Source organism: Solanum stenotomum, chromosome 3, assembly GCF_019186545.1.
Source record: "Solanum stenotomum isolate F172 chromosome 3, ASM1918654v1, whole genome shotgun sequence".
Taxonomy (NCBI): Eukaryota; Viridiplantae; Streptophyta; class Magnoliopsida; order Solanales; family Solanaceae; genus Solanum; species Solanum stenotomum.
Genome location: NC_064284.1, coordinates 62121575 through 62192445, shown reverse-complemented (window position 1 = coordinate 62192445; position 70871 = coordinate 62121575). Strand labels below are relative to the sequence as shown.

General features: G+C 33.2%; 6 protein-coding genes and 2 non-coding genes across 15 annotated transcripts; 7 read left to right on the top strand and 1 right to left on the bottom strand.

Moving 5' to 3' along the window:
- The first annotated feature begins 502 nt into the window (after nt 1–502).
- On the top strand, nt 503–2405 carry LOC125860203 (glyoxylase I 4-like). Its single transcript, XM_049540114.1, has 3 exons — nt 503–733; nt 1249–1363; nt 2061–2405. Exons 1-3 carry the CDS (start codon nt 564–566, stop codon nt 2382–2384), a joined length of 609 nt encoding a protein of 202 aa, XP_049396071.1. The 5' UTR covers nt 503–563; the 3' UTR covers nt 2385–2405.
- Nucleotides 2406–4191: 1786 nt separating this feature from the next.
- LOC125859925 (probable serine protease EDA2) lies at nt 4192–16264 on the top strand. Of its 2 annotated transcripts, XM_049539781.1 has the most exons (13): nt 4228–4403; nt 5743–5868; nt 7990–8145; nt 8432–8614; nt 10844–10960; nt 11409–11462; nt 11540–11611; nt 12531–12736; nt 12866–12960; nt 13830–13904; nt 14460–14543; nt 15979–16077; nt 16179–16264. In XM_049539781.1, exons 1-13 carry the CDS (start codon nt 4233–4235, stop codon nt 16184–16186), a joined length of 1446 nt encoding a protein of 481 aa, XP_049395738.1. In that variant the 5' UTR covers nt 4228–4232; the 3' UTR covers nt 16187–16264. The 2 variants fall into 2 exon arrangements, with proteins under 2 accessions (XP_049395739.1, XP_049395738.1); XM_049539782.1 differs by having other exon boundaries at nt 4192–4403; nt 15979–16264.
- Nucleotides 7020–7151, top strand: LOC125861056 (small nucleolar RNA snoR83). Its single transcript, XR_007445926.1, has one exon. It is a non-coding gene; the product is annotated as a small nucleolar RNA snoR83 (small nucleolar RNA).
- Nucleotides 16265–28189: 11925 nt separating the features above from the next.
- LOC125858147 (zinc finger CCCH domain-containing protein 44-like) lies at nt 28190–35360 on the top strand. The gene is made up of 5 exons (XM_049537836.1): nt 28190–28619; nt 29147–29226; nt 31864–32051; nt 32676–32850; nt 32932–35360. The coding sequence occupies exons 1-5, from the start codon at nt 28327–28329 to the stop codon at nt 34674–34676; spliced, it is 2481 nt and encodes an 826-aa protein (XP_049393793.1). The 5' UTR covers nt 28190–28326; the 3' UTR covers nt 34677–35360.
- A 728-nt stretch (nt 35361–36088) lies between these two features.
- On the top strand, nt 36089–43361 carry LOC125859665 (uncharacterized). 4 transcript variants are annotated; one of them, XM_049539450.1, is made up of 15 exons: nt 36091–36417; nt 37415–37496; nt 37777–38271; nt 40251–40416; nt 40602–40754; nt 40948–41045; nt 41247–41338; nt 41504–41574; nt 41676–41811; nt 42186–42245; nt 42352–42434; nt 42565–42641; nt 42814–42884; nt 43046–43103; nt 43189–43361. In XM_049539450.1, the coding sequence occupies exons 1-15, from the start codon at nt 36197–36199 to the stop codon at nt 43309–43311; spliced, it is 1986 nt and encodes a 661-aa protein (XP_049395407.1). In that variant the 5' UTR covers nt 36091–36196; the 3' UTR covers nt 43312–43361. The 4 variants fall into 4 exon arrangements, with proteins under 4 accessions (XP_049395408.1, XP_049395407.1, XP_049395409.1 ...); XM_049539452.1 differs by having other exon boundaries at nt 36193–36417; nt 37820–38271; XM_049539453.1 differs by having other exon boundaries at nt 36253–36417; nt 37785–38271.
- A 1137-nt stretch (nt 43362–44498) lies between these two features.
- LOC125860707 (uncharacterized) lies at nt 44499–55726 on the top strand. 4 transcript variants are annotated; one of them, XM_049540715.1, is made up of 6 exons: nt 44499–44867; nt 46891–47060; nt 47486–47549; nt 54753–54822; nt 54914–55050; nt 55378–55726. In XM_049540715.1, exons 1-5 carry the CDS (start codon nt 44615–44617, stop codon nt 55023–55025), a joined length of 669 nt encoding a protein of 222 aa, XP_049396672.1. In that variant the 5' UTR covers nt 44499–44614; the 3' UTR covers nt 55026–55050; nt 55378–55726. The 4 variants fall into 4 exon arrangements, 3 of the variants coding, with proteins under 3 accessions (XP_049396672.1, XP_049396673.1, XP_049396671.1); XR_007445868.1 differs by having other exon boundaries at nt 44507–44867; nt 54753–54803; nt 55378–55583; XM_049540716.1 differs by lacking the exon at nt 55378–55726 and having other exon boundaries at nt 44507–44867; nt 54753–54803; nt 54914–55232.
- A 219-nt stretch (nt 55727–55945) lies between these two features.
- Nucleotides 55946–56018, top strand: TRNAK-CUU (transfer RNA lysine (anticodon CUU)). The gene has a single exon. It is a non-coding gene; the product is annotated as a tRNA-Lys (tRNA).
- A 7306-nt stretch (nt 56019–63324) lies between these two features.
- On the bottom strand, nt 63325–64588 carry LOC125859670 (GATA transcription factor 5-like). Its single transcript, XM_049539458.1, has 3 exons — nt 64486–64588; nt 64131–64391; nt 63325–64043 (listed from the first exon to the last, which is right to left on the bottom strand). The coding sequence occupies exons 1-3, from the start codon at nt 64528–64530 to the stop codon at nt 63459–63461; spliced, it is 891 nt and encodes a 296-aa protein (XP_049395415.1). The 5' UTR covers nt 64531–64588; the 3' UTR covers nt 63325–63458.
- Between the last annotated feature and the right edge of the window lie 6283 nt (nt 64589–70871).

Below are 70871 nucleotides of genomic sequence, written 5' to 3'. Positions count from 1 at the left end.
TTATGACTCAAAAAGTAGTAGCTAGGGTCGGAGCTAAGAGTTCATCCGAACCCCCTTCGATGAAAAATTACATTATTTATATATGATTAATTTTTTTTTTATGTATATATAGTAAATGTTAAACTGCCTTCAAATTGTTGGTGTGTTTACTTTTTCAAATTACGAATCTCCTTAGTGAAAATCTTAACTCCACCACTAATAATAACAAAATAAAAATAATCGCTTAATTACTATAACGGATTAAATCAAATATATCAATTATATAAAAATTCTTTACACTATCAATATATATAAATTAAATCCTTTTGCATTCACTTTTACACAACTTCAATTAAATAAGAAGATGTTATATATCATACACATGTTTGTCCTATAGTACTCAATGACATGAACTTTCCAAGAAGGTTCCTAAATGTAAGTAGTAGAATACTTGAAGTTTTCCATTACATGCACTTATAAAAAAGAAACATCTTAGGCTAAGTTGATCATCCTAACACAAATATTTATTTTAAGTTATATAATATAAAGTGAAAAAAAAAGAGAAAAAAGAAGGGAAAAAAAAGATGAATATGGAGATTGAGGAAGTGATGAGTTGCCAAGCTTTGCCTCTACTTTCTTTGAACCATGTTTCTTTGTTGGTGAAGGATGTGTGGGATTCTAAGAGGTTTTATGAAGATGTTTTGGGATTTTGTCTTGTCAAACGCCCTTCCTCTTTCAACTTTCATGGAGCCTGGTTAATATCGATTCATAATTTAAACTTCATGTGTCTTTCTTTTTTAAGTCTTTATTACTGAACACATCACATTTTTGAAATTATGCATGATTCAAATTTTAATATTTGGTTATATATATGCTAGTTTAGTAAATTGATGGATTTCTACTTGCGAAAATAGATATACAACGACTATGATTTGAGTCATCGTTCATCGAAAATCTTCACAGTACCTATGAACTACCTTTGTTCACTATCTAGATACCCTATTGTGATGCAACATGAAAGTGTTACCCTTAGTCATTGTTTGTTTCCCACATGAAATTAATGCTAGAATTTTTTTGTTTTCCTACACCATATTGCTACAAATTTTTTATATTGAAAATACTGAATTCTGTTGAATTCAGTTGAACTCAGTAATTATATACTCCATCTGCATGCATATATATATCACCAACAAATTATGTTGGGGCATATTCATAAACTTTTGAAATGTTTTAAGAATTTGATAGAATTTTAACTTTGAAATTTTGAAGGCTTTACAATTATGGCATTGGGATTCACTTGCTTGAGAATAAAGCCATAGAGGACTTGGACATTAATGACGAACCACGTCCTATTAATCCTAAGGATAACCACATTTGCTTTCAGGTGAATTATATTTAGTTTTTCTTTCTTAAATATTAATACTATGTCCAGTAAAATACGATCAGATATAAACTGAAACAAAGAGGGAGCATACAATTTCCTTTTATTATTTTATTTTATATAATGATAATATTCAAGCTAACTTGCACTATTCAAAAAATAGGAAGATAGAATTGAAGAAGTAAGATTTTGCGACTTCCAAATTATGGTCTCATTCTTCCCTTGACGTGACACCAATCCTTAAAGAGATATATTGCTAGTATATTATTTATTAGGGGGTTACAAGCAATTCCATTCGCGATCCAACAAAGCCTTGGTATATTTTTCTTGAACTACTTCAGCAGAATCCTTAGTTTTATAGAACTTAGGAGATAATTTTTCATAATAGTCATATTTTTTCACAAATAAATGTGTTCGTGTTCAATTTTAAGACCTCCAAATATTACAAACTAATTCAACATGCACATTCTTCAATTATTCCTCTAGATAGTTGTTACCTTGTTACTTCCCATCAATACAAGTACTACGTACGTTACTCTTGCCCTTAGATGAATGGGAAAAAACCATCCACTATAACACTTTTTGTATCTTTGAACCTGATTATTATCGTACTTGATCGACAACTAGACCACAAGTTGATACACTTACTATGACATTTTATTTTGTTATTGATGATATGACATGTTTTTGTATTAAACAGTGTACTGATGTTGATAATTTGGTGAAAAGGAGATTAGATGAGATGGGAATAAGGTATGTGATTGCATTAGTAGAGGAAGAAGGGATCAAAGTGGATCAAGTATTTTTGCATGATCCAGATGGCTATATGATTGAAATGTGCAATTGTGACAACATTCCAATTGTGGCTATTTCTTCAAGTTGTCACTTCATAAAGCCCAATAAATTTGGAACTTACAATGACAACATAATGATGCCAATTGCTACTCCAACTTATAGTTGTGGTTTTATGGAAACTCTCATGATGGAGAACTTAAGCATGGACATGCTCAACTTTTCCTTCTAAAATTCTAGTCATGGGGTGGGGGGTGGGGGTGGGTGGGGGGGTGATGTTAAGGTAATTTGTTTATTTTTTACATGTAAAAAGATGTGTATTTGAATTTTTCAAACTTTATAGTTTGGTTGTATGTGCAACTATTATTTTTAATGAATAAAATAAGAAAGATATTTGATTATATTTTATGTTCTATGAGTTTGAGATCATATTGTTAACTAGGTCCTTTGTGTTCTTTAAAATTTTTCTTGAAAGTTAGGCTCTACTGTCAGAATTTAAAGTTGATTATTTTTAATGGATAAAAGTATAAGAAAGATGTTTGTTATATTTTATGTTTTATGAGCTTGAGATCATATTGTTACCAAGGTCCTTTGTGTTCTTTGAAATTTTCTTGTAAGTTAGGCCATATTATATAGCAGTGATTTCAGAAATTGAAGTTGTGGATTGATAAAAATTTAAAAATGAAGTTATTTAATAGTGTGCTCAAGCGAACTAAACACTCACTGTGAAGGGTAGCAAAACTTAAGTTGGTTATAGCTTTGCCGTAACTATTTTTTTTAAAAAAAAACATATTTAAACTATTATATTTTGTGAGATATATATTAACAATTCCTTTTTCTTTTTATCTTTTTTTTTTTTTGAGGTTCATACCTCAAATATTTTTCTTTTTATATTAAAATATACCTCGATGTTTAGTTAGTGTACACACGATTATTGATAATTTAACAAATATTAGACCAACTTAATATCAAGATGTGTTTGGCTAGCGAATGAAATTATTTTAAGGTATAGTGATAGTTGAGATAGGTAAAATAATTGTTAGTTTAGGTATGAAATTCACTAAAAAATAATAGTTTAGTAGGTATATACTTGCCTAAAATAATAGCAAACATAAGTATTTTAGCCAATCAGTTAAATGTATAAATTGTCCAAAAATCATACTATGTAACTTTTCATCAAAATAATAGTTAATAAATATATATTTCATTTTTTATTATATGATATATATTTAACTAATAAATATAATTATTTTGATTGACCGTCTAAATATATAACTTGCCATAATTTTTTGTTTTTGTTACAAATATCGTAGAAGATACGACATATTTGGAACAAATGATACAATTTGTGATGTTTCAACAAACGACAAAAAGGATCATCAAATAATGAACTGATGATATAGTATTATTTTTTTAGAATTTTGAATATGTGATATGAAATTGAAATTACATTTGAATACATAATTTATCTTTATTTTCTTTTATAAACATATATGAAAACTCTATAAATTGTGAAAACTATTAAATTTTTTTAATTCTTATACAATCTTATCAGATGAATAAATCACAGTTCATAAATAAAATATCAGATCTTAAGTTGTCATATTGATAAATCGTATATCTTTATGTTTCTATAAATAAATATTTGTGATTACAAACATTTAAATACACATAAATTTTATAAAATTACAATTATCAATAATCAACAATAGTACTAATTATTCTTCAACATAATTTTTCACGTAATATAAACAATTGATTTTCGTACTAAACACAAATCTTTTTAAATAAAATTTAAAATAATTTATAAATTATTAAATTTATAAGTAAGTTTTACATTTAGAAAATATTAAAACTACAATTAAGTATCTCAAATTATGTTATTCATGTCCAAACCTCATTTGAAATTATAATTTCATATTGCCAAATGTCTCATTTAAGGTTTTTTTATTCATGATATTTATATTAAAATCTAATTAAATTTATTTAACTCCGAGTCTTGAAGCCAAAACTCAGAGTATAAATGAAGGCGGGACTCGAACCTTCCTTTTGTTGAGACCCAAAGCGACGAAGCAAAAGGATGAAGCAAACAATGTTAGCTCTACTCATTGCTTTCTTCTCGCAATTGCTGATAATCTCAAACGGAATCTCAACTTCTCAGTTTTTTCTTCAGCAAATCAATTCGGAAAATAAGTATTTAACCAAAGAAGAACACTGGTTCAATCAGACTCTTGATCACTTTTCTCCCTACGTAAGTAATTATCCTCTTTTTGAGGTAGGGGAAGGGAATTATAAGTGGAGGAATCAAACTCTTAGGGTGAATGTTTACTAGTTAATCAATTGAGCTATTGGATTCCCCAATCCTGTTCTGTTTTTTTTTTTTACCTTTTTTGTGAAATCTGTTGGTAATTTTAGGGAAAGAGAGTTTGTTAAGTACTGTATGATTTTAGCTTATATGCAATGTTTAAATTTGATTTATGGAAATTTTCTTATGTTATATTGAGTTTTGTGTCAGGCATTTTTGGGATTTTTTTTTTGGGATTGCTGTTTTTTTACATTGTAAGTGTTGTTAGTGGGAGGTGGAACGTATTCGGTAGAATTAGTTGACATGATATATATTGCTGGTGGGAGGTGACATGTATCTCGTAAAATTAGTCGACCTGGTATTTGTTGCTGGTGGGAGTTGGCTGGTATTCTGCAAAATTAATCAACTTGGTCCCTATTGCAGGTGGGAGGTGACAGATATCCCGTAAAATTAGTCTATCTTATACCTTTTGTTGGTGGGAAGTTGCACATATCCTGTAGAATTAGTCAATGTGGTAACCGTTGTTGCAGGTGGGAGGTGATAGATATCTGAAAAATTAGTTGATCCCTGTTGTTGGTGAGAGGTGGCACATATGCCATAGAATTAGTTAATGTGGTATCTGTTGCTGGTGGGAGGTGGTAGGTATCTCGCAAAATTAGTTAACTTGCTCCCTACAGTAAAATTAGTTGACCTGATACAAATTGTTGGTGGGACGTGACAAGTATCCCGTAGAATTAGTCGAAGTGCATGCAAACTTGGGTTCACTGTTTTTCTTAGAAAAACTCATGATATACCCTTGAAATTAGAGTTTTTGGTAATAAAAATGAATCCTTTAGACGAATTCTTGTTTTTTATGTACTTATCTTTTTTGTGTATAGCTTTTGCAAAGGGGAAACCTTTTTTGTGAAATTTGCTTGTATTTTTAGGAAAGAGAGTTTGTTAAGTAGTATGATTTTCACTTATATACAGCGTTTAGTTTGATTTATGGAAATTTTCTTGTGTTATTTTGAATTTTGTGTAATGCATTTTTTGGGAAGAATTGTTTTTGGGTTCGCCATTTTTTCTTGGAGAAAGTCATAATATACCCTTGAAATTGTAGTTTTTAGAGATAAAAATGTTTTTTCGTTAGATGAATTTTTGTTTTTGCTGCAACAAGTTGTTGTGATTTTGTACTGATGAGGGACAAACAAAGTGGTGAATTAGGGAGAGAGGGAGCGTGAGGGAGGGAATTTGCTACAGTAGATTGACCCATTGTATAGCTTTAACTCGGTGCTGCAATTTGTAGGATCATCGTACATTTGAACAGAGGTACTATGAGTTTCTTGACCATTTCCGAATTCCTGATGGACCGATATTTTTGAAAATTTGTGGAGAATCTGCATGCAGTGGGATACCGAACGATTACCTCAGTGTAAGTTGATAGTCTTTACTTCTGATACTATTCCTAGTGAATGCATTCTTAAAATTCTTGTTTCATCCTTTGATTTTGTTTATCAAGACAGTCGGTCTTTGTCATTGTCCCTTCCGGCATCCCCTTTTTTTTACCTCCACTCCCCAACTCACTTTCTATCTCCCCTTTTTGCCATGGGTGGGGTTACATGGCGGTATGGGTTGGAAAAGGAAATGGGAAGGGAAGTGTTCTTCCATTTCATGTCACCTAGGTTCTTTAGGCAACATTTGGAAAAATGGTTGATCTATATGTATTTTGTATGATTATATCTAGTTCTACATTTACTGCAATACTGGTTTTATACTTAAGGATCACTATTAAAGTTTGTCAAAATGTTTTCATGTGTGTTAACTTAACTATCTCAGTCGATATCAATTTGAATCCGATGTAATGCTTTTTTGAGTTAAAGGAATCAAGTGCCTCTCACCTCAACATTTTCATATTATGTTTTCTTTGTGGAGACTTATATGTTTGACAAGGCAGTGTGCCATGGAAATTCCTCTGTTGGTGTCTTTGATGCTGAACAAGCATTGGAACAACAACATACCCAGTGTAGTTCTACACGGTGGGGTCTGGGGAGGGTATGTACACCGGCCTTACCCATACCTCATGGATGTATAGAGACCGTTTCTTGTTTATTTTCTTGTGTTGGGTAAGTAAGTAGAAAATATTGTCCTAAAAGCATTTGTGTATAATATAGGCAAACATTATGGGGATCGGGATGGGGGTGGAGGTGGGTTGTGTTGGAGGGTATGGAGGATACAATCAATGTGGAATGCCACTTGTGGAACTTGTGTTTCCTATTTCCAATGGGAAAGTCATTTTCCTTATTTTTAAGCAACTTATTTGATCAACCAAAGATGGAAAATTGAAAAAAAAAATGTTTTCCTCCATACCAAACACACCCTAATACTCTGGATAATTTTTCTTGTATGGTATAACCGGAGAACTAGAATTTATGATGCCTGCTAGCAAAAAGAGAATAGGCCCTGACATATGTACATCATTAATGAAAATGATGAATTTTACTTGTTTCATCTCTAAACCTATCAAACCAAAGGTTCTGCAAGTTTTTCAGGGGAGAAAGATAAGTTTCCAGTATGGCCTTCATAATCCTAAATAACCTGAGTTATTACAAGTGCTTATTTGATTCATAGGAGACCTAAATCAAAGTCACAAATGGACTTTTCGCTGAGAACGCTTTCTCTTCCAGGAGGTGTTTACTAGTCTATTCCCATACTTCTCTTGTGCATTTTGCAGTTTTTGTCTTATTTGAAAAAAAAGAAAAAAAAAAGAGAGAGATTAGTCTCCAGTAATACACCTTTTGCCTATACATCACTTCTTTGTCATTTAAAGTGCTATGGTCAGATAAAAATCTAACTTGATGAAGTATGTAATGCTAACCTTCTTCACACTTTCTCTTTTTTGTCAAATGAAACTTTTATTAAGGTTTGGAAGACTTGACTTTTTCTGAAATCACCACAAAGCAAGCTTGTAAGGTGCTGTTTGGTGATCAAAGTTTTAATGAAAATGGTCCACTTTTTGAAATACTTCTAATCTTTTGTGACGCCAATGTCGAGAGGTGGCATTATACAAGTTTTAACTTACCATGAAATTCAAAATTATTTGGAATTTTTACTATCTAATACAATGATGTTTTCAGTTTTTATAATTAAGGTACAAGGATATGCTTGTCATTTCAGATGCTAGTATTTTTATTGCTAATACAAGTATTTGTATTCCACATCATGTCCGGTGTAAAATTATGCAGGATTTCCCACATAATTTTTGTGGAGCGTGATTAAAAATGGTAACCGAGCATCGATGTAATAATGCAAATTTTATACTGAGGTTATTTTGAATCCAAACAATCTCAGCATTGAGTTCCAGCTTGTAGTATTTTGGTTAGCTGACACAAAACAAGCACATAGATATATGCTCTGTCTGTGACAATGACTTGTCGTGTAGAGTCATGGAAGGCTAAAGCATAAGCTGACTTACGTTTACTTCGTTCGGTTTGAGGACTGGATGGGAATATGTACTACGCCTGAAGAATACTTCTGAACCTTGCATGTCTAACAGGTTTTAGCAAAGAAGTTTGGAGCTGCTGTCGTTTCTCTTGAGCATCGGTATTATGGGAAGAGTACACCCTTCAAGTCCTTAACAACTGGGAATCTGAAATATCTGTCATCAAAACAGGCACTTTTTGACTTAGCTGCTTTCAGGAATTTCTATCAGGTTGGCATCATAATCTTGTTTCTTTTATCTGTGGTAATTCCTTCTGAATTTGAAGCATGCCACTTCTTTTACAATCTAGCTCGATAGCTCGTGGGGTTACCTAACTGCTATCTCTAATCCGATAGCATGACAATGGATAAGCCATTGGATGCATCTCTGATTTAGTTTTCCACTTCCCGACTCCGCTTCTTACCCTTTTGCGTGATGAGTGTTTCAGTGGATAATATTTCTGATATGTTTGTGGTAACCATACTGGGTATGTTGTAATATTTCTGATATGTTGCAGGAGTCCTTGAACGTGAAACTCAACAGATCCAATATTGAGAACCCATGGTTTGTCTTTGGTTCTTCATATTCAGGAGCCCTAAGTGCATGGTTTCGCCTGAAGTTTCCTCACTTAACTTGTGGAAGCCTTGCAAGCTCTGCAGTAGTTCAAGCAGTTTACAGTTTCTCAGAGTTTGACAAGCAGGTAAAATAAAATTGTGCTACTTTGATTGTTAATATTTATGCCTAAGTTGCTCGGACTTTCCAAAAATGTTGCCGCACCCGTGTTGGATCCTTCAAAAATACACTTTTTTGGAGGATCCGACACGCACCCGTCGACCTTTTTGAAGAGTTCGAACAACATAGATTTATGCAGTTTTTCTTTTTATCAGGAATAGATGCTTATACAGAAGGAGCTCTTTTGGATGGTCTTCATTGTATTTCTGTCTTACTTAGGTGGTTTTTTAGATTGTAAAACAGTTTTTCTATTTTATTTTGTTTTTGGACGGGGGACTTGGTATTAGTTTGGACAATCCTCACCTCATGAACTAGATTTTGTGGTTGAGTTAGGCCTGATGTCCATTTCTTGACATGGTATCAGAGCCCATCCCAATTTCTGGTTACCTTTACGTTATCTACGCTCCCGTTGGCAGGTTTGGGGTGTTCAAGAGTGTGTCAAAATTCCCACATTGGTTGTGGATGGGTGATTTGGTCTCTTTTGTATAGTATTGGAGACTCCTCATCTCGTGAGCTTGCTTTTGGGGTTGACTTAGGCCAAAGGTCTATTTTGTAAATAACAACAATAACATCATCAGTGAAGTCCCACAAGTGGAATCTGGAGAGGGTGGGATTTACGCAAACCTTACCCCTACCTTTGTGAGGTATAGAGGCTGCGTAAGATTAATTGTCCTTAGAAATTACCTTTTTGATTATGCTTTGTTTTCCTGGAAACAATACTTTTGTTTGTAAGAGTTGTTTTGTTTTCCAGAACAAACAAGCTTACTAGAATATTCTTTCAAAAATTAATGGTACTAATAAAAGGGAGAAAAATAAAAAACACAAGCTGTCCCCAAATTACTAAAGGAGGAAGAAGATTATTTGAGAAAAAAGTCCTCTTAACTCTCTATACAAGTCTGAAAGTGAGGCTGCATAATAAGCTTATGTACTTTATAACATGTAAGTCTCAACCACCCTCCCCATGCATAATTAGAGGATATTCTGCACTGGAAAATGCTTATGTTGCAGGCAAAGCCACACACACTAAATAATGTGACTTAGATGACCTAAAAGTGGTTTCCTGCCACTCTTATCAAAACACACACACAATGACCTGCCAATTGCCTCTGCTTCCATTACAACCACAATCTCTAAGATGGAATAACTGATATAATGCATACACTGAAACTCTAAATTCCTCATAATACCAAAATATCATATATATATATAAAAGAGAACCTTAGGCCCGCCTACGTGGCGCCACCACAAACCAGAATTCACTTTTAATTTATTTATTTCCAATACTAGCCTTCCACTTACATGAAAAGTTGTGACATTTACGAAAAGTTGTAACTTTTATGAAAAGTTGTGACTTTAATGAAGAGTTGCGACTTTCATGAAAAGTTGTGACTTTTACGAAAAGTTACGACTTTTATGAAAAGATGCGACTTTAATGAAGAGTTGCTACTTTTATGAAAAGTTGTGACTTTTATGAAAGGTTGTGACCTTTCTGAAGGGTTGCAACTTTTCCAAATAGTTGTAACATTTCCGATAAGGCACAATAAATATCTGTTCACACTACCATCTATCGTCTATAAATAGAGGACTTCTTCTTCTTCTTCACAATTAAGTATTTGTGTACTTTACTCATGTTGAGTGGCTCAGTGTCACCATTGCTTATGTTATAGATCTTTGTATGTATTTTTACAATCATTAATAATTTATGCTTATGTTATTTAGGATAAATGGTAAGATTTAATAATTTTCATTTTCCTTTACATTATTATTCTTTTATATAAGATAATATAGTGTTTAGTTTCATTTTAAGTATTATTTTATATATTCCGTGATATTAACTTCCCGCGCGAAGCGCGGGTAATTTTACTTGTTTTCAATAATTGCTTATTCCTTAAGAGCACTTAAGCTATTGTCAGTATGAAAATTACCTTAATCATTCAAAGCCTTCAAGTTTCAGCAGAAGTTTAATGCTCCAAATGGGAGTAGCCAAATGAAAAATGCCTAAACATTAGGTTGGGTAAGCTAGAGGGGGAAATACTTTCAAGAGAAAATATCCCAAAAGAAATCTTACAAGAGAATAGACCTAAACACCCTGAATTTGAGACTGTGACCGAGAATGTTTTCTGTTAAAAACTCTTTTGGATTTTTCAGATAATTTCTTGAGGATCAGTGAATTTGACTCCTGATTGTCCTACTACAGGTTGGTGAATCTGCTGGTCCAGAATGTAAAACAACATTGCAAGAAATTACCAAACTAGTAGAAGCAAGACTTGCATCAAATCCCAAGGACCTTAAATCGTTGTTTGGTGCTGATGAGGTATGAAACTTGTAACTTTTTTTGTTTATTATGTCGGTTGTGGTTGTTTCTGTGATTTCCATATTTTCTTGTAGAAGAGTTCTCTGATATCATCCTCTCAATCACCTAAAGCAGCATATGGATGAAGATATCCTTGTTAACACTGGAAACTAATATCACACTGCATTGCTCTTTCACTTATTTCCTAGAAGAGTTCTCCGAAACCCTTAACACCTGTGGTGACATATCCTTGACGATATATGCTGAAATGTGGGCTGCTGAAGACTGTCAGAATAATGTATTAGGAGATTATTGTCAACAATCTGTAGAAAAACTATACCATATCGTTGACATGGAACCTAGCACTTATTTCTAGTGTTTTGTATCATGTTCTCAATTTAGGAGAGGATACATAATTATTTTTGCTCTCTTTTATTAGTCTCATAGACAAGCTTTTGTTTTCTTGCAGCTGAGAAATGATGGTGACTTCCTGTACTTTGTGGCAGATGCTGCAGTTACAGCAGTATGTATGAGACACTCATATGATATCCTCTACTGAATGCTTGTAATTTTCCTAATTGAGAGTTTTTGATGTTTTAGTTTCAATATGGAAGTCCAGACAAACTATGCATCCCACTACTTGAAGCAAAGAAGTCCGGGGCAGATTTAGTGGTATGGTTTTGTTTATTGCATCCCCCCTCCCCCCTTCCTCCCTTGACTGATTATTTGTCTTGTTTACCAAAAGCCGACTTGACCATAAAGTGAAAACAGGACTATTAATCCATTTTTTTGAAATGAAACATTGATGTTTACAACGTAGTAAAAGCATTCCAACTTCCAAGGTTGAGTATAGAAATTGGTTGGAAAGTTAATGGTGAAAATTGTTAATTTGACTTGTTTTAAGAAACAAGGCATTCATTTTGGTAGAAAGGAGAACCTTTGTTCATAGTTTACACAAGCATGATCATGTATACAATGCAAAGACAAAAGTAGAACTTGCACTAGCATTGCAACTCAGCTTTTGGATATGCTGGCTTGAACAAACAACAAACATCAGACACATTTCTTTAGGAAACCTGTCAAAAATATTCATGAAGTGAATTCTTCGGTATAAGGAACAGAAGTTTTTGTTGGAGTGGATACCCATATTTATCCAGTTATGCCTTGTATTTTTGTGGAACCAGTAAGTAGTTAAACAAACCACTAAATAAGTTATTGAAAACAATTTTCCGCCTGCACTTGGATTAGGTTCTGACAGTGTATATTTCTATATTGGGAAACAACATAAGTAGATATTCACATGGATGTTTATGTTCAATAGGTAGTGAAAATCTCAAGTTATCTCTGTCAAAATTTCATTGTTGATATCCTGTTATATGCTAGCTTTCCAGGAAGTTTTCTTTTTGGGTTTGTTTGTGTTCTGCAGTTAAAAAAGGACTTCAGCTTATTTACAACTCCATAATGTGATCAGAACGTCATGTTAAATGATCCAATCGCCCAAAAAGAAAGAAAATCATTCGTTTTGTGGAAGACGTCGCCAATTCTCTGGTTCTTTAATCGTTTATCACTTTATTCTATTTCTTATCTGCAGAATGCATATGCCACCTATGTAAAGGACTATTACGTTAAGACTTTTGGGGTCAGCATCAAAACCTACGATCAGGAAAATCTGAAGAACACTGTTGTAAATGGTGATACTTCTGACCGCTTGTGGTGGTTCCAGGTTTGCACAGAAGTTGCATATTTTCAGGTTGCACCCATGAATGATAGTATTCGCTCTTCTAAAGTTGATACCAGGCACGTGTCTTACTCTTGGAAGTATTTAAGGAATATTTATTTGCTTTGTTTAACTGCTCTGTTTCCACTTGTTTAGTCCAGTGTGACTCTGGTGAACTGACTTTATAATTCAATAAATTCATCTTGCAGATACCATTTGGACCTGTGCAGGAATGTCTTTGGCGCCGGTATCTATCCTGATGTCGATGCAACTAACTTGTACTATGGAGGCACCAAAATTGCTGGTAATCATTCGATGGTTATTTCTAGCAATCTTATTAGTGTTTTTTTCCCGACTTGGTATATTTGTTAATAGGATATGCTTGAGTTATTTAAAAGGAAAAAAAAGGAGGAGGATAGATCTGCTGTCCACTCGGTTGCACTTAAAAAGAGAATATTTATTACCCATGCTGTTTTATTTGATTCAGGTGGTTGACCTTTTCTAATTTTACTTTGCTATAAACATTATATAGCTAAATCAAATTGTCTGGGATTACTTTAAATGGTCCCAACATTCATGGCACTTCCTGATCATTTTACAAAGTGATGACATCATTGTTGGCTTAAGTTTATTACTTGTCTTAATGGTTAAAGTTAAGAAAATAATAACCTCAACCAATTGAAGGGGGGTGGGGGTGGGGGTGGGGGGGGGGGGGGGGGCGCAATAAATACTTGATATAATGGCTGTGTTTTAGAATGGAAGGTGTATGTTTTATCTTTGAAATTTTAAAACCTTTGTCTTTTGGGGGTTGATGACTCTCAGGTTTGGACTCAGATCTGATTGAATGTAATGTCTGGCAGTTGGAATTTGACTTTGTATGATATTTGTCACCTAGTTCTTGGGGTCCTTACTGCTTTAGCCTCTCATTCTATCATATGCTGTGTATGTCCTCTAGGCTCTAGCCTTGATCTGCATGTGATTGTGGGGTCCTGTTTCAATCAAAGAATAGAACATTTTCCCTTAGGTTTACATTTTTCATCCCTCAAAAATGTTGGAGAGGGTGTGAGCTCTAGTTGGATGAATAGTAGACGTGCTTTTTCGCTTAATCCTGCTTCAAATGCAGAACAATTATGGAATTACAAATTTCATTATGTTAAAATTTTGTTTTGGCAGGGTCAAAGATTGTCTTCACCAATGGATCACAGGACCCCTGGCGACATGCATCCAAACAGACTTCTTCCCCAGAGTGTACGTTTTTTAGGCTGCTCTAATAGTGAAATTTCATGCCTGCCCATTGTGAAATTAGACTGGTCGAGTGTTGTACTCCAAGACAGATGCATGGTCTTTATTAATGTGTTGTTTTAGATCTGTTGAAGTAAAATGGACCATGCTATCTTTCAAAAAATATGCAAAGAGAAAAATGCAACCTTCTTCATCCACAAGAAATCTTTTTTATCATAAAGTAAAAACTTTATAAATTCAGGTTGGAAGGTGTAGACTTTATTGAACATTCATCTGCTATCGTAACTTCATATATTTTCCTATAAACTTGTCTGCAACAATTGATAATTGGTTTATCTGCTTTTTGATCTTAATATCAACATGGTTGGGTTATGTACAATGACTTTCTATCATATGATTCTCTCAGAGAAGTGTGTGCTTGAATTCACAGTGATGGATCACAATGACCTTATGCTAAAAGTACTTCTGAAAGTGACAATTTTGTTGAGGCTAGAATACTCACTTTAAATTGTTGTACTTCACATATTTTTCTTGTTTCTGAGATCTTTTTTCAACTTTCAGTGCCTTCTTACATAATCTCTTGCCATAACTGTGGCCATGGAACTGACATGCGGGGCTGCCCTCAGTCTCCTTTAGTACCTGAAGGTATGCATATATTAGATCTCAATGTTGACTGTGTGGATTTCACTGGTTTGGCATATCCACTAATATGCTGGAGATGGAAACTCTTACTTCAACCCCCATCTTTCCTTTTCTTTGTTTGCAGTTCTTTTATTTTGCTCTTAATTTGGTCTCTTTGGTCACTGCTACAATTATTATACTTATTTTCTTTTACCTCTCTAATTTTGTTGTTCTCAACTATGACTCTGAACTGCTGCATACATTGATAGCACTTGCAATATGAAATTAATTGTGAATGTCAATAATAGACACTGTAAGATCCTATCACCTAGGATTATCCAAAGGGGGTGAACAAGATGACTTGTGGAAGGCAATTAGGATAACCAAGGTGTCAAAGAAAGTTGCCTTCTTTCACTGGTTTGCAACGTGAAATGCGATCTTAGAAGGAACAAATAGATTTTGAGCCTGTTTGGATTGGCTTATTTTAGGTGCCTTTAAGCCAAAATAGCGTTTAAGCACTTTTGTAGTGTTTGAGTAAGACAAAAAAAGTGCTTTTTAAGCACTTGCTTTTAAGCCAAAATAACAAGTATAAGCCATTCCTAACTTATGGGCCCATCCAAACAGGCTCTTTGTATAACGAGTGTGAAGAAGATGCAAGCCATGTTTAAGTGCAATCGTGGATATCTTCACAGCTTTGACCTTGTCTTTTGTTATTTGACATCAAGTTGGGTGTCATTAGAGATTGTGGCAGAGTAGTTTCGAGGTTGAGGCTAAAGAGAATTGTAAAGGTAAAGAAAAGCAGAGTCTAAAGTAACTTTGTTGTCTTGTCTTTTTGGGCAATTTTGGGGAAGAGGAATAGGAATTTGAATGTTTTAAGGCATTGAGAGGGATTTGAGGAGCATAAAAAACTTGCTTTTGTTTCATTCTACCATACTTAAAAGATATCTTTCAGTATAAATAATTGGTAGAGGTTTGCTTGTAGAATGTGATTGGGGTCCAGATACACTAATTGTAAACCCTGACCCGTATCTGTTGATTAATAAAGCATTTTGACTTAATAAAGCATGTGATTGGGGTCCAGTTTATATCTTTTTCTTTCTTTAGTTTGTAATTTGTTTAATCCTATCTGTACTTCACAAGCAGAGTTTTTACTGATCGGGAAGGTATAATTTCTCCAACTTTTTCATACGTAGTGATGGCAGAGCATCCACACTTTTGTTCTTACAGTTGTACATGAACAATCTCACAAGTCACAACAATAGTTGGATACCGTAAGTTCGCTCACAAAATAAAAAATTAATCAAAGTTAGCATCTTCTTTGCACATCATGTGACAAATTTTACCAGCATGGTTGTGTGCATTGATAATCAACTTGTCTTAGAAATGATGCTTCGTGAAGTTCCTTCCTTCGAACTCAATGAACCATGATTCATTTCATGACAATTCTTTCATATCACAGGTGACGCTAAAAACTGCAGTTCCCCTGATGCAGTTCGTAAAGTAAGGGAAAAGATTGTTGAACATATAGATTTGTGGCTATCTCAGTGCCAGGTTTCAGGTAGGAGTTCAATGTGAAAACATCATCTCAGAGCTATACAAATTGACGTATACTTTATGTCCACTAGCTAACCTCTAAATAATGTACCTCGTCGTGGACAGATGTATAGTTGCTCATCCATGAACGATGTCATCTGTATGAGTTGATCTCGTGTTACTGTGACTTGCTAATAATATGAAAATTTCTTCTTCTTGAGCTTTTACTTTCTTAAAGCTCTGGCATTATGTAATGTTCCGTTAGCTGAGCTATGTCTCACAGTTTGACCATGATTGTAGTTGACATCGCATCATAATGGTCGTTCTTGTAAAACAAAATCCTCGATTTTTAAACATATATAAGCAGGATTTGTGTGTTATATGACATGTATATAAGTTTGCTGGACAATTTCTGTGAAATGACCAGTATTCTTCTGTTTTGCATCTTGTACTTTGAAAGAACTGTGATTTAGAATATCCAATTTCACCTATTGGCTATTGTAAAAATGTCACCGGGTACTCTATTTGGACATCGCTATTTAACATGTATCCACTTTTAATGTTTTTGGGCACATCTGCCTGTTTTGGATCAACTTTAGACATGCGGTGTTTGAAGTTACATATGGATATGGATGAAGTTCAAGCATTTCTTACCTGAAGTTCAAGCAAAAATGGTTGAACGTGGTGCTCGTTACGAGTTTGAACATTTGTGGTAAGAATGCAATGCGTGATTTGTAGGTTAGGTGACCATCACAAGTTTGAACATCCTAAGTATGAAAGCATGGTATTTAAATGAAGAAAGTGAAAGGAGCATGCTCATTATCCATCGAATTTCGTGTCTAACATTAAATGTACATATGGGAAAAGATTAATTATATACTAACATGGAAAAAGATGATGAGTTAGTCGTGAGTCACGACTTACACATATGAACTTGCAATTCGTGTTTATTGTCGGAAAAATTACATAATTAGACATATTTCACTACCATATATACTATTATTATCTACACTTTCAAAATATTATATATCTTACCATTGATTAAGAATTACCTACCAAATATTGAGGAAGATACACTTAGATATGTGTATTTTTGCTATAAGATACACTAAACTAGGGAGAGAAGTGAGCAAGATTTATCTATGCATCTGGAATACTAGATACATAGGAGAATGATGAGTGTGATGGGAGAGAGACAAGGAAGCCGAGCAAGATTTGTTATGTATCTCTAATACATGCGAATTCACTTGGATACAATGTTTTTAGAACGAATTACACCTAGTTTTGACGTTATGTATCTCGAGATAGATGTATTTGGACTTATCTGAATGCATCAAAATTTAGTAAGATACATAATACTGCAAAATAAAATGTATCTAAATAATTAACTCCTAAACTAGTGAAATTTATATAAGTTTCCTTTTATTATCTCAACCTCTCTTTTCCCTTTATGGACTGTGCAAAGTAGTGTTAGCCACACGATTGGTGTAAGCCACAATTTCTTGTGTGACTAAAATTCTATGCTTTTTTTAAGTGTTGGATATACATTTTACTTGAACTTTAAAAAAATATATTATGAGGGCAAGTCCCAAAAATTAGCGTGATCCAATTTTTAGGAACTTAAGAATATTTTTATAATCTGTAATCTGATTAAATTTCATGATTTGTAATCTGTTTAAATTTCATGATCAAACAAATATTTGAAGATAGATTTTTAAAATTTATGATTAAACGCTAGTGAAATGCTAATAGCAACACAACCACATTGATTTATGTTCTTTCTTCAACAAAGGATTTGCAAAGAGGTTTCAAAATAGCAAATGACCTAAATACTCCGAGCAAATCTTCTAGAGAGCATACTCTTCTTTTCTCTATTTAATATAAGAACTAAAAAAAATTTCCATAGACTTCTTCCACCAATGTATATATGACAAATAAATGAAGCTGAGTTCCTTTAATATAGCGAAAAAGGAAACTTCATAAAAAGATGAATAATTGAAATTTCATTAGTCTTGTCAAAGAAGATATTTTAGGTAGGTACAATCAAGATCATGGCAATAGCCTTTTGTTACAGAATATACTAGCTAGGATTATGATATATTTCCATACCAAAACAGTCAAAATTAACCAAGAATTAGAATATATAAGGGGATATTTTTTTTTTATCTTATTCGATATTTACGTCAAATCAACACATAAATAACATATATTTTTGTATAGGCATTGTTTTTATGCAGTCCGCATGGCAAAGTATATGTTTTTAATTTGGCATAATATATAAATATGACTCTTAACTTAGATTTAATCAGTAACTATGACATTTAACTTTGGTGTGCTCAAGTAGGCATTGAAACTTGTGTAAAATTGAACAAATAGATACATTCGTCCTACATGACAATTTTGTGTCCTACATGTATTATGTTACGTAGGACACGTGTTTTGACTTGTTTAATCTTATAGGACATAAATGTCACTTGAAACAAGTTAAAAGACATATTTAAGTGAGTCCGGAGCTAAAAGGGCAAAAAAAATTGTCAAAAATTCCAAAAGGGCACATCAAATTTTTTTAAAACCAAAAGGGCAAAATCACTCCTGACGAAGCGATTTCCCTCTGACACAATAACGAAAAATCGCTGCTATTTTTTTTATTAAAAATTGTTGATGTAGTCAGATTTTTTTTTTCCTTACACATCGCTGCAGGGGCAGTGTTTTTCATGCCTAGTGCTATTATTTTTATGCCTATTGTTAATTATTAATAATATAAAAATGATAAACAAGACGGACAGTATACTCAATAAAACTGTTGAAGCATGAAGAAAATTTAATTATATATCATAAATAATAATAAAAGAATATTAAATTAAAAAGAAAAACTTTTTTTAAAAAAAAATTCTTAACCAAAATCAAGAAAAAAAGATTATTTTTTTTTGAGAAAATCGCTGCTATGAAAAAAAGATTTTTTTTTTTGAGAAAATCGCTGCTTAAGCAGCGATCTTAGCAACAATTTTTATTTTTTTAACGTACGACAAAAATAGTACGACAACTTTTGTCATCGATTTTGGTTAAGAATTAAAAAAAAAGTTTTTTTTTAATTTAATATTCTTTTATTATTATTTATGATATATAATTCAATTTTCCTCATGCTTCAACAATTTTATTGAGTATACTGTCTGTCTTGTTTATCATTTTTATATTATTATTCCCTCCGTCCCATATTATAAGTCACCTTTTTCATTTGCACTTGCATTAAGAAATAAGGTAATTTTACTCTTATGCCCTTATTTAATGTTTGCTTATGACAACTTTGTAATAAATGATGAAATGTTAGATTTTCAAAAATATAAATGCATTTGGATGACTATTTAAATTTTACTTTTTGGAGCCAAATTTTTTCACCAATTGATCCAAAAAAAATTTAAAAAAACAAGTTTTTCCCACTTCAATTTTCCTATATATTTTGTGTAAAATGTTTTTTTTAAAATATTTTTATATATAATTTTTTAAAGCAAATGACAACATCACAAAATATTCAAATTCCATTACTTCAAATTGATCTAATATTTTTTTTGCTGAATCTGATGTTATTGATAATGAAATTAGACGACAAATGAATTTTAGTTCTAGTTCGACAAATCATTTATTTTTTTATTTAAATGGTGCATAACTCCTTTATTTGGATATTGATTTTTCTCAATTTGGCCTTCACATGTTTTGGTTGAGTCTTCTAGTTTTACATTCTTTGAACTTTTTGAAATGTCATCTTCCTTGATAAAATTTGTTGAAGCTTCAACTTTCAAGATTATTTTTAAATTTTTTTCATCTTTTATTTTTAATTTGTTTGTTGATATTTTTTTTCAAAATCAGATTTTATAGTAAGTAGTGAATAAAGAAAATAGTTAATTAATGAATGAAGTACTCTCCCAATGAAATTAATTACTTGTAGATTTTCTAGGTTAGTCAAAGTAAATATTCAAGATTAATTAATTAATCAATCAAGGGTATAATGGGCAAAATATGGTAATTTATGCATAAATTTTATAAAATGACATATACTCCCTCCGTCCCTATTTAGTTGCCCACTTTAGAAATGACACACATATTAAGGCAACAATGATTAGCATAGTGAAGTTATAATTTTGCCCTTATTAATTATGATTCCAAAATAAATTTATTCAAGATAACTAATCAATGTTGGGGGAAGTTTAAATGAGGGTATAATAGGAAATTTTTTTTTGTCCTTTCTTGATCTGTCAAAATGGACAAGTAAATAGGGACATCTAAAAGAGGAAATATTGACAAGTAAATAGGGACGGAGGGAGTATTGTGGTCCAGCTATTTTTAGAAAGGGGTGACTTATAATATGGGACAGAGGAAGTAATAATTAACAATAGGTATGAAAATATTAGTACTAGGCATGAAAAACATGTGTAAGGAAAAAAAAATTATGACTTAAAATTGCTGCCATTTTAATAATAAGAAAAAAATAATTTTTCGTCATTGTGTCAGAGGAAAATCACTTCTTAGGAGCGATTTTGCCCTTTTGATTTTAAAAAAATTTGATGTGCTCTTTTAGAATTTTTGACAATTTTTTTATCTTTTTGGCTCCGAACTCATATTTATGTATTATGCCTTTTTATATATATATTTCACTTGCAACTCATAAAATTGTAAGGAGCTAAAAGATCTTTTTGTTTTGCATCTTGTTGGCTATTGTAATAATTTCAAGGGGCACCCTATTTCAACATCGCTATTTAATTTGTATCCAATTTTTACATTTTTGCACATTTTTCTACTTTGGAATAATTTCATACGGTTGAAGTTCAAACATTTCTTGCCTAAAGTTCACGCAAAACTAGTTGAACTTCAGCTATATATGCATAAACTTCAGAAAAATAATAATTGAACTTCAATCATATGAAACTTTAAATATTCTGAAATAAGTAGATTTACAAATTTTTACGCACTATCGATGGTTTATAAGGTAGTCTATCGAAAACAACCTCTCTATCTTACAAGATAAGGATAAAGTCTATGTATATTATATCCTCCTTAGACCCTATTTATGGGATCACGCTGAATATATTATTGTTGCTATTGCGGTGGCTTAAATGGTAATTTGTATTTAAATGAAAAAGACATGTACATTCTCCATTTGGATTTCAAATTGTGCACCTAACATTAAATCACTGGAATCTGGATAGATGACATAAAATCACCTAACATTTGAATGTTCCAAGTTGCTTAGTATTGCATGATATATGAACAAATTGAGGAGATACAAGTTCTTATTGACATTCGTCGTATGGTAAACTATCGCCTTTTAGGTCTCTCGACTAATTCTACCATATAAGTAAAAAATAAATAATAACGTCCTCCAAATTATACCATACGTGCTTTTCTTCTTTTTTAGCGATTCAACAAAGTTTAGATTTTTTAACTCAGATTCACAAAATATTATTAAGACACATACATATATTTTGCATATTCATATACACTGATAAAAACAAGATGCATATAATCTTAACCCAATAATGTATCGGATACATCAATAATGTATCAGATACATCAATAATGTGTCAGATACAAATCTCCAATACATACGTATATTTATTCAGATACATATACACTTAATTAGATATACTCATAAAGCCCTTGGAAAATTGAAGACACATTCAGTAAGATCAAGATTTTGCTGGACACTCACCATATCTATACCACTCACTGCATGAGGGAAGCTAAACATGGTGCTATCATCTTTGATCCGCCATGAAGAAACAACTTTATTGCTACTTGTATCAGCCCAATCTTTTGCTTATTAGCCTAAAAGGCTAACAAATATAATATGTACTGAAGAAGGCTAAGCCTATTCCTCCTCCTTCCTCTGTATCCTCTTTGATCGTGGCAATACAATCATGACTCTTTTTTTGTTTTTAAAAAAATATGATCCAAATAAATCTATTTCTCATCTTCTTCCTCGTTAAGGTTTATCACAATTACTTTATAAACCCTCTTTTCATTTGCAATAAATTACATGCTATCTTTTTTCTTTTATTCGTCAAAGTTATTGCATTTTTGGATTTCTAAATTTAAGCGGCTAAAAATATAAAAAATTGCAATGGTAATCTTCATGTCATTTTTTGAGCAACAGTAAATAAACATTCTTCTCATTAGGAGAATCACTAGCTATGAAAGAGAACTCTAAATCAATGAAGTTTTACCTCAATTTTTAAAAACTAGAAGACAAAACAAATTGAAACCTATCACGGATACATGACTTTGGAAATGATTAAATCGACACAAACCTCAACTTGATGTGTTGTTGTTTCAGATTTCAATTCAAAAGGTTTAATGATGGAATTTGTGGTGAGGAGAAGGAAGAAAGAGAGAAAACGGTGGTAGAGATGGAGGTTGATGAGAGAGAGAATTGATTACATGAAATCTTGAATTGCGGATGGTTTAATTGTGCAGATAACTAATTTTAAGGGGTATGAGTATTTCATGGTATCTTTAATAATATATAGTATAAAATATTTAATGTGATAATATATGTAATTGTTTGAAAATATATATAAGGTTAGTATATATGGTAGTAATGTATGTCTAATAAGGTAGTTTATCCTTATTGTATCTCACACCCATATGGAATAAATTCGTTGAGTGACTTAATTTTGGGTATATTCGATCATAAAATTTGATCAAAATTTTATAATCTAATCCAAAATATATGATCAAACCTAACTTAGTTTGATGCATTCTTTAAATATTTCCAATTGCAGCACATTGATTTCTTGTTGCTTTCGCCAACAAATTATTTGTTCAACAAATTATTTGTTCAACAAATAATTAGCAAAGAGATTTCAAGATGGAAGTCAATCAAAAAGTTTCGAGCAAATCTTTTAAAAAGTGTATCCTTAGGGGTTGTTGGGTACGCGGGATATAATGAAATATTTTATTATTTAATTTGATATTAGATTTATACCATCTTTGACTAATTGATATTTCATCTTATCCCATCCAATTGGGGATTGTTTTATCCCACCTCTCATATGAGATAAATTAATCTAGTGATCAAAATTTCAGAATAGTTTAGCACCAAACTAAGCTAGAGTTAGACCATATATATTGGATCAAATTTTGAGAATTTGATCAAATTTTCAGAATCTAATTCAAAATATATGGTCAAACGCTAGCTTAGTATTGATGTATTCTTTACAAAATTTCAAATTCTCAAAATGACTTAAACTAGTTTTTGAGGACTTTCACTCAAAATATTTTAATTTTTCACGAATAAAATATATACATACATACAACTTGATTTTATCTCATCTCCCATATACGATAAATTAGTCTAGTGACCATAATTTTGAGATAACTTGACACCAAATTAGGCTAGTGTTTGATCGTACATTTTGAATCAGAATTTGAAAATATATCTTCAAATTTGAAGATAGATTTTCAAAATCTAATTCAAAAATATATGGTCAATGCTAACTTAGATTATATTGATGCATACTTTGAAAATTTCAAATTTCCAAAAATGACTTATTAGACTAGTTTTTGAAGACTCTCACTCACAAAATTATAAGTTTTTCACGAATAAAATATATGTGTACACACAATTTGAGATTATTTTATACCACATTCTATATGAAATGAATTCATCGAGTGGCTATAATTTAGGGATAATTTGCACCAAAAGCTAGCGTTTGACCAAATGTTTTGGATTAGATTTTAAATTTTATGACTATTTTATCTCACTTCTCATATGGAACGAATTCGTCAAGTGACTATAATTCTGAAATAATTTAGCACCAAAAGCTAACTCTTGATCAAACATTTTGAATTAAATTTTAAAAAATTATCTTCAATATATATATATATTACCAAAAGCTAGCTTAGTTTGGTGCATTCTTTAAAAAAATTTAAATTCCCCAAAATAACTTATGAGATTAGTTTTTGTCTTTTTGGAGAACTTTCACTCACAAAATTTTAATTTTTTCACGAATAAAATATATGTGTACATACAACTTGTGATTATTTCATCTCACCTTATGTTTGAAACGAATTCATCGAGCGACTAAAATTTCGGGATAAATTAGCAGCAAATTAAGCTAATGTTTGACCAAATTTCTGAATTAGATTTTAAAGGACTTTTAAAATCTAATTCAAAATATATGATCAAACTTTAACTTAGTTTGGTGTATTCAGATTCCCAAAAATAACTTATTAGATTAGTTTTTGAGAACTTTCACTCACAAAATTTTAACTTTTTCACATGTATACACATAACTTGTGATTATTTTATCCTACCTCCTGTTTTAAATGAATTCGTCGAGTGACTATAATTTCATAATAACTTAACACCAAATTTAGCTAATGTTTGACCAAATTTCTGAATTAGATTTTAAAAGACTTTTAAAATCTAATTCAAAATATAGGATCAAACTTTAACTTAGTTCACTGTATTCAAATTCCCAAAAGTAACTTATTAGATCAGTTTTTGAGAACTTTCACTTATAAATTTTTGTAAATTTTTAATACGTATACACGTAACTTCAGCAACTCAAATTTTTGAGACGGATAAATTAGTCTAGTGACCATAATTTTGAGATAACTTGACACCAAATTAGGCTAGTGTTTGATCATACATTTTGAATCAGAATTTGAAAACTTATCTTCAAATTTGAAGATAGATTTTCAAAATCTAATTCAAAATATATGGTCAAATGCTAACTTAGTTTGATGCATTCTTTGAAATTTTCAAATTTCCAAAAATGATTTATTAGACTAGTTTTTGAGGACTTTCACTCACAAAATTGTAAGTTTTTCACGAATAAAATATACGTGTACACACAATTTGAGATTATTTTATCCCACATCCTATATGAAATGAATTCGTCGAGTGACTATAATTTAGGGATAATTTTGCACCAAAAGCTAGCGTTTGATCAAATGTTTTGGATTAGATTTTAAATTTTATGATCAAAATTTTAAAATATAATTCAAAACGTATGGTCAAATACTAGCTCAATTTCGTGCGTTCTTTAAAAATTTCAAATTCCAAAAAATAACCCTGGCTAATTTTTGAAGACTTTCACTCACAAGATTTTATCCTTTTTACGGATAAAAAATATGTGTACACACAACTTATGATTATTTTATCTAATCTTCTATATGAAATGAATTAGTCAAGTGATTATAATTTTGGGATATAATTTAGCACCAAATGAAGCTAGCGTTTAACAATATATTTCAAATCAAATTTTGAATATTTGATCAAATGGTCAAAATCTAATTCAAAATATATGGTCAAATGCTAACTTAGTTAGATGCATTCTTTGAAATTTTCAAATTTCCAAAAATAACTTATTAGATTAGTTTTTGAGGACTTTCACTCAGAAAATTAGAAGTTCTGCAGGATTGAAATATATGTGTCCACACAACTTGATATTATTTTATCTCACTTCTCATATGGAACGAATTTGTCAAGTGACTATAATTCTAAAATAATTTAGCACCAAAAGCTAACTCTTGATCAAACATTTTGAATTAAATTTTAAAAATTTATCTTCAATATATATATATATATATATATATTAGTTTGGTGCATTCTTTAAAAAAATTTAAATTCCTTAAAATAACTTATGAGATTAGTTTTTGTCTTTTTGGAGAACTTTCACTCACAAAATTTTAATTTTTTCACGAATAAAATATATGTGTACACATAACTTGTGATTATTTTATCCCACCTCGTGTTTGAAATGAATTCGTTGAGTGACTATAATTTCGGAATAAATTAGCACCAAAATTAAGCGAATGTTTGACCAAATTTCTAAATTAGATTTTAAAAGACTTTTAAAAGCTAATTCAAAATATATGATCAAACTTTAACTTAGTTTGGTGTATTCAGATTCCCAAAAATAACTTCTTAGATTAGTTTTTGAGAACTTTCACTCACAAAATTTTAACGTTTTCACACGTATACACATAACTTGTGATTATTTTATCCTACCTCCTGCTTGAAATGAAATCGCCGAGTGACTATAATTTCAGAATAACTTAACACCAAATTTAGCTAATGTTTGACCAAATTTCTGAATTAGATTTTAAAAGACTTTTAAAATCTAATTCAAAATATATGATTAAAATTTAACTTAGTTCGGTGTATACAAATTCCCAAAAGTAACTTAGTTTGGTGTATTTAAATTCCCAAATTAGTCTAGTGACCATAATTTTGAGATAATTTGGCACAAAATTAAGCTAGTGTTTGATCCTACATTTTGAATCAAAATTTGAAAATATTTCTTCAAATTTGAAGATATATTTTCAAATTTTGATCCAAAATATATGGTCAACCACTAGCTTTCACTTATAAACTTTTCAAAATTTTTAATATGTATACATGTAACTTCAGAAACTCAAATTTTCGAGATGGATAAATTAGTCTAGTGATCATAATTTTGAGATAATTTGGCACAAAATTAAGCTAGTGTTTGATCATACATTTTGAATCAAAATTTGAAAATGTTTCTTCAAATTTGAAGATACATTTCCAAATTTTGATCCAAAATATATGGTCAACCACTAGCTTAGTTTGATGCATTCTTTAAATTTTCAAATTTCCAAAAATAACTTATGAGACTAGTTTTTGAGGACTTTCACTCACAGAATTATAAGTTTTCCACAAATAAAATATATGTGTACACATTACTAGATATTATTTTATCTCACTTCCCATATGGAATGAATTCGTTGAGTGACTATAGTTTTGGGATAATTTAGCACCAAACGCTAGTGTTTGATCATATATTTTGGGTTAGATTTTAAAATTTTATGATAAAAAATTTAAAATATAATTCAAAATGTATGGTAAAATACTAGCTCAATTTCGTGCATTCTTTAAAAATTTGAAATTCCAAAAAATAACCTTGACTAGTTTCTAAAGACTTTCACTCACAATATTTTATTTTTTTACGAATAAAACATATGTGGACACATAATTTGTGATTATTTTATGCCACCTTCTATTTGAAATGAATTCGTGGAGTGACTATAATTTCAGAATAATTTAGCACCAAATTAAGTTAATGTTTGACCAAATTTCTGAATTAGAATTTAAAAGACTTTTAAAATCTAGTTCTAAATATATGGTCAAACTTTAACTTTTTTGGTGTATTCTTTTTTAAAAAATTCAAATTTCCAAATTAATTTTTTCACAAATAAAATATATGTGTACACATAACTTGTGATAATTTTATCCCACCTCTTGTTTGGAATGAATTGTTGAGTGACTATAATTTTGAAATAAATTAGCTCCAAAATTAAGCTAATGTTTGACCAAATTTCTGAATTAGATACTAAAAGACTTTTAAAATGTTATTTAAAATATATGATCAAACTTTAACTTTTTTGGTGTAGTCTTTGAAAAAAAATTCAAATTCCCAAAAATAACTTATTAGATTAGTTTTTGAGATTTTTCACTCACAAAATTTTAATTTTTTCACAAATAAAATATATGTGTACACGTAATTTGTGATTATTTTATCTCACCTCTTGTTTGAAATGAATTCGTCGAGTGCCTATAATTTCGAAATAAATAGCATAAAATTAAGCTAATGTTTGACTAAATTTTTTAATTAAATTTTAAAAGACTATTAAAATCCAATCAAAATATCTGATCAAACTTTAACTTAGTTTGTGTATTCTTTAAAAAAAAAATCAAATTCCCAAAAATAACATATTAGATTAGTTTTTGACAATTTTCACTCTTATTTTATCCCATCTTCTATTTGGAATGAGTTCGTCGAGTGACTACAATTTCGAAATAAATTAGAATCAAAATTAAGCTAATGTTTGATCAAATTATTGAATTAAATTTTAAAATACTTTTAAAATCTAATTTAAAATATCTGATCAAACTTTAACTTAGTTTGATGTATTCAAATTTCCAAAGATATCTTATTAGACTAAATATAAATTTACAAAGAAAATATACTTATACACGTAACTTCAAAAACTCAAATTTTCGAGATGGAAGTGGTAAACTAATCACATGTGTTTTGGGTTTTGTCGGTTTTGGTACACAAAAAAATTTACCAACTGTTGAACACTAAAAAGAGAGTTAAAAGTCACCCCTTTTTGTGGGTAGAGATTTTGAAGATTTTAAACAGTCAATAATGACGAAATTTGATTGATATTTGTTCCTATAATCTGACACTTCACGTTCCGTGTAGGGTTTGATAACTCCAAAAGAGAAAAAAATAGTTTCTACGATATGGACGAATCTCATCCGATCGTAGCTCCGGTAGCCGGAGTGGGAGTCGGAGTCACCGGAGATGTTGCTGTTGTTGTAGCTGGAGGAGGAAGTACTGTGAGTTCGGTTGGAAACATGATCGGCGGCGGCGTAGGCGGAGGAGAGAAGAGGAAGAGAGGTCGGCCGCCACGTGGACAAGCGGGGAAGCCACCGCCGCCGCCGAAGATACAGAAAGTAGTGGTGGAAGAAGATGAGGAAGAAGATGTTTGTTTTATATGTTTTGATGGTGGTTCTCTCGTACTATGCGATCGAAGGTAAGTTTGAGTTAATAATTGTGTGTTTTTGTATAAGTTGGTTTTACATTGTGAAAGGTTTTGTATTTGAAGGATAGTAATGGTGTAGAGGATTCGTAATTAGTTTGGATTTAGGTTTCTGGATGCTAGTTTATTGCACTTTTTGCTAATCTCAGTAACTATTGTGCCTTCATTTCCATTGTGAAAGCTTTTGTATAGGAAGGGAAGTACTAAGTTGAGCGAAATTGGTGTAGATGATTTGCAAATAGGTTGGGTTGAGGGACAGTTGATTGATTTTCCAGTTTCTGGATACTAGTTTACTGCACTTTTGGCTTATGTTTGCCTTCATTTCCATTGTGAAAGCTTTTGTACTTGAAGGGAAGTACTAAATTGAGCAAATTGGTGTAGAGGATTCGCGAATAGGTTGGATTGAGACACAGTTGATTGATTTTCTAATTTCTGGATGCTAGTTTACTGTACTTTCTTCTAAATGTTGATAAGTGATACATATTTCCTAATTTGTTCCAAATTGTGTTCTGAATGGTTAGGGGTTGTCCGAAGGCATACCATCCAGCTTGTATTAAGCGGGATGAGGAATTTTTCAGCTCAAATGCTAAATGGTTCTGTGGTATGTTTCCCCTTCTTCAGGAACTCAAAAGAATCTATTCACTTTCTATTGTTGGTTGCTAGATTTTTTTCTGTTCTTGTAGTTTTAGTTTATTGATGGGAGTTTTTATCAGTAAAGTGGAATGTACTTAAGAATCTACTAAATCAATTAAGGATCCACTAAAGTACAGCATACGATTATAGCCAAGAACTTAAGAATTTCAAAACCGAAATAAACCTTCTTTGATTCATTGAATGTCATTTTAATAAAGTAACATCTGCATACACAGTGCAAGTAAAACAGAACCGACCGCTGCAACCCTATCTCTGTTTTAGGGTTTAGGATGCAATCTCAAACGCGATCGAGTTTATGGTAATAGTAATATTTTAACCTATTCAGCTCATGAACAATTAATAGGGTTCTAGACCTATGCAATTTGTGCGGATATCAAGTATTAAATTAATTGAGAAACACAACGATAACAATCACATATATGAAGAACACCTATAAAATAATGAAATTTGCATAAAAAGAGTGTGTACCTGGGTACGCCATATCAACACACAACTGATTTAATCGAGAAAATCAACGATAACAATCACATATATGAAGAACACCTACAAAAAATAGTAAAATCGCAAAAAGAGTTAGTACATTTGTACGCCATAGCAACACACAACTGATTTAATCGAGAAACACTACGATAACAATCACATATATGAAGAACACCTATAAAATAATGAAATTCACAAAAAGAGTGGTTACCTCTGTACACCTTAGCAACGTGCAACTGGAGATAAACTAGGCCGAGTCTTCCTTGCCTTTAGTTTATGACGGCGAACAACTATTTGGAAATGTTTTAGGTTAAGCAAGGAGAGAGGACCTAGCGCCATATATATAGGCTTAGAAGCTTAACCTAGTGGGCCTCCCAAATACAGGCTCACTGGTCTCTAACATGCCTACAGTATCTTCGGCCCACGCCTAGTACATGAAATGATACAAGCCCATCATGAAATCCGCATAAATATATGGCCCGTGTCTTGTCCACCAACCATTAACACTTGGCCTGTTTGGTATACGAAATAATAAGTTAATGGTAAGTCCACATTTAGTAAACAATTCTAATAGTCCCAACTAGTTTGGGATTGAATTATAGTTCTTGTTGTGGGATTTTCACCAACAATAGAGGAAAATAGACTTGGAGTCTTCATACAATGGACTCCAACTTGTTTAGGATTGAGATGCATCTATTATTGTTGATAGGATTTTTCTCTTAACTTTTTCGACAACCACATTTTTGAATTGTTCATTAGTTTGGCATTTATTAGGCTATTGCATTCTAATCTGTCTTCTCATTCAAGGTTAGGAATTTATTGAACTCAAGATACAACAACGACAACATACCCAATGTAATTGCACAAGTGGGGTCTGGGAGGGTAGAGTGTACGTAGACCTTCTCCCTACATCGTAAAGATGGAGATGTTGTATTCAATAGCCCCTTGACTTTAAATAAAGCATTTTCAAACAGTTTGAAAAAGCGAATACATAAATGAGAGCAGTAACAACAATGAAATAATGTGAAATGAAGAGTAGTACACTACATATAGAGTAGAGAACAACAATGACAATGAAATAGTGCGATAATTGAAACTCGAAAAACACAAGTGATAACCGAAATTGAAGAACAAGAAACTACGAGAATAGCGCTAATACCACAAGTAAAAGAGAAGGTCTAAGTATGACCACAGACCACTAAGCCTATCTTGCGGAAAAGTCGGAAAATGGTCAACTACCAACTAACCTTCTACTCTAATCTGCGACTTTTAAACCCTCCTATCTAAGGTCACGTTCTCAGTAAACCCAAGATGCACTTTGTCCTGTCTAATCACCTCCCACCAATACTTCTTCAGTTTGTCTCTACCTCTCTTGATGCCCACCATTGCCAATCTCTCGCGCCTCCTCACTAGGGCATCTACACTTCTCCTCTTCACATGCCTAAAACCATTTCAGCCTCACTTTCCTCATCTTTTCCACTATGGAGGCCACTCCTTGTCTCCTACCTTTTCCCAGATTTCTTTATTCCTAATCTTATCTCTCCTAGTATGCCACACATCCACCTCAACATCCTCAGCTTTGCTACTTCCATCTTTTGAACTTGTGAATTCTTGACCAGCTAACACTCTGTCCCATACAACATAGCTAGTCTAACCACCACTCTGCAGATACAACATGAAAAACAATTAGTGGTCAATGGTCGTAGTGCACTAATTTGGCGTGGCATATAATTGATAGATATTGAACTAATAAATAGAGGAATAGTAAATAGTTGACTGCATTGCATGATTGCATCAAGATTTGTGATCTGGCATGACAATGACATGTTAGGCCTTGTATAAATGCAGCAGCCAGTCTAAACTACTAGGTTGTGCACACGTTTTTTAAACTTCAAAAGACTCGTTCGTTTTTTGATATGCATGAGATCAATTCTTTGTTCCTTTCCAACATTGTCTAACAAGAATCATGGACTGTAAGTTTTTAATTTTATGTTAAAAAAGGATTCATGAGCTATATGTCTTGAAGATTTTTGTAGTTGCGTTAAGTTACCTATGTCATTTTTTCTATTCTGTTATAACATCGCAAAATTATTTCGGTTGTCAGGTTGGCATATTTGTAGTGTGTGTCAAAAGGCTTCTCACTATATGTGCTATACTTGTACATATTCATTGTGCAAGGGATGTACTAAAAATGCTGATTACTTCCATGTCCGAGGGAAAAAAGGCTTTTGCTCAATGTGCATGAGAACTATCATGCTGATTGAGAATAAAGACCAAGGGAACAATGAAAAGGTATATCACATGCACCATGGTATTGACAGATTTTTAATCTTACATGTTAGCCTTAAAGAAGGGGTGCTTCTGGTTTTGTCGGTGCTTGGAACAATTTTGTCTTCTCCATATTACTATGTCTCTAGAGTCAATAATCTCATTTTGATTCCATATATTTTGAGTAAGTTGCTTCCAACATCCGATTAGTGTGTCCTCTTATGAAAATGAACAGTTGTAGTCTTCCGGAACTGGATCTGGTTATCAGTTCAAAATTGCTAATTTTTTGCTCTCTTCATTGTGTTTTTTGTCATGTCTTGCAATATTTTCTACTCCCTACATCCCAATTGATGAGACACTTTTTACTTTTTAGTCCGTTCCAAAAAGAATGACTTATTTTAGAGCACAAGTTTTAGGAGTCTTCTTTTATTCTTTAACTCTCTGCCTAGTCAAACACCTCAACATAAATTGAGACGGAGGGAGTAATAAGTCTACCATAAAGATAATTTTTTTAATTTGATTCTTTGTGCAAAATATTTTAACTATCTCGTTTCAATTTTTTAATTTCTGCAAATTGGAAAAATGTTGGGCTTTATTTTGACAATTTACTGTGATTTAAATGCCTATATCTACAAAAAACCTGTTCAGGTTCAAGTAGATTTTGATGACAAAGGCAGCTGGGAGTATCTCTTCAAGTTGTATTGGGTATACTTGAAAGAAAAGTTATCGCTAACACTTTGTGAACTTATTCAAGCTAAAAATCCCGAGAGAGAATCAGGTAGGATACAGGGGGAACTGAAATATGGTCATCATGTTGCAAATGGTAAGACGTTAATATTACTAGTAACTTTTTAGAAGTTCAACTCACCATGATCTAATTGGAAACTTTGTTGTACTTATCCAGTTAAAGGAGAGGGATCTATCATGGCTCAGCGCAAAATGAATGAGAAAATAGAGGCTCATGCAACTAATATCTCGGAGAAGCTAGGAAATCGAGCCATCATTGATCAGGCTGTGGATGGGTCTGGATCTGAGACTTCAATTGCAAGTCTCTCAACAATGAACTCAGCATCCACCAACATCAGTGTAACAGATGAAGTGTGGCATTACCGTGACCCTAATGGTAAAGTGCAAGGATCATTTTCGATGACACAATTGAGGAAATGGAGTACATTGGGGATTTTCCCACTTGATATGAGGATATGGACAAATGATGAGTATGATGATGCAGTACTTTTAAATGATGCACTAAATGGGCTGTTCCGTAAAGCCCCTGCTGTTCATGGGAAGACCTCAAGCCAGTCTCATGAGCTTGGACCTGCCTCTGATGACAGAAATGGTACTGGGTGTGGAAGTTCTGCTGGAACAGGGAGAGAATGCAGAGAAATGGAGGTACCTCGTCATCGTGCAAGTAAAGATTCAAATGGAAATGCTGAGAATATGAGGATGGATGGGATGTCGGCTTCTTTTCCAAAATTTTTGGACTTGATGAATGGAAATAATTCTTATTCAGACAAACTCCAACTGTGTAGCCCAGTCCCTTCATCTCATCATGGCGAGGTGCATGTAGCTCTTCCAAGTAAGGAAAGAGTTCATGAAAATGTGGAGCTTTGCATTGCCACAGGTCAAGTAATTAAGGATTCCTGTGGAAGCACAATATGCCAGAATACTGATACTTACAGTCGTAATACCCAATCTAACAGCCAGAGTAATGTAGGGCAGTCTTCTGGACAGAATTGGGGGTCCTCAACCAGTAGCAGACTTTCATTTAACTTGGACAGTGGTTTTGCTTCAGGTACCAATTCAAAAGATTCATTTGAGCAGAAAGGTAACGTGAATCTTCCAGATCGGCCAAGTCCTGCCGCAAAAACCACCTATGACGATATTGAAGCTCAGGCTGCTGAAAAGCTGCTTTTTTTGAGTTCAGGTGTTCCTCTTCGTGCTTCAGATATCCATGATTGGTCTAGTTCTACTCCAAAGTCCTATGGTGAAGCTAAAGCGGGACAGGCAACTGGAAACAAAGAATCTGCTCCTTCTAAGCTTTCTGTGCAGGATTCAGGTCCTAGCTGGAGCAGTGGTTCTAGTCTAGCTGATGAACAGGACGGGAACTCACCAACTGCAGAACCATCTGCTGAAGAACGGGATGCTGGTCTTGTCTCCATTTCTTCTCTGAAGCCAGCTGAAGCAGTGAGTGATCATGTTGCCACACCCATTCCTATAGCAGATCAACTTAATCTTAATCTTACTTCCACATCGCTCCAGATGTCAAACTTATCCAGTTGGCAGGCAACTGTTAATGAGCCTATTGAGTTCAGCACTTTGGCTGAAGAGTCGGTGTCAGATCTATTGGCTGAAGTTGATGCAATGGAATCTCAAACTCAAAGTGGTATGGGTTCACCTACTTCAGCAATGAGGTTTAGTGAGCAGATGATACCAGGTTACAAAAACTTTATTTTAGCTTTGTTTGAGGACCTGAGTCCTACGCATGATCCTGCAAAAAGTGATGGCTTGAGCTCAAATGGAGATATAAAATTGCCTTGTCAATCACCTGTGACAGATGAGTTAGTTGGGCCATCTCAAGCTGATGTATTTGACCCTTTGAAGAGGTCTGATGGGAATTCATCTAATGAGCAGCGAGGGAGAAACTAAGTAGGCTTATCTGTCAATCACCTGTGACAAACAAGCTAGTTGGGGCATATGAAGCAGATGCTTTTGACCCTTTAAAAAAGGGTCTGATTCAAAATTCATCCAACAAGTACAGAGGGAGAAACCAAGTCCGCTGATGTTTCCTTTTCCAAAGGGAAGCTTTTTTCAATATTGCTGCACCTTGTACAAGTCGAAACACTGAATTTCTCAGCAGTTGATAGGAGTACTGAATAGGAAGTTATGAGCACTGGCCGTGGGACATCTCAGGGAAACATGTTTTGGGGATGTTCAGTTCAGGGATTTGCAAATGTTTGTTGGGATTCTACCAAGGATACTGCATGGGTAAATCCATACTTGAATTGTCTCCGTTTGCTGGGAATCAAGTATGGGATAGTGTGGAGGAGGTTCACAGGGGAGAGTTTTTGTTGGCGCAAGACTGGGATTTTGTTTGGTAGGTCAGACTCAGCTTCCTCCCCAAGGACAAGAAGTTCGTTAACTTTGAGTTCTAGTTTGCAAGAAGGGGGTGTTGTTTGACCATCTATACCACGTAAGGTGTCAATTACGTAAAATTTGATTTAATCCTTCTCTTTTCCACAATTAAACATATGACTGAGATCCCCTCCTCCCCTCTCCTCCCCCAGAATCATTATGTGAACTTTGTAGAAATGAGGTGCAAAAAAAATAGTATACATTGCCACAAGGTAACTCTGATCCAACAAATCTCTACATGTTCCAAACTGCAGTTGGGAATTTGTTCTCATGCATTTAAAAGTGTTGTGTGAACTTCTGTAGAAATTAAGTGCAGAAGAGTTGGTAACTTGGTATACACTGCAACAGGTTAATTCTGACCCAGAAGACGAATCTCTGGGAGAAGAAATACAATTGAAACAAATAAGTCATCATGTATGACTATGCAACAATACTGTTAAAAAATATGTCACATAACATGCTATTGTTTTCACACCTTTTTACAAGATATTATATTGTAGGTTCAAAATAGTTCCTGAAATCACTTAAAGTAATTTTGGTCTTTTATATTTATCTAAGCTAAAGTGAGTATATTTAATGGAAACTCACATCTGGAAGTACAAAATTTATAATTTATGTGATTTTTGGTCTATTTGATTTTCTTAAGTCGAACCGGATTTACTAGAAATAATCTTTCTATTTCGCCTATTAAAATTACATTAAATATATTATTATTGTTATTATACTTTAATAAACTTAAATGATCAAAATTACTCAACTAATACTCTGAAAAAATGATATTTTTTCATTTTCTCTTTGAATATTATGCCAAATATATATAGTCATTAACATACATCGTTTACGTTAAAAAACTTTGTCGGTTCATCGAAATATTCAACAAATATACAGTTCGACCGCTTAGTAAGAAAAAAAATGGCGAAATCATAACTTCATAAAACTTGAAAACAAAAATAGCGAAATCAACAAATTCATAAAACTTGAAAAAAACTGAACAATTAATCAAATCGATAAAATCCGATCAAATTCAGTGATCAATGTCGTCGTCATTGATGTTGCCGCCAACGCACCGGTATGCAGCCGGAGCTTTGTTTGGGCTTGCTCTTCACCAGGCTCAGATCCATCAAACTTGTCCATTGGGCTTTCCGGATACACCGCCGGAGGAACGGAGTAGCAGTGGCAGTAGTGCAGATTCCGTTTCCGATGATCCTCAACTTTGGGTTCATGAATCCTCTGCTCTTCTAAGACCTATATTCAAGTTAATTCCTTCTACTTGCTCAATTTTAATTTGATTTATTGGATTATAAAATGTTGAAATTCGGTATTAGTTTCTCTTTGTTAATTCTTAGTTCCGCATATTTCTGTCTGTTATTTTTGTTAAGGGAAGGTAAAAAATACACATAAAGTTTTCGGTTTTTGAGTTTTATGACTGAATTGTCAAGTGTGTGAGTTTTCTATGTAAAACTATGGTCAAATGTTTATTGAAATACACTTAAACTAGTAGTTGTTTCCTTTTCTAAGCTGAAATAAACAGTTGATGATGGGTGAGCTAGAAAAAGTGAATACATGATAATTCAGATACAAAACTCAAAAAATAGGGATGGTTTTTGACTCTTTACTCTTTATCATAACTATGGTAGTATGGTGTGCCGGCCGGCTTACACGCAACACAATTAGTTCCACCTTCCACCAGCAATAACTGGTAGTAACTCTGTCCTCCAAGGCTAATCACCTAGTTTTTTTGTTTTTTTAATCTGGTGGGATTTGATCGTGAGCCTCATGGTTCTCAACCCACTTCGTTGGCCATTAGGCTACACCCTTGAGTGCAAATTCCTGTCTATTTCAGCTGTTATTGCAGGGTTTTTTTGATATTATATTACGGTTTTTTGACTGGAGAAAGAGTTTAGAGGTTAGTTTGACTTATGTATTATGTTACTAGTGGAAGTGGTAAACGTTAGATTGATAGAGAAGATATCACATTTAAGTTTTAAATTTGAATAGCAAAATTATGTTTATTTGTTGAATGGTGTCAAAATTTTGGGACGTCTTAAAATGGAAAAAGCATCATATGAATCGGGGTTGAAGGAGTATTTACTACTTACTAACTAATGGAAAAGCAAAAGGTGTATGACTTGGCATACTTTGAACATGACGCATTTGATCCATTCAACCAGCATTCAACAACTAATGCTAGTGCGTATTGGTCAATTTGTAGATTATTAATTTGGGTTCCGTTTTGGATTTGTTGTGAGTAGATTTTTAGAGATTGATGACAAGGCATGGTCTGGACTAGAGGAAACTGCTGCCTCTACACCACCAAAGCATCATGTTGGAGCGGTTAGTTTTCTTGTCTCTTTAAAGTTGTAGAATAGTAAGGTAGGTATGTTTATCAGTTTATGTCCATGACTAGTTCCTGAGTTTATCAGAAAATTGCATTAAATTAAGGTCTACTGTACTTCGGGAGGAGAGATCTGTTGCCTCTGCTGCTAAATGCTTTTATTAAAATGGAAAGGTTTCTCCTTTGATTTTTAATACATTAGTCGATATCATTAGGCAGTCTTAAGTAAATATCTTTGTCATTACTTGCCTGACGGCATGATTACTGATACTACATCAGTTTCTAAGGTTACTGTCTGAAGAAAGTGATGATGGTTCTTCAGAAGCAGCAGACATGGAACTTGCTTTGGCAAATGGCGTAGATGCTATGGCATCAAGCATGGAGAGAACTTCTGATAATGAGTCTAAGGAGGAGAAGAGGCGTGAATATAAGCATGAATGTGAGGAGAAGCTATCAATTGCTGATGTGAAGTCCAAGTCAGATACGGAAAATACGAAGGTTGAAAATTACCCAGAGAAAAGCCATAAACCATCTAGCATTGTGGGGGCTCATTTGAAGTCTGTTAGTGGATCTGATGAAAAACCTGTGGAAGAGGTATCAATGCTTGGGTACACTAGGAAGGTGACCATTCTCTATGAGCTTCTTTCAGCTTGTCTCGCACAAGTACCTGAAGACGGTAAGAAAACTACTCGAAGAAGGAAGGGTTATGATGCTCGACATCGTGTGGCTTTACGGTTGCTAGCGACATGGCTTAATGTCAGATGGATCAAAGTGGTACATTCATTTAAATGATGCATAAATTTCCATTATGTGCTATGTTTCTTTCTCTGCTAGCTCTGTTAAAGTGAATGATATATTAATTGCTAATCCTTTTAGGATTTATGAACATGCTAATTTTATAGTAGAAAGAATCTTTGTAGACCTTTTGTATGTCAGTCTGCAATCATGAAGTTATTTGAATGTCTGCTCTCTTGAGGAAAAACTGTGTAGAGCATTCAATTAGCTGCCCAAAAGTGGAGAACACTAACCTGTAATATGAGCTTGAGAAATTTATTCTGCTTTTAGCTTGTTTTCCATTGTGAATGGATAAGATTTTATCCTACTCATTTCCCTACTCAAAAGGACAGATTTTTTAACATATGATCCAAGATATTCTGCCAAGTTTATATCGGCTAGGTGGAAGAAAAATCTTAGAGATGTACCTTGAAAATGGCTAATATTAAGTCTAAGCTCTAATGAACGTTTGGTTTGTATACAAATTGTTACTGGATCATAACTCAAGACTTGTAATGCGTGTATAATAGTCATGTAATTATTTGAATGTTACAAATGTTTCTTTCAAAGTATTGAAATCTAGATATATGGTATATTGTCTATATGTTTTTGATCGTATTAAAATCTAGATATATGGAATACTGTCTATATGTTTTTGATCGTATTAAAATCTGGACTTATGGTATATTATTTAAATGCTTTTCATTTCAAATTGGATAAAGATTTTTTCCAAAACTCTGAAGACCCATATTACATCAGTTCTGTCTAGCATCTTGTTGGTTATCATATGTGATTTAAAATAATTAGTGAACCATAAATTAAAAATCATCATAGAATTATGCTTCTTAATTATTTATTTTTGATTATATCATAAAGAACAATTTTAAGAGGAAAGTTAAAATGTTAGTGCTAAATTATGAGATAATTGAATGAATAAATATTGCATTCCTTTTCTGACCAATTTTTGCTAAGTACTTTCTTATATTTTAAAAATCAATATTAAAAACATTATTATAAGAAATTAGATATAACAAGTAAGAGATGGATAATAGATCAAGTTATTATGATAAAAGGCATGCTTTTGCATCTTTATGTGCTCTAATACATGTATTAGAAATTATGGTCAAGTCGGTAAATACAATAATTACCACATAACCAAAGTGCGTATTGTTAAAACCTAATCCAGATATGGTAACTGACATCTGACTTCCAATGTGGAATTTGTTACCAGAATTATTGCCAACATTGCAGGTAATCGAGCGACACGTACACTTTTGATTTGGTCTGGAATAATACTTCTGATAATTTGCACATTCTTATTTCGTTATGCCATGGAATACTTGAAGATCTTTAATACCCTGATATGGCAATAAATTTTTTTTCCATAATAGCGATGGGGTCATTTGAGCAGGCTACTACAGACAACCTTTTTATGTTAGCGATAAGAGTCCGTCTCTAGCCGTGGTACAAGAACAATCTGCATAGTAGGGAGCTGCACACTTTTAGAAGGCTACTACAGTCATAGAATTCTTCATAGAGTGCATGTTTAAAAATCTTAAATTACAAGTTAATATAAATAAACTTTTGTTTATCCCACATTTGTAAGTTCACCTTCCTATAACTCTATAGAGTAAATATTTATATGTTTTGCTTTCCTAATCTTACCAGTTTCAAAAAATATACATATATGTTTTTGCTTTCCTTTTATATTAGGAAGAGAATTTGGATCTTTTATATTATTTTGGTTCTTTACATTGATGTCAACAAGTGTTGTGAGGAGAATATAGATGCTTAAGTGTAAATATACTTTATTCTGATTTTGACAAGCAGTTCTTTTTCATTTAAGTTAGGATAACATCTGTTTCATATGAAGAGAACATGTTGAAATGGCACATAATTTACATCTGTCCCAAGTAGCTATTTACTTGAGGCATGAACTTCCATAAACTTCCCATTTTGAAAGAATTTATGTGCTGCAGGAAGCCATTGAGACCATGGTTGCTTGTTCAGCAATGGCTTTGCTGAAAGAGGAAGAATCAAAGGAGGAAAGCCAATCTCCTGATGGTTCATGGGCAAAGTGGAAACGAGGAGGTATTATAGGTGCAGCTGCATTGACTGGTGGAACTTTAATGGCAATTACTGGTGGTAGGACATCTAAAATTTTCTCAACTTTTAGCAGGCAGATATAATCTTAACAAGCCTCCAAGGGAATAGATTTCTCTGACCTTTGTCTTTGTTTTATTCTTAAAGAGCTTTTACTATGTTCAATGAACAACCATATTAGAGAACAAATTGTAGGACTTTCTAACCTTTGTTTTATTATCAATCAGGTTTGGCTGCTCCAGCAATAGCTGCAGGCTTTGGTGCTTTAGCACCTACTTTGGGCACTCTTATTCCTGTGATTGGAGCAAGTGGGTTCGCTGCTGTTGCTACTGCTGCTGGGAGTGTTGCAGGATCTGTTGCAGTCGCAGCATCATTTGGAGGTAAACGTTTACAGGATTGTCTCTGTGTGTGTATAATCTTTTAACATTCTTTGGTTGAATCTTTTCTATGGGATGATTATGGAGACAGATAATGTAACGCAACTCATATAGTTAAGATTGGGTTTGGACTGTGAACATCTTTAAGTAATTCTTCAGTTATTTGATGTTGTTACTGATACTTCTGCTTACCCAGCTGCTGGAGCTGGACTTACAGGAACTAAAATGGCCAGGAGAACTGGAGACGTTGATGAATTTGAGTTCAAGGCTATAGGGGAAAACCACAACCAGGGGGTAAATCATTAGCTCTCTTTTTGATACTTGATATTTCTTCTTAGCATGTATTGTTTCACTGGGTAGGATTGCAGTCTGCTTCTCTGCTTGTTTGTTTTTATCCCCTCTTCTTTATTCTCATAGTTTTGATGAGTTATAGTTTTAATCATGGACCATTAGTTCTCTTTGGTATTTGTTCTCTCACTTTGCATATTCTCTCAGCGGCTGGCAGTTCAGATCTTGATCTCGGGACTTGTTTTTGAGGAGGAGGACTTTATAAGACCTTGGGATGGACAACATGATAACTCTGAAAGGTAAAACATTATTCTTTCTATTTCTCAGTTTATTTTCATTTTGGTGATACCGCCAAGGTAGCGATGAGCTTTATTTAAATTTCCTACTTGTGTACCTAAACAACCCAACCGTTTCCCATATCTTTAGCACAAGGATTATAATGTGACATTTCACAATATTCTCAGGTATATATTGCAGTGGGAATCGAAGAATCTTATTGCTGTAAGCACTGCAATTCAGGATTGGCTGACTTCACGTAAATATTTTGTACTTTGCTTTCAGTCGATGTAATACATTGACCAGCTACAATTTTATTTCAATGTATAATGTTAACAAGCATGATTTCCTAAATAACAGGAATTGCAATGGAGTTGATGAAGCAAGGTGCTATGATGACTGTACTACACACTCTTTTAACAGCTTTGGCTTGGCCAGCAGCTTTACTTACTATTACTGATTTCATAGACAGCACATGGTCAATTGCTGTGGACAGGTTTTTGTTGCCTGCTTATCTTTTCTTTTACGCATTCTTTTTTTGGTGTGGGATGTGGATCCGGGAGGAGGAGGTTGTGGAGATATTTTCCTTGCCCTTCCTCTGCAATCTAAAGGTGGTATATTAATTACGAGGATAGGAAAATCAAAAGGAACAACTCAAATCATTTACCCGTATCACGTTAAAAGTTTTGTATCCCTAGCATTTCTGGTCCTTGAAATCTCATCCTTCCTTTCTCCAATGGTGCTGATTACGCTCCAGCCTCCTACTGCTTGAATCATTGAGAGTTGTGTCATACCGTTTTGTGTTGAAGCATCTTACTTCTTTGTTTGGAAAAAGAAACTCTGATGATGGTTGCTGATGTGTGTTTGCAGATCTGATAAAGCAGGAGTGCTCCTAGCAGAAGTGTTGAAGAAAGGATTACAGGGACACAGGTATACAAGCCTAAATGTAATTTGGAATAGCTTCATTTTGATTGTCCTGAAAGTCTAGGCTTACTTGTTAGCCAATTCCGATATTGATTGTCCATGATTGTTTCAGGCCTGTGACACTTGTAGGATTTTCACTAGGGGCAAGAGTTATTTTTAAATGTCTACAGGTTTTGGCTGAGAGTGAAAATAATTGTAAGTGTCTCTATATATTGTTTAACTTTTTAGATTGATCGTTTGCTTCATGTGGACCACAACTAATTTGTTTTGAGGCGTAGTTGATTGCTTTGCTTCCTGAGATCCTGACGTACTTGAATTTTGGCAGCTGGACTTGTGGAAAGGGTCGTTCTTCTTGGGGCACCTATTGCAATTAAAGATATGGAATGGGAAGCAGCTAGAAAGGTTCTCATTGTCATAGTTTTCTTGATTTTAACTACTTTTAATTATAGTCGTAAATCTTTGGTCCTCCCCCCACCCCCTTATTATCCCCTTCCTTTTCTTCATATTTTGTTTTCCTTACAAGTGTAGGATTCGACCTCATTACTATCTGAAGCTCGCTGTTCTTGTTTTGCAGGTGGTAGCTGGTAGATTTGTGAATGCTTATTCTACCAATGATTGGATGCTTGGAGTTGCCTTTCGTGCCAGGTATGCATTATTCACAAGCATAGTACTGATGTTGAAAATATCAACTATTGCTGCTGCAATATATTTGACGGTTTCAAGGATTTCCTCACTATCTGCTTTCACGTTTGATTTACCGTTTTCTGCTTCTCTTTCTTGTGACTTCTGCAACTTCTTTTTAACAGTCTCCTTACTCAAGGCCTGGCTGGAATTCAACCAGTTGAGATTCTTGGTGTTGAGAATGTAAGTTTGATGTTCCCATTTTTTCTCTGTGTTGCAGTTGTCTCCATTTAGTTGAAGTTTAATTTCTTTGGTACTCCATTTACAGGTTGATGTAACTGAATTCATCGAGGGCCATTCGTCGTATCTATGGGCTACACAAGAGATTTTAGAACTACTTGAGCTGGATACTTATTATCCTGTTTTCGGTCATCGCATTGTAAAAACATAAATTTTACAGTTCTTATTTCTTTTAGGCACTTCATTGTTGTGAGTTGTGAGACCCCNCCCCCCCCCGCCCCCCCACACACACACACACACACACATTTACCAACTGTAAAGCTTCAGTATGTGAGTAAGATTCTGAAACAAGAACAAGCAACTTTGTAAATTTTAATGGAAAGTAGGTTAGCTAAATTCTGTTTCCTTTTCTTTCCAAAGGCATGTTAGTCATTTGGAATTTGTGATCACATTAGTTTGGGGATGATTGTTAATCTTTGCTTTGTTTGAGTAAGTTTGAGAGTTGTGTTGCCCCCTAGCTCAAGTGGCAAAAGGTGGAAAATTTGTGGCTTAGGTCACATGTTCAAGTTCCACACCATGCAAAGCAAAGTCCACTATTTAAGTGAAGGGTAGAGGGGTGGTCCCATTATCCACCGAGTTTAGAAGGCTGTGATTGGTTCAAAGGGCGAGTCACAGACAAATTTTTCGGTTATCAAAAAAAAGTTTGAGAGTTGTGTATGACATAAGGAGGTTCAAATTTCGGAGGCAAAAATCATTAGGTGATTTCTTCTTACTTACCTAGGTTATCAAAAAAAGAAGCTTGAAAGTTGTGTATGACATAAGGAGGTTTAAATGAGGCAAAAACCATTAGGTGATTTCTTCTTACTTACCTAAGTTTGGTACGGTGGAATGTGCGGGCCGATATGTATTTGGTGGAATAGTTAAAGTTGCATGTAAAGCTTATTGGGAAAGATCAGCTCTTGTTAAGATGGGCTTTTTCGTGTGTTGTAGACACTTAAATTTGTATAAAATTTGAATTTTTCCCTGAGACATATATCACAATAGTATAATCTATGTAACTTAAAATGTGTTCCTTTTCTTACGAAATGCTTTTGTATATATATATTCTTATTTTCTTCTTTATTTTCCTTTTAATATTGATTAAAGAACCAATGATTTATTATTTTCTGAGTAATTCATTCATTAGAGGTTCTTGAGTTATGTGATAATGACAAATAATTAAATTCATGTTGGAAACATTGCTAATATTTTTTTAAGAATCTATTTTTTTTTCATTATTTTTAATGTATGGATATTAGTAAAGGATTATTTGCAAGTTCAATGCAATTATTATTTATTTCGCGGTGTCAAATTACCTAGTATAAATATAATATCCATTTTTTTCCCGCCCCGCAATTCATTTCCGATATTCGCCCCGCCCCATTGCGAGGAATGTTTCAATTCCAATAGAATACACTTTCCAATCGCTTTTCCGGCGAAGTAGAGACGATAAATCGGCGACGGAGTAGAAAGGAATGACGGAAACGGAGAACACAATTTCCACCGGAAAAGATAGAAACTCCGCCGATCACTGCCGTATCAGCAATAGTATAAGTGTGAATAATCCGGCGGAAGCCGGAGGTGAAGGCAAAAAGGAAAGTTCATCATCTTCATCCTCATTGAAGAAGCAAGGAAAATCATGCAAAGGATGTCTATATTACTCGTCTACTTATAAATCTAATTCGCGAAATCCTCTATGCCTCGGACTTAGCCGTTCTCTTCCTCAAGGTAATCTTGCTCTCTCTCTCTCTCAAATAATTCCATTTTTTGGTGTTAATTTAGTAGTTTGATTTAGCTAGCGTTCCAAATATCTGTTTGGCCATGAAATTTGATCACATCTCAAAAAAATTTCAAGTCCAAGCACAACTTTAAATTCCAAAAAGCACAACTTCAAAAACTCAAATTTTCAAGTTTCAACTTCAAAATCTATGGCTAAACGGGAGCTTAGTTTGCTCAAAATTTTGATCCTTGGACTCATTTTCTGAAAATGTGCTGCTTAGATATGGGCGTTCTTTGCCTTGTATTTTCTCAATGTGACAATAGTCTCAATGGTGCGCTTGCACGCGCACACGCATAATGATTTGCCAGGATTCTAGCAGATTTCTATGTCGGTGTAGCAATAAGTGTGAGTATTACGAACCATCTAGTTTTAGGGAATCTCTATTTGTCTTATAAGACGAAATATTGAGTATTGGAGTAAATGAGCTCAAATAGAAAGAAATGGAGGATTCATATAGATTATTCCCACCAGTTTGGACTTGAGGGTAGTTGATTGAATGATTCGCATGCTACAACAAAATTCCGTTATTTGATCATGCTTTTTTCTGATAATTATTTGTGGTTCAAGTTCATTTTGTTGGCTGCTTCTTTATTAAAGATTAGGACTTTCTAAACATTTAAAATTATTCATGAATGGACATTTGAGATTTGTGGTGAGAATTTCTGATATATCCCTTTGGCAATGCATATTTTTTGTTGAGAAGGTAACAAAGATTTTTTATAACTCTAGTCAAAAGCATCACATAAATTGGGACGAAGGGAGGAGTAATATGCATATTACTCCTCCCTTCGTCCCAATTTATGTGATGCACTTTGACTGGCATAGAGTTATAAAAAACAAATAAAGACTTTTGAAACTTATGGTCTAAAACAAGCCATAAATGTTTTTGTGGCTATAAATCATCTCTTGAAAAGTAAAATTGAAACTTTGAAGTTAAAATGTTTCTAAATATAAAAATGTAACATTTTTTGGGGAGAAACTTGAAAGGTAAGTGCTTCACATAAATAAGGCAGAGGGAATTTTTTGTTATTCCAATTTCAATTTGAAATATTATTTGCAAATCAATGTTTGATTTACAATTTGATCCATTATTTCAGCTTCAACTTGAAACAAAGAACTTGTAGTTGAAAAACAGTCTGAGGAGTATTTCAAGTGAAATAATGGTTTTAACTCACAAAAGTTCATTTTTAACTCTAGTGGAATCCATGTCCAAACATATCTGACTTCCAAATACTTTCTTTTATGATTAGGGACTTCCATATACTCTTTCAACTTCAACTTTTTTTTTTAAAACTTCAACCTCCTTTTTAAACTTCAACCTCCTTTTTAAACTTCAACCAAATATTGTCCAAACACCTTATAGTCAAACTATGAATTTCAACTTGCCGATTGGATCTTGCAGGTTCTCTTTATATTGTTCGTAATGCTTGTTACTTTTGCTGTATTTGGACAAGAGAAACTCTTAACATTGTCTTGATTGCTTGTTTTTGTAGGTTACCCTTTGAAAGAAGTATGTATTGTTTTATGGGTAGTCTTTTGACAAAAGTATGCATTGCAACACCCAAGGGTATTTCCTATAGCGGTCAACGAAGTGAGCGAAAACATTGGAGACCAGTGTTTAAATTCTAGTAGAGACAAACACACTAGATGATTTCTTTCTATTTGCCTAAGTCTTGGTGGGCTAGATTTAATCGGTACCTGTGGGGGTGGATGTAACATGTACTCGGTGGGATAACTGAGGTGTGTGCTAGTTGGTCCCGATACGACTGTTATCAGTAAAAAGCATAGTTTAGTAAAACATGAAATCAGAACATGTGACTTTACATACTTAATAGTTGAGAGCATCTCCCTCAATGTTATCTCTTCAAGCATCACATGCTTTCTTTTTGTTGCTTATTAATTGTTGCTTTCTAAAACTTACCTACTTAATTAGCTATTTTCTGAGACTCATCTTTTTGTTTTTATAACTAGTACCTCAATATATTGTTGGGAAATCTGAGATGCAAGCTTCTAAGGAGGGTGGGAACCTTACAGATTTTAGATATGCTTGCATTGGTTACTCCGTTTACCTGGATCAGAAAGCTCGGTCAGCTGATGGGCAAGGGGTTCAAACAGAATTGCCGGTCTGTGCTGGCCTTGAGGTTTGCATTTGCTTTCTTATCTCTTTTATTCCTTCATTGCTTGTTCCTTGTTATGATGTTTTGAGGATAAATTTTTATTCTGAGAAGATGAATATGATATTTTGAGGACAAATAGTTTGTACTGATGGTGTGTGGTTTTATTGAGATCAGAAGCAAATCGTGCATAGGCTTCTAATCTGCAGAGCAATTTATTCCCATTTGAGGTGTAATACTTTGATATCTCATGTGAAATGAGTTGTACATACTATGTGACTGACCTGTCAGCTTTATTGATCACTTTTTGTAATGTGAAATTAATTTGTGTCTGTAAAAGAGAGTATATCTCAGAAGATAATATGCATCAAATGCTCGTTGTTTTTTCTATCTTAATTGTTTGTTATTCCACAACTTTCTCGCTCAACTAACGTAAGTGTGCACTGGCACAGGTCTTGGTGGATAGAAAGGTTAGTTCAGCTGAGGCAGCTCCTGGCCATGCTCGTAAGAGAGAAGGTGACTTTCTTTCATTATTTCAGAATTCAATGCCGAAAGAGGTCTTCACTGCATTGTTTTAGGTCTTTGATGTTCAGATGGACATGTGAATTGTTTTTGCAGTTGAAGAGTGTTGCTTGATTAAAAATTTCCTAAATATCTAAATTCTGGTAATAGATTTTTCATGATTGGGACGTTGAACGAATTCCTAAATATCTTAGTGAAAGTTGGTCCGTGTTTAGCTACTGCATTTCCTATGTAATTCTTGCTTTTAGTGATGGATTAGGAAATTCTTTTGGTGGTTTTGTAGGTATCTTCCCGAGAAATATTTTTATTAGAAAATGTAATATTAAAAAGAATTCATTAATAGAAAATCTTTGATCAATATTAGAATTGTACTTCCCTATTTGTTTCTAAGAATATTTTCTCCTCTACTTTGTTACTCCCAAGTACCTATATTTTTGGCTAGGAGTCCATGTTGAAGCAGTTTACACCCAGCTAGCAGGTCTCGAGTTACAATGTTTTATACCAAGAATTGAGTGACTTGTTTCACCTTTTGAGGTTTTCGCATAGCCTTTATATTCAGGACAGAGGCAAAAACAATATGTCCTTTGCAGAACTACTGTTTTTGTGAAGAGATGTCCAGCTATTGTTTGGCCGCTACTGTTCTTCTCAAACTTCCCAATACTTTTCGAGCTTCTTGAACACCATCAACAATCTCTCTGGCTTATATTGCAATGAGTGGATCTGTCAGGATATAATTACAATACATCTGCTTAATGTATCATTGTATTGTTATGAGTTTCTTAAACATCTGAAACCATCATATTGTGCTGACAGCGGCAGAGGTAAGGCTTTAACATATGGATTCGGTAGAATCCAATAGCTTTGTCCCGGAGTTTGTATTTGCGTTATGAAATCTACTAAATATGTACAAAATAAATTTAGAACCCAGTTACTAACACTTGAAATCGCTGTCTTAGAATACTGATTACCGAACTCATAAAGTTCAAATCCTTGATCCATTCTGAATGCTGATCAAAGTAATGGCTTGGAGCATTATCTATGAGTTATGTGTTGTTGAAGGTATTCTGTATATTACCATAAGTTTAGTGATATACATATTTTAAAGAGATAAATTCTCATGTAATAACATATAAGAGTGGGGGTAATCATAGTCAAATGGTCTTTATCCTTACTAGAAGATGAGATAGAAGTACATTTAAGGACTATTTTACTATATGATTATTCCATGAGAAACAATGACCACTCAACATAGGTTAGTAGTCTTAGATGTAAACCTTAAGAGTGGAATGAGAAATGAGATAGAGAAGAGCCTCAATGCCACCTATGTGGCTCTAATTCCAAAGAAGATAGGAGCTAAGGACCTTAGGGATTTTAGACCCATCAGTCTCATTAATGGTGTGTACAAGGTCTTTGGTAAGTTGTTGGCAGAGAGATTAAAGAAAGTGATAAGCAAATTAGTGAACAATCATCAAATGGCCTTCATTCAAGGAAGACAAATTATGGATGCAGCATTAATAGCAAGTGAGTGTGTAGATTCAAGGATTAAAGGAGAGATCCCAGGAATTATGTGCAAGCTTGATATAGAAAAGGCATATGATCATGTCAATTGGGAGTTTCTACTTAATATTCTGAGGCAGATGGGGTTTGGAGACAAATGGCTTAAATGGATAGGTTTTTGCATCAAAACTGTTAGGTTCTCCATACTTGTTAATGGAGAACCTGCTGGTTTTTTTCCTTCTGAGAGAGGACTAAGACAAGGAGATCCTCTCTCCCCTTTCCTATTTATTTTAGCTATGGAGGGTCTTAACAGTATGATTAGAGTGGCCAGTCAGAACAACTGGATAAAGGGCTTCAACATTGGTAATCAGTCAGGGGTCAATCTGGAAATATGTCACCTTTTATATGCAGATGATACACTTATATTTTGCGATGCAAAGGTAGAACAAGTTAGTTACATTAGAGTTGTTTTGGTGATTTTTGAGGCCATATTCGGACTGGCTGTGAACTGGGGGAAAAGCAGCATCTTCCAAATCAAGGAAGTGGCAAATATTCAGCTGTTGGCAAGCATCTTGCAATGCAAGATAGAGCACTTACCAACTACTTATCTGGGAATGCCTTTAGGGAATAATCACAAGGAGCTTGAGATTTGGGATGGAATCATTGAGAAGACAGAGAAGAGGTTGGCTAAGTGGAAGGCAAACTATCTATCTCTGGGAGGAAGAGTCACTCTGATCAATTCAGTGCTGGATGCGTTGCCTACATATGTTATGTCACTTTTCCCTTTACCAGCAAAGGTAGAAGAAAGGTTGGATAAATTGAGGCGTGATTTTCTTTGGTCGGGGAACAAAGAAGGGAAAAAAATACACTTAGTTAAATGGCAGACAGCCTTAATAAGCAAGAGGGCAGGAGGTCTTGGCATAAAAAATCTGAGGGTCCAGAACAAAAGTTTACTTTCTAAATGGCTTTGGAGATTTGTGGTTGAAGATCAGGCATTATGGAGAAAAGCAATTCTCAACAAGTATGGGCAGACCGAGGAGTGGGTGTCTAATGTAGTAGATAGCACGTATGGGGTTTCACTTTGGAGATCAATCAGAAATTTATGGGATAGTCTAAAGGAGAATTTGGTGGTCAAGGTGGGAGAGGGTAACAAAATATTTTTTTGGAAGGACAAGCGGATTGGATAAGAGTGTTTAAACTCGGTCTTCCCCGATCTTTTTTCTTTTTGTACCAATCCTGAGGCTAAAATTGCTGAGATTTGGTCCCCTCGGGGATGGAACCTCACTTTCAGGAGAAATCTAAATGATTGGGAAGTGGATAGAATTGCTGAATTGCTACTCAAATTGGGTGAATTCACAGGCCCTACTACAGAAGCAAATGGTATAGGATGGAAACATAACTCTGATGGTAAGCTCTCTGTGCGTAGACTGTATAAGAGAGAGATCATGGCTCACTCTGGGGGAATTCTTGGCCCATGGAAACAAATATGGAAGGGCAACATCCCAACCAAGGTGAAATGCTTCACCTGGTTGGTCATCAGAAGGGCATGTCTCACTCAGGAAAAACTCAAGAAAAGAGGCTTCCAGATTGTCTCCAGGTGTTTTTTTTGTCATGAGAAGGAAGAAACTAACAGCCACTTATTCCTACACTGTAGGGTTACTGTACAGGTGTGGCGCATGGTTCACAGCATCTCTCAAGAGCCCTGGGTGATGCCAGAACATACTGCTGATCTTTTGAGCTGCTGGATGGGGGGGGGGGGGAGCAAGACCCAAAAAAGATGGTGGTCTATAGTACCTACTTGTGTCTGGTGGGCTATTTGGAGAGAAAGAAACCTTAGGTGTCATGAGAATATTACTAACTCTATTCAGAAAGTTAAGGAAAATTGCATTAACATGTTGTTTTTTTGGTGTAAAGAAGATGGTATAGAAGAAGTAGAACAGTTGGTAGATTTCCTAGGATCTATGTAATTATGGTTTCAACTTGTAACTTTTTGGAGGTAGCCAGCATACCCTTAATGCCGAAGAATACATCTTTAACTTTTATCAAAAAAAAAAGAGTGGAATGAGAAAGAAAGATGACTTGTAAACAACTGCGAACTGGGTGGTGGACATTAAAGGGCGCTGTCAGTTAGCCTTTCAAGAAAAACTATGAGAAGAGGGAGCTTGGGACTTAGAGGGGGACATAGACATCCTGTCGAAGGAAATGATAGGTTGATTAGAAAAGTAGCAAGGGAAGTGTTAGGTGTATCTAAAGGTTTAGGATCTCGATCACAGGAATCCTAGTGGTGGAATAGGGAGGTACAAAGAGTTATTAAAGCCAAAAGATAGTGTTACATGAAGTTGCCAAAAGCAGAAGACAAAGAAGCCTTTGTAGAATACAAGAGAGCTAAAAGAGAACCTGAGAAGGCTATTAGTAAAGCACAATGGGAAGCTCTTGATGACTTGGACCAAGAGCTAGGGACATGAGAAGGGGAGAAAGAAATATTTAAACTAGCACGATTGAGATATTAGAAGGGTAAGGATTTAAGACAGGTGAAGTGTATTAAAGATGATTTAAGTTAAGGGTTTAAATAGGTTGAAGTATATGAAAGATGATTTACACCAAGTTTTGACGGGAGATGACGAGATCAAGAAGAGGAGATAGAGAGGCTATTTTGATCAATTGTTCAACTTGAACCAAGAGAATAACATTTAAGACCTCCACATGTCTGTGTACGATAGAAACTTTAGCTACACTCATAGAATTAGGCCAGCAGAGGTAAATATGTCATGAAAAGTATGAGGAAAGACTTGTGGTCCAGATAGTATCCCTATAAAGGTTTAGAAGTATCTGAGAGAGGTTGGATTAGAATGACTCACCAAGAAATTCAGTGCTATACCAAGTGATAGGATGCCCTATGAGTGGAGGAATAGTACTCTGATTCCAATTTATATGAACAAATGAGATATGCAAAGTTGTATCACTTAATTCATGAGTCATATGATGGAACTTTGGAAAGAGTGATAGAGCCTAAATTTAGGAACACAACAAGAGTGGCATAGAACTAGTTTGGATTTATGCCATGTAGATCTACAATGAAGGCTATACTCTTTCTTAGAAGATTGATGGAAATTTAAAGGAAGAAAGATCTAACGTGTTGTTCATTGACCTAGAGAAAGCATATATGATAGAGTACCATGAAAGTCCTTTGGTGGGTGATGGAAAAGAAAAGAATTCATATTAAACATATAAATTCCATAAAGAACATGTATGCAAGAGTTATCAGTAGCTTAAAAACATTAGCAGGAGATGCGAAGAAGTTTCTCATAATAGTGGGTTAGCATTGAGCCCCTACTTGTTTAGCCTAATTATGAATGAGCTAACCAACACAATACAATATGAGGTCCTATGGTGTATTTATTTATTGATGATATTGCATCAATTAATGAAACTAGTGAGAATGTCAACCAAAAGCTTAAACTGTGGAAGCACCTTAAAGAGCAAGGGCTTCAGGATAAGTAGAAGACGGAAGGTATGCACTACAAGTTTAATCAGTATGAGAAGAGCGAAGTTGAGGTGAGATTAGATGGGATTGTGGTACCAAAATGCAAATATTTAATATATCTAGGCTTGTTTTTCAAGAGAATGTAATGATAGATGAAGATGTTACTCGGGATTAAAATTAGATGGTTGAGATGAAGTACTATCAGGGTGTTGTGTGATGAAAGGATGCCTACCAAAGTGAAAGATAAGGTCTATAGAGCAACTTTAAGATTGACAATGCTATATGGTAGTGAATGTTGAGTCCCTAAAGCCCAACATGTCTTCAAGATGAGCATTGCAGACATGTGGTTGCTAAGATGAATGTGCCGTCATACAAGATTCAAAATTACCACTTCGAGGATAAAATGAGAGGTCACTTGAGATGGTTTGGTCATGTCCTGTGTCGACCTACAAATGCACTGACTTGAGGTGTGAGACTTTGGTGAGTGAAGGTGTCAAGGGGGTAGACCGAAAATCAATTGGAGGGAAGTTGTTTGTGAAGGTCATCTAATCCTTGGAATCAATGCAGACTTAGCTTAAGATGGGATACAATGGAAGAAAATGATTCATAGCGGTGATAATACCTACTAGTTGGAGATAGATTTTACACTTGTTAGAGAACTAATATATTATAGTTGTAGCAGTTTAGCTTTGTAACCATTTTTGCATTTTCTCAAATGTCCTTACTAACACAACAAAAACATATTAATAAGAGGGACTTTAATTTACTGCCTTTTACCCAAATCTAAACCTGATCTCCTCTCCCCTCTTTTCTTTTCCTTCTCTCCCTCGTCAATGGTGATTCCATCAACTGCAACAAGCATAAAGCTGGGAAATAGATTTAAGACAAACAATAATTTTTCTTCTTAAATACATTTTGGAAGATCGATTTAGCAACCTGACCATTGGATTTTGGTTAATGGGAATGGTATTTGTTTCTTGTAATGCTAAAAGATAATTGCTCGGGAAATATATATTCACTTCATCTAAAATAACAAAACTTCAAAACTTTGCATGATTGGTTGACTTAGGTTTTAGGGGTAAACAGAAGGTTACAAAGGGTAATCAAAACATACGCGCCCCTCAAAAGAATTAAAAAGAGGCCCGTTATTCTTGTTTTGCTTCAGCCTCTACTAGAAACCCAGATTTCAGTTTTGTTACGTGGATTCCATTCACTACTCAGATTTACATCCTTGGATCCTGGGCTTTAAGGTACTTCAGGGGACATAACAAGCAAAGTTAAACAATTATGATATGTCATGTTTATGGCCCCCTCTAGGGTAAAAGATGTAGTGTTCAATTCTTAAAAGTGCACCCGCTGTTTTTCTTCTCTATAATCCTTTTATCTTGAAGAGATGACGATCAAACAGAAGAGAACAATACCAAATAAACTATTTCGTTGGGAGAAGTCCTGAAAGGAGAACTTTAAAATTTCAATCTGTAGAACTGTACATGTTGACATTCAAAATGTATTCTGTTTCGATTTATTTGTCTTAGTTTGACTTGACCCGGAGTTTAAGAAAGAAAGGAAGACTTTTGAATCTTGGTGTTTTAAACTAAAGATATATTTAATGTACCAAAATGTCTTTTAATTCTTGGTCTTAAACATGCCATGTGGGACGTCGAAATTAAAGAGTTGTCAAATTAGAAAAGAGACTTTTTTTTTTGAACCATACTAAAAAGGGAAGTGTAAGACAAAACAAATTGAAATTGAGTGAGTATTTGTTATTTGAACGTGTTGCCAAAACAGAATATAGAAGCTTATTGCCTGATTGGAACTTCAAAGGTTTTGGTTCTCCTGTAGAACTTACTTGTTTTAGCTTTGCACCTTAGTAAATCTATAGACAATGTTTTGCTAAATTACAGCTAGCAAATGCATTGAAAAAATGTTGTACGAAATTAGGTATCTTATTGCTTTGGTTGGCTTTGATTATTTCACCTCTTTGTTTTTCTCTCTATATTTATATTTATCACTCACACACACATGTAAAAAGGCTCAAGTGCTGATTGTCCTTTTAAATTCATTTTGATTTTATTAGCATAGTTTGGAAAGAATTTTGTAAATCACAACGCTTAAGTGGTGAATGTCATTTTTAGTTGCTCGTAATTTAATATGCTATTTAACTCAAAGCTCTTACTGAAACATTTTTGTCTAATTTATGATTTTTGTTCTTTTAGACGGTCATGGAGTATCGCAGCCTGGATCACATAAACCAACTCACTCAACTGGTAATGAGTTTCTCACCAGGCAAGCATTCTTAAAACTCTTGATATGAACTCTGCTGGAAGTGAAGTGCTTGATAACAACACTCATGTACTTTGATTCCTTGAAAATACAGGTTCACCAGGAACGCAAATTTGGTTGCGTTGGGGGTTGCCAAGAACTTGCAGAAAGTGGGAAACCGAATAAAAGAAGGTGTTGATGACATTTTCTATCGACGACCAAAATAGAACTCTGACGTGGAGTTAGAAACAGGTAAAGATCACATGGCTGAAAGTAGCTCTGTCAAATAATATATAGAGTAGCTTCTTTTGTTGCCCTCGTCATTTTGATATCTGAAATACGCGATCTTAGCTGGTAATGGGGAAATTGTAACGTGTGTATGAAATCTGTATTGATATTTGTTCTGTCAATTAAAATTCATAGCTACAGAGGCATATATATGATGCCAAGGTAACCTGTATAATATTATGTACATCGAACCAGGTGGTTTGTTTGTTACTAGTAATGCAAGGCATTCATTTAGGTCAGTCATGATTCTGTGTATTGATAATTTGTTTTTGCTTGAACCATTTGTTACAGCTGTGATATTGTTCGCGCGGGTGTTCTAGACAATAGACAAGATGCGGATTCTGGATTTTAAGTTTATAGGAGCTGGACTACGCCCTCATTTGAAGGCTAGCTCTTGCTTCGGAGCTTCATTTCCACATTTCACATATTGGAAAGGGCAACCTAAAAAGGAAAACTCAGTCACTAGACAAGTTTCTGGAATGCTCCAAATTCGACTTGAGCATAGCTCAATACTAACAAAAATAAATATCTCTATACAAGGTTCTTGCACAATCTCTTTTGCTTATTGGGTTATTATGACATTATGTATATACGTGTTGAAATCGAAATGAATCTTTTAACACAAATACAAGGTAAATACAATGATGGCTCGTCACTTGCTCGGAAATGATAAGCAAAACAACGAATGAGTAGAAGATTGATCTTGGAATAGGAGTGAATCAAGCGACGTGTGAATTAGATGCACATTACGAGTTTAAATCTTTTTCTAATTAAGTGAAAAAGGTTATAAGGGTCAAATTTATCCTTCATAGATTTTGTTTACGTGCTATTTAACCTGATAAGAAATTTTCAAATAAATGCCCGTCTAGCTCAGTTGGTAGAGCGCAAGGCTCTTAACCTTGTGGTCGTGGGTTCGAGCCCCACGGTGGGCGATATTGTTTTTGCACCAATGTTTGATTGATCTATATTATTTATTTGTTTAAGTTTTTCCTTAAAATAGGCATTATTCTTTAATTATGCTATTTTTCTTTTCACTTAACAAAATATATACAAAGTTAATTACAAAGATTAGGATGCAAGGTAAATTACAAAACTACTTCAATGAGGAAACATATCTTCATCTATATGAGTAATGATGGTGGTAGTTGAAGATGGTGAATGATTGTAATTTATAATGGTACGCGATAATAATGATGGTAATTGATAATGGTGGACAATGGCGATAGTTATGAATGGAGTTAACAACACAATCACATCAAACTAGGGGCGGACTTACTGTCATGATCCAAAAATGAACGTGATGACACTCGTCTTATCCCACCAAAACAAGTCAGCCTAAAACCTAACTAATACAGTGAATGCGGAAGTAAAACGAGAATAAATGTTCAATACTATAAAATAATGCGGAAATAAACTCTAACTAAAAATTGAATAACAATTTATAATGCGGATAATAAGTCAACTTAGCTAAATCCCCAAAACCTGGTTGTCACGTGCACAAACCTCTAATGTATTACAATAGATGTGAAAGAAATAAACAAGTCTCAAATGATGTTGTCTCTAAAGTAGAACAAGATCATAAATAGGAGTAAAATGGTCTGCTGAAATACAATCAACTACCTCACAAATCTCCATAGGAAGCCTCAGACAATAAGATAAGAGAGAGCATCATGAAGATCCGAGCTTTTAACCTACACAAATGTAGAAGCAATGAGTGAGTACCAATACACGGCACTCAGCAAGGGAACTCCAAAACACAAGGTAAGAATATAGAATACGGATACTCCTACCACCCCAACCGAACACAATTACAACCTGCATAAAATCAGCACAACCTAATAGTTCACTACTATTTGCTAGAACATAGTTTAATAACAACACTCCAACATAGCATATTGGCAACACACGAGATCAAGTTCATCATTCACAAGTTACACAAAAGACACTCACAAGTTCACAAATGATATAGATATGCAATGCAATGTCAAGTATAGTGATGCATGTCCGACCTAACGATACACACCCGTTGTCTCTCAGTCCGGGACCCATGAGAGACATATCTATCCATGCATCCATCGCGGCGTGCGACACGTCCCTCTATAATAGAATCTGTCGCGGTGTGCGACACTCCCCTCGATAATAAATCCATTGTGGCATACGACACGTCCCTCAAATCAAAATATCCGTCGCGGCACTGACACGTCTTTCAAAATGGTACATCCTCTTTAATTCTTTATTCTTACTCAATTCACATAACATTTATCACAACCATGTCTCATAACCAATGCAAATGACATGTTCACACAAATAATGAGGAGATGACTATTTTCATAACAATGCACAATTCACAACAACACAATCGTGATACAACATCAACAATGAATCAATAAGTCTTTCAAATCATTCTCAACACATCACACACCAATAATTAATCACATTGTTTTTTATTACCCTTTTTTCATCATTAGAATTATTACATATGGACAAGTCAACCCATCATCAAGTCTCATTACTTCCCAACACATACCACGAGGAAATACAGGATTCTATACACTTAACAGGGGTTGAGAAATCCACTTGTCTCAAACAATCGAGCAATTACTCCGGGACTTAAGCATTCCTCTTTCGTTGGACTTCCAAATCAATACAATCTATTCAAATAAATAATCACAATAAGATTTCATAACTAACAACACTCATTACTATGTGCCTAGTATAGACCCAAAAATTCACTCAAATCTATAATCAAGCTCATAATATTGATGCCAATTAACATGTCAACTCTCATATTTCTCAAATTTCAAGTCTAGAATTAAGTCTTAATTCCTCCAAATAACAAAATTTTATTCTAATAATGAATCACTTTGAATGTAGATATTTCCAAATTCACTCGTAATAATGAGGAATTCACTTTGGGAATATCTACATCCAAAGTGACTCACCTGAAGCTAGAGAAAATAGATAAAAGCAAGAGCATTAATAAAAATAGGGAAAACATAATTATAGATAAAATATATTTACTTAATTTTTCCCCATATTGAGTTTGAAATTTGGAGGTAAAAAGGAGTTTGAAATTCAAATTCCAAAATTATCAAGTCAACAAGTTTCGAATTTGATATGTCATTGTCATTTTGATGAGAGTGTCATCATTATCAAATATTCTTTGAATTTATACAAATTTCTATGAGGGGTATAAAAATTTGATTTTAAAGGAGAGCGAAAATTTGAATTTTGAATTTTTATGGAACAAGCAAAATCAAAAATTAAAGATCGTCCATTTTGAAAGTCATTGAGTGTAATTTCATACATTCTTGCTAACAATTATATTTTTAGAAAGTATTTCAAATGATCTAACAGAAAAAAAAATTAAGTGAAGAAAGTTGTTTTGGCAAAATATTTTTATAAGGAAAATGCAATTTTTTGTTTTTGATTGCAAGAAAATTACATATTTTCTATCAAACACACTTAATATTGAATAAAAGAGAGAAGTGTTGAAAATACATTTAAATTAGGTGTGAATTATTAGTTTCGTCCTCAAACTATTAATAGTCTTAAAATATCTCTCTACTTGACTAACTAGACTTAGATCATATCCCCGATTTGTCACATTACATAACAAGTAGTCTCAAACTCTTGTAAGGGGATGCGACTCTTAATAAAAAGTCGAGAAAAGTATTGAAAACACCTCTAAATTTAGCGAGAAATTAAAGGTGTATTTCACTCATGTTACAAGATCGATGATGTATTTAAGTTCTATTAATCAAGTTCAGAGGCGTATCCAAGGAGGGGTCACCGGGTTCACGTGAACCCATGCTCTCCTCCCGAGATCATATATAGTAGTGTTATATTTTTTAAAAATATTGAAATATAGATGTGTGAACCCATATTCGGAGTATCATATAATGCGATGATGACTGGGTGCACCTCTCTACGTGAGGTTAGAAATTTGAATTTTATATTCATCTTGTTTTATTTTCCTTTGTAAAATTAGATAACACCTCTCTAAATGGTTATTGGTAACACTTTTGACATTTTAATTAGTTTTGGACCTATAATATTAATTTTAATGGTTTTCAGTAATAAGAACCTAAATGTCCAACCAATCAAATTTATATTTTAGATCAACCTTTTTGTAATAATGCACCTATCATCCCGAAATCCTAGATACGCCTCTGATCAAGTTGATAAGTGTTTATAAATAATTCCAGGAATGAAACTAATAATAGTCAGGGTGTATACATAAGGTGATTCTGAGCTATATTTTTAAAGTTAGAGCCTTTGAGCTAAAAGTTAATGGATGCCCTCGAATTTTACTAAAACAATTCCATTACTAAAACAATTTTATTATATTATATTTAGTAGTCATGTATTTTCTTTTTCTTCAAAGTACATTACTATTTATTGCTTCATTGGCTTATTTTGTTCTTTTTGACTTTTGTTATCAAGTTTCTTTCAATTATATTACAAAGGTACCTTTTTTTTTTAGCAAGCTTATCAAAAATAGTTCTATTCCTATAAAGATAAAAAAAACAACCCGCACTTATGAGATCATAATTATATTATTGTTAGTTGTATATGTGCTGCAAACGTTACAAAGTAGTTTAATATTTTATTTATTAAGGCTTAATAATATAGGAATAAATATCAAATTCGAGTCTAATATTATACATAGAATAAAAGCAGAAACAAACCTTTAACTTTACTTAGTTTGGCGTGCAATTGCAAGTCACTCATTTAGTTAGTTTCCCTTTTTTGGTGTTATTAGTAGTACTTTGTATGGGATGTTTCGAAAATAATCTTTCGATCTTTATAAGATAGAGGTAAATTTATGTACACATTATATTTTTTAGATTTTATTTGTGGAATTATATAGGCTTTATTTTTATTGTTGTTGTTTGATTATGTATCCAAATATAGATAAAAGTAGAATGTGTTCATCTTACTCTTTTCAAAATCAATTGATGAAATTACACTGCATATATCATTTACCATCCAAATTTTCTTATAGCTTTAATTTAAACTAAAATTCAAATCTCTGCATAAAAATAGAAGTCTGTTTGGATTGGTTTAAAAGTTGGTCAAACTTATTTTCAAGTCCGTTTTTTTACTTTTGGGAGTGTTTGACAAATATAAAAATAGATTAAAATAAGTTTAAAATAACTTAAAATAAGTTAGATACTAAAAGTAGGACTCCTCATACTTCTATTTTTTTTTTACGAAAAATGGTCAAAATTGCCCCTGAACTATGCAAAATAAACCACTTATATCCTTCGTTACATTTTGGGATAAAAAATGCCCCCGCCGTTATCCTAAGAGACCATAAATACCCTCAAAAGTTAACACCCCAATTTTTGGGTGACTTGCAAGCCACGTGGGACTAATCCTTCCACCTAAGCATTGCCAACTAGGATTCACTACAAAAGAACTAGACCTTTGGCAACGACAACAGTCGCCACAAAAGCCTAGAAAATCGTCACTAAGGTTTTTAACATAAAATTCTGATATTTTTTTTCTTCATTGTTTTTAAAAAACCAAAAATACTATCGAATAAGGAGGAGTTTGAAGACAATTTATGTTTTATTTTCATGTCATATGTAAATGCATAAAATGTAGTATGATGCATTATGTAGTAAGAGATTTGAATCGAGAAGTAATTTTGATGATTTTCGTAATAATATTGGATATTTTTAATATTGATAGTGCAACTTATTGATTTTAGAAAATCAGGTTGCAATCGAAAATTAATTATCATATTTTTTTGTTGAAAAAATAGGTTTTACTAGCGAATGGTTGTTCCAACCTTAGTCACCACTAAAAATCACTCATAACCTTTAGTGGCAATATTTTGGGACTTTATTGCCACTAAAGGTCAAGTTCTTTTGCAGTGAATCCTAGTTGGCAATGCTTAGGTGGAGGGATTAGTCCCATGTGGCTTGCCACATCACTAAAAATTTAGGTAGTTAACTCTTGAGGGTATTTGTGGTCTCTTCGAATAACGGCGGGAATATATTTTATCCCAAAATGTAATGAAGGGTATAAGTGGTCTATTTCACATACTTTAGGGATATTTTACCCTTTTCATTTTTTTTTTAAACTTAAGAGTCATTTAAGTTTGACCAAAGATATTACTTTTGTATCCTCAATTCTTTTAAATAATTTCAAATTTTCCCTCACGAAATAAAGCCCTAAGATCTCCCATTTCCCTTCTTTTGCCGTTGCGGCACAAGTTTTCACGAGCATTTATTACCAATAAACCCTCCTTCATTGCTTTCTATCATGAATATCCACACAAAGAAAATCCAACATATATTTAGAATGTTGATGAGCACAATGATAAGGAAAATTTGCGGTTGCTACCCTTTGAGTGCATATAATGTAAAACTCTGGTGTAACGAACTTGACTCAGAAGGTAAACAAATCCTTTACTTTTGCTAGCAAGGAATTTTAAATTTGAGACCTCCAACATGGAAGTCTCAAGTCCAAATCGCTGGGCCACCCCAAAAAGTATCTCAAAACCTCTTCTTTTTTATAATATTAACAGTTTTAAGGGTATTTTAAACATTTTCATTAAAAAAAATGTTTAAAAACATTTATTTACCAAATACATTAATAACTTTTTTATAAAGGTGACTGTTTTATCTTAACACATAACTACTTATTTTTAAAATTATTTTAGCACTTTCTAAAAACTTTAAAAGTTACTTTTTTTTTAAACCAATCTAAACCGACTCTATTCCTTTCAAAATTTGTAAAAGAGAAAAGGTAGAAGTACTTCCCTAGATTATGACTAAAATTTCAGAGACACACTTTAACTAAACTAAGGTCCTATTACCCCCTGAACTCATTTTTTTTTGTAATTTTGTACACTTTTTTGGCTTACGTGACATCCAAATATCTCTAACGCGCTTCAACTGCGTGGAGTCATGGGGTGTGCCACATAAGCCAAAATGTGTACAATATTATATATAAAATGAGTTCAGGGGGGTAATAGGACCTTAGTTTAGTTAAAGTGTGTCTCTGAGATTTCGGTCATAGTCTAGGGGGTACTTGTGCCTTCTCCCTAAAACATATACCAAAAAGAGAAAATGGTCAAAAGCCTCCCTAATCTATATCCGGATTTCCAACTACACACTTTAACTTCACGGGAGTCCTATCACCCCCCTGAACTATTTGAAACTGAAATAATTACACCCTTAAAAGGCCACATCACATCTATGTTGATATATGAATTTCACGCGCTTGACACATGTTAATTTGATTAATTTAATATTTTTTTCAATTTTTTTTATAATTCCTTTCCCCTTTCTCCTATACTCTCCCAATTTCTTCAAATCCTAAAGTAACTTCTTCTTCCATTTCCTTCAAATTTCTAAAGTAACTTTACCATAACTTTAAACACCAAAATCCACTGAAATTGGATTGTGAAGAACAAAGATGAACAATGATAGCAGAGCTCGTCAAGTGATATTCGAGCTTTGTTCGTCGGAGAACGTGAAAAACAAACTAACAAGATTTGTGCATATCGTTGCTTTGTTGAGGTTTTTCTTGGTTCAGCGGAGTTCGCTGGTCTTGGAGCAGTGCAGGGGGGAGAAATGATTTTGCTAGTGGTTTGGGTTTCGCCGGAGGCGGGGATAGTGGTGGTTGCGATAGCATTTCACCGGCCAGTCGAGCAACGGAGAGAGGGTAAACTGAAAAATAAACTAAAGGATCTATAAATAAATTAGAAAACATTCTAATTTGGGAGTTCAATTGGATTTAATGTAAACCCAATTTGATTTTATTTTTCAAATTTGATCGAAATCCCTTTTTTGGGTGATATAAATACATATAATTTTATCTTTAATTGATTTGATTGATTTTTAGAAGTTTTTTATATAAGAGTTTAAAAGCTTGTGTGAAATCAACAATAATGAATCCGGTGAAAATAATGGTGGCAATGACGGCTTAGAGATGGTTAAATGTGAATGGTGGAGGAATTTGGTCTTTGTTGCTATGGAGAAGAAAGATAATAAATAAGAAAAAAAATCATATATTTGTAAAAAGAGATATTAGAAATACACTCACTTTGCCAGTAAGCATTCAGGGAGGTAAAAAATTCAATTTTAAACACTACAGGGGGTAATAAGACTCTCATGAAGTTAAAGTGTTATAGTTAAAAATTCAAATCTAGATTTGAGGGGCTTTTGACCATTTCTCTACCAAAAATAAACAAAATAATAGGTAACTCACCAATTTAATTTAATTTTCATTTAGGTGGAAATGGAAAAGTACATTACAGTATAACATAGATCCTACGAATTAATGTACACAATAAACCGGACCAACTCCGGTTCGGTCTTTTTTTCCCCCTAAAATTTCTACTCCTAAATTCTTCAAAAACTATGAACCGGCGGAGCAAACCGGGCACCGCCGGTTCCCGCCTCCTTCTTCTGCCGCATTTCCAAAACTTTCCGGTGGTTGTTCGAATGTCGTTCACTTGAAAACGTCGGACTACAAGCCGGACGATACTCCGGCAATAGCCGACCGGATTTAAACCGGACCCCACATGCATTACAAAGCGTTTTTGCACCCATTGGACCGGTCCGCCACTGAGGTGTTTTCTGAACACCGCAATGGCTGCACCGCCGCGGTTGGACCGGCTTCTCCGCCGTCATCTTCCTCCGCTTATTCACCGGCGCTGGAAACCGTACGATTGACTCAGCTGTCGTCGTTGTAGTTGAGGAAGAAGCAGAGGAAGTGGAAGAACCGGTGAAAGACCAAACTCGACCGCCGATTCTCCCACGTTTAGTTCTGGGCTTTTTTTGAACCGGAGCTGTGAAACAAGAATTCACCTGAACCGGGTTTTCCGTCACTGACTGGTTCTTCTTCACCGGTAGTTTTCCGATCAACGAATACCCAGAATACGAATCTTCTTCAACAAACTGAGATAGCCATTCGAGATTATCCAACCCATTTTCCTATAAACAAAACCCTTTTATACTATTTCTCAAAATTAGAAAGGAAAAAAATAAGAAAAAAGCGTAATCGGAACAGTTTTTTTTTACCGGAAAACTGAGTTCACAACCAAAATCTCCATTTTCAGGTTCCATTTTCTTCTGGGGTGAAACAGAGCAAGGTTTTTGGGTGTTAAATCCATTTGGGTGTTCGTTTAATTGCTCAATTTCGTCTTCAGCGAAGCCATTGGAGAGGTCAAGAAGGTTATCAACGAAAAAATCATCGACAGAGGACTGGTGGTGGGTCATTTTCATGGCGATTTCAGGCCTGAAATAGCTGGTTTTCAATGCCTTTTCGAAGCTGTCCATCCCCTGTTGAACACCCAAAAACATAAACCGAAAAGCGTTACGTAAAATGGGTTGAAAAATTGATGAAAAACAGGGGAAATTGGGGAAGAAGAAGTACCTGCAGAGGAGAAGAAGAGTAGTTTGGAGCTGTTCGGTAAAGCATTGAATGGGAAATGGGAGTGTGAGAGACGGTGAAATTTGTAAGGAGATATCATTGTTTTCTTCTTTAAAATATTTATTACTCGGACTTGTTTGATTCGAAGACAAATTATGTTAAAATTAGTCAAAATGAGATAAGTTATATTGAATAAGTTATATGATCAGATTAGTTATGTTAAGATTATTTTCAAATAATATGTGTGACATAATTTTTAATAATAAGTTGTTTGTTATAAAGTTTTTTATATTTTCTTTATTAGTTTTAGTTATTCATTCTTAAATTTTTTTTCTATTTTATTTAGTTTAAATATTTTTGTGGGTATATTTTCATAATTATGTGGTGTGTTTTTTAATATAAAATATCTATTTTATTTAGCTTAAAAATAAAAAAAATCATCTTAAGTTTGTTAAAGTAAATTTTTTTTTTGTTGATGTCACTTTATTTAAGTACATATAACTCATATATTGTAAAATATTAAAGCTATCTTCACACAAATTTTCAAGTGATTAAAAGACTATTTAATTAAAATATGTGATTTTATAGTGGAATGAACATTTTAATAGAAATCAAAATATAAATAAATATAAGAATTATTCAAATAAATTGAACATATAATATAGTCATGAATAAAAAATATATTTATATAGTGTAGTTTTTAATTAAAATGTAGATAATCATAAAAATAATGAGTAGTGAAGATTGTAAATGTTATTATAAATGATATTAACACTGATTTGAATATACATGTATGTAAAAGTGATGTATAAAAGGAAGGTTTAAGGGGATATTTTTGTTATTTTATATTTTTATCCCAAAGATAAGTTGTTTCGAAATTAATATTTTACTCATAAGTTTGAATAACTTATCTCAATCATAATTATTAATCCTACAATAAGTTATCTCACACTTTATAACCAAACAAAGAATTGAGTGATACTAAAAATTTATCCTAAATTATTTTTCCTATCCATTACACCAAACAACCCTTAATTCTTTTTTGATATTGTGATAATTTAATTTTATGAAAAATGATCAAAAATATCTTCAACATATTAAATTTGACTCAGAAATATTGTTCTTTTCATTTATTTGACTAGAAGTATTTTTATTGTTATTTTTTTTACTTGAAAATCTTCTTAATTAGGCAAGGTGGAGATGTACATACACACGACTTAATTTTTATATATGTAATTGCATCAAATAACTCGATGTAAACAATAGTTCTTGTACTCATATATTTAAAAATAAAATAGTGCATGAAACGTTTTAAGCATAATATATAAATATATTTTTTAATTTGGTATCATTTTATATTTATACTCTTCAATTTTAGTTGTGTATAAATAGACACTTAAACTTATATAAAGTTTAACAAATAGACACACACGTCTTATGTGGCATCCTACATAACAATTAACGTCCTACATAGTATTTACGTATAATAATACATGTAAGACTCGTATAAAAGAGTCCCCCCTCAAAAAATTGCTTATAAACAATTCAGCATGACTTAATTATTATTGACTAATTTCACTATAACTCATTTTCATGGTTGTTATCCAAGTGTTGAGAATTCATAAATGATGAAAAATTGAAACATTTCAAACGTTAAAATCACAACTTCTCAAAGTTCAAATTTCAATGATTCATTACCCCGTTTAGAAATAAATTCACAATCTTATCTCTATTATTGATTTAAGAATTTGAATTTAATTCTAAATGGAACAATGAATTATTGAAATTTGATCTCTAAGATGTTATGATTTGACCTTTGACCACATGAATGTAACTTAATGTCAGACAAATCAAGACTAAGAAAATCAATTTGAAAAATTGACTCAATTGAATAATAACAAAAAAATATCTAAATCTCAAAGTAATTATAATCAATTATATCATTCATATTTGTTTCACTTCGTTATGAAAGGAAACAAAGGTGTAATTATTATTATTATTTGGTATTTGATATTCGTTTCAAAATTCTAACTACTTCGTATTCATGTTTAGTACGGCTCATTTTTGAGGCGCATATGTGCTCCCAACTCAATCTTTTTCCATTCACAAAGATTAAACTCGAAACTTCTCATTAAGAACGCATAAATCTCAACTATCGCACCACATCTTTATTTCTTATAATGAGATTGGGTCCATATCTTTGCACTAATTATGTGAGTTTTACCACACTTCAAATTATTTAACAAACACAATCATGAGTCATATAAGTCCTTTCATTTATATATTTTTGGTTTTTTACTTAATTTTCCACCAAATATTCACAAACTCCCTTCCTTACCAATCTAACACTCATAAGTAATTACTACATTAATAAAATTACAACATATTCATTTTAATATAATTTCTATTAATATATCATTTCGTAATTGTATTAATTAGATATTTTTAGTACACTAGATAACTTTTGAAATTGTCTAAATCCCGATTTGAATTCGCTTATTCAAAATTATGGGTAGGGGTGTTCACGGTTTGGATAAAAACCGATCCAAACTGAAAAACCGATAAAATAAAACCGATTTTATTTGGGTTTGGTTTGGTTTTAGATTTTTGAAAATCGAGAGTATTTGGTTTGGTTTGGTTTTATTCAAAAAAAGTCGAAGAAATAACCGAACCAAACCGATGAATTATATACATACTTAATAGATTGTTTTTATAAACAATTTCATTAAAATTTCTTTATAATTTACTTATTGAAAACAAAAATGCCTAAGATGAAACATTTATCTTATTGATTTCATGTATATGAGTGTCTATGACAATTCTTGTGGGACTGAAAATGTTATTGTCTCTTCGTTCCAGGCTAATATAGTGAATTTTAAAGTTCTATTGATAGTAAATTTAGTGATCGAAAGTTCAGTAATAATTTAAGTCATTCTAACTATTTTTCGTTTTGAATGGATTGTTGTCATTTTTTTCACATTTTGAATGAATTGTTTCTTTTATTTTTGTGTATGGTTAATAACCGAATAACCGAACCAAACCAAACCGAAATCGATAACCACTAAACCGATAAATGTATATTATATTTGGTTTGGTTTGGTTTTGATAATTTAAAAACCGATTAAGTTTGATTTGATTTTGATTTTAACCAATAACCGATCCAACCAACCCGTGAACACCTCTAATTATGGGGTTACAACTAGGGTTAGAGGATAGTGTTGACGTTTTTTTTTTTAAAAAAATAAAAGTCATGGTTGTCAAGTGGGAGGAGATTGGGGGTGGTCAAGGGGATTTGCGGGGTACTTTTTTTTTTAGAAAAAAAAAACATAGAAATACAATCGTTGTTTGTTATATTTAAGGGAAACTTTGAAAAGAATAAATTTCTTAATAAGGGCTAACATTTGGAATTAGCTTTCACAATTTATGTTATATTTTACTCATTTATATGGTATGGTATGGTATAATATTTTTATATTTATTTTAAAAACGTCTATTAATTATATTTAAATTTCAAAAAAGTTATATCAGTCTCTAAAAACATATCCTACTAACTCTTTTCACAATTCTCATCAAATGTAACAAATAGAGTTTGTTAAATATGCAATCGAAATTAAAAGTACTCACTCTAAATAAATTTGAAAATTCAAAACTATTCATAAATATATTTTAAAAATTATTTTAAATCTACCCTAAACATAATGTACAATTTTTTTACTACTTATTATTTTCCCTAAAAATAGATATAGGAATTAGAAATCAATATGACTTGGCAACAGCTTTTTTGTCTCCTTGTTTAGTTTCTGAAATGATTCTTTCTTCTCAATCCAACTGCTTCTTTGTGTTCCTCTTTTGGGACATGATGCCTAATTTCATGTGAAAGTAGCCTACTTTAACTGCTTTCATGTGACAACACTATCAAAATTTATTGGCATAATAGAATTGCCATCAAAAAAAAAAAGGAATCAGGATATTAATCATATTAAAGACGGAGTTCGAATTAAGAGTTTAGGGTTTTAACTTCTAAACTTTAGGATAGAACAGAAAAATATTGTAAAACATGTTTCCTTTAAAAAAAAGAAGAGAAGCTTTTGTTGATATTATGGGGTTTGAACTCATAACACTAGTGTGAAAAACATTTATATGACCCCTTCTTTAATATTAAGCGTCAATTAATTTTGTAAAGGAGTTCACAAGTTAATAAACATATATATTTATTTAATTTTCTAAAGAGTCTACGGAAAAGCTACTGGTTCGTCTGAACCCATGAACCCCATTTAGCTCCGCTTTTGATCGAACAGGCATGATATAATTTCGTTTGAACTGATATTTATGTCTAGCAATTATTTTACTGTTGTCAAAAAAGCAAGGAATCGGGACTTTAATCGCATGCACATTGACCCTCCAACTTAAAATGTGCACAAATTTATGTAAAATTGAACAAATAAACATATCTAACCTACATGACATAATATACATCCTAAGATATATACAACATATTAATATAATTCATAAGTTTAGCATGTGATATACGTAGACTTTATCCCTACCTTCATAGGATAAAATGATTGTTTTTTAATAAATTCTTGTTTCAAAAAACTAAAAATATATGACATGATATCAAAATATATTTTAATCTCAAACATATCACATACTAAAAATTACTTATCAATTAACAATTTTTTAAAAAAGTACTAATACAAAAAAACTTAACACAATGATAGCTGATTACTTTAAACTGTACGGACGAAGCAAATAAATGTGTACTTTTTTTGACAGATGAAATCAAGGACATCAATAAAATCTACCAATATGCAAAGAGTTTTCTTCTCTTGGCAGAAAATGAATTTTTTAAAACTATTTTTCATTTAAAATATGTATATTTTTTGCTAAAAAATTAAACTTGTACGTAAAGCTGTCAAAATGAACTTATTTCATGGGGCTGCTCCAATCTAATCCGTTGTTAGAGTAGGGTTATGATAAGATTTTTCAAGCCCATTTAAAGGTAGGGCTTATAAGCCCAACTCATATAAGTTTTTGGCTCTTGAGACTTGATCGGGGTCGGCCCATGGGTCAAAGCTATTTATTTAAGAGTAACTTGAAGAAATTTCACTAGTGTATGAGTTAATTACTTAGATGCATGCTAAGTTATAATATTACGAGTTTCATCAGATTTTGGTACGTCCATATACATGTAATCTTGGGATGCATGGATTCAAAATTAGGTGTAATTTGTTCTAGATACGCTATACCCAAGTGGATTTGCGTGTATCTAAGTTACATAGACAAATCCCGCGCCCTCACCTCCCTCCCATCTCGCTCTCCACTCTCTTTTCTCGCTCGTGTATCTGAGATGCATCACACCAGATACATGTATCTCGCATATCTAGAATCCTAGATACATGTTAATCACACTAGATTTTTTGCTAGTGTTATTGAAACAACACCATTAGTTGTCATATTTGATTTGAAAATCTTCTCATTTTCTTGATGTTATAGTATTTTAAGTTTAAAAAGAAAAAAAAATGAAGAAAAGAAGGGCTAGCCTGCCCCCAGCAAGCGACTCTTCTAGGGTTGGATTGGATTGAGCTGAACATTTTTCAGGCGCTTCCAAATGAAGCGCTGACCTGCCCTAACCCATCAATTTTTTTACATATGAGGCTTGGGCCGAGTGGGGCTGGGATTGCCTTTTTGACAACTCTACCCGTACGATTGGTAAATGTTTTTATTGGAATAAAGAACCATATTTCACAATAGATATTTGGCAACATTTTATTATTTCATTTTTTATATTTTATAGGATAATGTTTGATTTAAGCATAATTTAAGAAAAACATATTTTCCACCTACTATCCCACCATGGACTTAACATTCCATTGAAAACTCTAAACTATATTTTGGCATACCGAATGCGTAATTTGGTATCATTCGAGTTTTATTTACTTGTGGAGAGTTTTTTTTTTTTTTTTTGATTTTTCATTGGTGTTCGGAGCCCACATTGGAGCTCCGACTAAATTCGGATCGCGCACTGCAGGGGCCATTCGAGGGTGGCACTCCCAACTGGATTTTACTTGTGGAGAGTTATTTACACGTATTGTGTATGATATAATATAATATAATATAAAAATATGAATGGTATATCGGTATTATAAACGTGTTTTTATGCTATGTATTTGTAAGAAATATACATTGAATAATATTTATATAATGATGTATCATTAGTTATCAGTTTTTCAGATTAATATTTGTATAAAAATGGATGAGAAAGAAATCTGAATAAAGAATAAAGAGTAAAGGTGAAATGAACCAGAATAAGGAATAATAAAAGAATAGAGTAAATTTTAGGTTTAGCAAACATAAAAATCATATTTGTATATTATAGTTATAGTTTG

Excerpts from the sequence above, each read along its gene's own strand:
- LOC125860203 (XM_049540114.1), top strand. The coding sequence starts at position 564 with ATGAATATGGAGATTGAGGAAGTGATGAGTTGCCAAGCTTTGCCTCTA. Across the intron at positions 734-1,248 it reads TTCAACTTTCATGGAGCCTG|GCTTTACAATTATGGCATTG; the intron begins GTTAATATCGAT and ends GAAATTTTGAAG. Across the intron at positions 1,364-2,060 it reads ATAACCACATTTGCTTTCAG|TGTACTGATGTTGATAATTT; the intron begins GTGAATTATATT and ends TGTATTAAACAG.
- LOC125859925 (XM_049539782.1), top strand. The coding sequence starts at position 4,233 with ATGAAGCAAACAATGTTAGCTCTACTCATTGCTTTCTTCTCGCAATTG. Across the intron at positions 4,404-5,742 it reads TTGATCACTTTTCTCCCTAC|GATCATCGTACATTTGAACA; the intron begins GTAAGTAATTAT and ends TGCAATTTGTAG. Across the intron at positions 12,961-13,829 it reads TGGAGGCACCAAAATTGCTG|GGTCAAAGATTGTCTTCACC; the intron begins GTAATCATTCGA and ends TTGTTTTGGCAG.
- LOC125858147 (XM_049537836.1), top strand. The coding sequence starts at position 28,327 with ATGGACGAATCTCATCCGATCGTAGCTCCGGTAGCCGGAGTGGGAGTC. Across the intron at positions 29,227-31,863 it reads AAATGCTAAATGGTTCTGTG|GTTGGCATATTTGTAGTGTG; the intron begins GTATGTTTCCCC and ends TTCGGTTGTCAG. Across the intron at positions 32,851-32,931 it reads TGGTCATCATGTTGCAAATG|TTAAAGGAGAGGGATCTATC; the intron begins GTAAGACGTTAA and ends GTACTTATCCAG.
- LOC125859665 (XM_049539450.1), top strand. The coding sequence starts at position 36,197 with ATGTCGTCGTCATTGATGTTGCCGCCAACGCACCGGTATGCAGCCGGA. Across the intron at positions 42,246-42,351 it reads AAAGGATTACAGGGACACAG|GCCTGTGACACTTGTAGGAT; the intron begins GTATACAAGCCT and ends TGATTGTTTCAG. Across the intron at positions 42,642-42,813 it reads AATGGGAAGCAGCTAGAAAG|GTGGTAGCTGGTAGATTTGT; the intron begins GTTCTCATTGTC and ends CTTGTTTTGCAG.
- LOC125860707 (XM_049540715.1), top strand. The coding sequence starts at position 44,615 with ATGACGGAAACGGAGAACACAATTTCCACCGGAAAAGATAGAAACTCC. Across the intron at positions 47,550-54,752 it reads CCATGCTCGTAAGAGAGAAG|ACGGTCATGGAGTATCGCAG; the intron begins GTGACTTTCTTT and ends TTGTTCTTTTAG. Across the intron at positions 54,823-54,913 it reads GGTAATGAGTTTCTCACCAG|GTTCACCAGGAACGCAAATT; the intron begins GCAAGCATTCTT and ends TTGAAAATACAG.
- LOC125859670 (XM_049539458.1), bottom strand. The coding sequence starts at position 64,530 with ATGCTTTACCGAACAGCTCCAAACTACTCTTCTTCTCCTCTGCAG. Across the intron at positions 64,392-64,485 it reads ACTCTTCTTCTCCTCTGCAG|GGGATGGACAGCTTCGAAAA; the intron begins GTACTTCTTCTT and ends GGTGTTCAACAG. Across the intron at positions 64,044-64,130 it reads GTTGTGAACTCAGTTTTCCG|GAAAATGGGTTGGATAATCT; the intron begins GTAAAAAAAAAC and ends TTTTGTTTATAG.